Raw genomic sequence first — 70,418 nt, forward strand, 5'->3', positions numbered from 1 at the left:
GAAAAGTGTGAAAATAAAATATTAATGACTCACCTCCATTAATGCTCCCACAATTTAGAGTAACAGTTATGCCTCATGATGACATCTCAGTAGCCTCAATAAAACCCATCTCATTGTACCCTGCTGAAAAGAAACAGATCATTGAGATGAAATCTGATGTGTGCGTGCATGTGTGTGTGTGTGTGCGTGCGTGCGTGCGTGCGTGCGTGCGTGCGTGCGTGCGTGCGTGCGTGCGTGCGTGTGTGTGTGCGTCCGTGTGTCCAGTCCAGCAGGGTCTGGTGTACAGAGTCTGTGGTACAGATGGTCGCTGGGCACAAAAGAATACCAGCGAATGTGAGGACGACCCTGGCCAGGTGAGGTGTGTGTAGTAGTATGTGTGCATGGCTGTGTGAAAGACTGTGTGTGTGTGTGACTGTGTGTAGAAAACTACTTGAAGTTCAATTTAGTTTTAAGTGCACAATTTAGCACAATTTACTATACTTTTGTGACTGTGACCTTGTACTTGACACTATCTGAATTGTCTCGATATGTGAAAGTAAACGACTCTCTCTCTCTCTTTCTCTCCTGTTGTCCCTGCAGCAGCAGTATGGTCGCATCCTCAGTCAGTTCCGCGCCATGTACACAGTGGGCTACTCGCTCTCCCTGGGAGCTCTCATACTCGCCCTGGGAATACTCATCACCTTCAGGTAGCACAGGCACAGGAAGGAAGGGAGGAAGGAGGGAATGAAAGAAAGAAGAAAGTAAGGAAGGAAGCAAGGAAGGAGGGAAGGGTGGAAAGAAGGAAGGAAGCAAAGAGGGAAGGAAGGAAGGGAGGAGAGAAAGGAGGGAAAGAAGGGAGGAATAAAGAAAGGAAGGATAGGATAGGAAGAAAGGATGGAAGGAAAGAGGTAAGAAAGGAAAGTGTGAAGGAAGGAAGGAAGGAAAGAAGGAAGGAAGGAAGGAAGGAAGAAAGAAAGGCAGAAAGGAGGGAAGAATCGACGAAAAGAAGAAAGGAAGGGAGGAAGGCAGGAAGGAAGGAAGAAAGGAAGGAAGGAGGAAAGAATTGAGGGACAGAAGAAAGGAAGGGAGGAATTAATGAAGGAAGCAAGGAGGGAAGGAAGTAAGGAAGGCTGGAACGAGGAAAAGAAGAAAGAAAGAAAGAAAGAAACAAAGAAAGAAAGAAACAAAGAAACAAAGGAGAAAAGTAAAGCGCTACATTAAAGGAATGTGGTTCATGTTAAAGCATGCAGTATAGCAACAGTAAAGTCACATACAATAAAAAAAAAAAAAAGCTCAAACTTATCTCACTACCAGGAAGCTCCACTGTATGAGGAACAACATCCACATGAACCTGTTTGCCTCCTTCATCCTGAGAGCCGTGTCCATCCTGGTGAAAGACGCCCTGCTGGACACGCTGGCCCTCACCCTGGACCCCAGGAGCAGCAGCGACCGCCAGACAGAAGCATGGGTCAACATACCGGTTAGAGCACACACACCACGCATCGATGTGTCTTAGCACTCGCTGGTTAATAAGCTAGGTCACACGAGGTGATTTTAACACCAATGCTAGGAAGTCTTGTCACCAAGCGTCACTGAAATCTGAGGGTGAAACTTGCAACAGCCAATAGGAGTTTAGCTCATTGGGGGGAAAAAAAGAATGTCAACCACAGCGCCCATTCACATAGATAGTTCTTGATAAGTTGCTATACAACTTCATTTGGAGGAATAAATCTCATATAAAATGGTATAAATTGGCAGTGTGCTTGGATCAGTCCACATTAGTATGCAATTAAAAGTTAAGTGGCAGAAGTCTCATACAAAATTCTTCATCAATCATATCCTTGTAATAATGTAACTTCAAAATACATTTGTAATGTTAATGTAATCTGTAGCTTCTGTACCATGATGCAAGAAATGATAGAAGAGTTATTTTGAAATTATATTTTCAGTGAACTGTTCTAGACGAATGGGAAAATGTTTTTGAATGACAGCATCAAGTAGTGTGTGATCTCTCATCTTTATGTGTGTGACGGCCAAGTTTGTCCCATCACGCTGTGTGAACACCTTTCCAGTCAAATGGAAATCAGACCAGTCAGTTATGCTGAACTGCCCTTGTCTTGTAGTCTGACCTAGACTTAACCCTGGACAGCAGCAAAGTATTTGGCAGAGCATCCGGCTGGCCCTGTTGGGGTTCTGATTGTGACTTTTTGATTGTGACCAATATTAAAGACTTTTGAATGTGTCACCCTCTCTGATTGTTTGTTACTTCCACTTCCTGTGTTGTGTGTCAGGCTGTGACTTGGTGTCGCGCTGCCATGGTGATGATGCAATACAGTGTAATGGCCAACAACTATTGGCTGCTGGTGGAGGGCATCTACCTGCACAGCCTGCTCGTTATCACCGTATTCAGCGAGAGGAACTACTTCTATATTTACCTGGCCATCGGCTGGGGTAATTATTAACTTAACTATTACACAGTGACTGACAATGACAATGACAACTATTACACAGTGATTATTATAGGAATACATTGTCTATGAGAACATAGACACCAAAATCATCCCTGGTAGGTTGTTCACTAGCAGCTCTAAAGTTAAAGGATAAGTAATCTTAAATATTGTACAAAAATATCAAAATATGATACAAAAATAAAATACTGAAATAAAATACTCAAATACTGTCACTCAGCATGGTGTATGCTAAAGAACTGGTGCAACATGGTGCACAATGATCTACTGGGGACACATGGATGATTTTGATTTTGGTGTTTACATTCTCATCACTTCCTGAGTAAGTCGACCAATCTCCCACAAGCTCGTATTCCTTTAACTGCATTTGTTATAAAGTTTTACTTTGTTAACATGTCAAATGTCTGCTCACTTCCATATTTTGCCTCTCTCATTCTCAGGTGCACCGCTCATATTCGTGTTGCCATGGGTCACAGTGAAGTATTTATATGAGAACGAGGAGTAAGTTTGATCCCTTTCACTCATCAGATGAAATGAATGGAAGATTAGATCTATCATCTTATATCTATGATCCGTGTGGAGAAACATGGCTATAGTCTTAAATTCATTTTATGCCTTTTCCCTTTTCATTCCCTTAAAACCATATTCATATTCAAATATATGGATATCTGATGACTCTTTGGTGGCTAATTGTTAAAAGAATCAGAATCCCAATGGAAACAGCAATAAATTCCAGAGAGTTAAATACCTGTGTGTATGTGTGTGTGTGTGTGTGTGTGTGTGTGTGTGTAGGTGCTGGGAGAGGAATATGAACATGGGATACTGGTGGATCATCCGGTCCCCTATACTGTTTGCTTATCTGGTAAGTCGGTCAAGACCAGAGTGTGCGGGCATGCATGTATGTGTGAGCTGCAGATGCACCAAGACACACACACACACACACACACACACACACACACACACACACACACACACACACACACACACACATACACACACATAGCAACTGCCATCGATTGATTGTTTCTTGGCAGATGCTGCTGTGAGTAGAGATACCAATTGCCCTTGTATGCTGTGTGTCTCTGTGTGTGTGTGTGTGTGTGTGTGTGTGTGTGTGTGTGTGTGTGTGTGTGTGTGTGTGTGGAGGTGTGTGTGCGAAAGTGTGTGTGCACATACTTGTGAGTAAGTATGTACAGGTATGGCTATATAGTCTCTGTCATAGTTCTTCCTGCAGTCAGACAATGGCCCACCCCAAACCCCCCGAGTCCACACACACATACATACACACATACATACAAATTCTTTGTGTGTGTGTGTGTGTGTGTGTGTGTGTGTGTGGAATTTCTCTCTCGCTGAGTGTGTGTCTTTCCTGTCCCCTTTTCCCATAGAGACAAACAACATTATACATGGATACACTTAAGAACACAAGTGCATACTAACAGTGATGACCCTGTTGACCACATGCTCAAACATACGTGCGCACACACACACATGCTGAAATATTCACACACTTATATTTCCTGGACTGTGTAAGTCTTATCTACAGTCTGGGAAATTCCTATTTGTTGTCCTAACTGGAATCTTTGCCATATTGTTCTATAATGCCATGCATAATCCTTTAACATAATCCCACAGCATAATCCTGTACTTTAGTTTACGCTTACACACACAAACACATATTCACACCCGAATAAACTGTATTTGTGTGCATGCATGCAGGCCAGCAGACACACACACACACACACACATTCACACGTACACACTCTGTTAAGACAACATACCAATGTTACCAAACTTGGAGAGCTAATAGCTTGAGCGCTGTAATAATTAATGTTCTCTGTCATCTGAGAGGGTTCTGCAGTGGATCATAAGAGTGTGTGTGTGTGTGTGTGTGTGTGTGTGTGTGTGTGTGGCCAGGTTAAGTCCCACAGAAATACTCATCAAGAGTTACAAAATGACAGACCAGCTGTCCTGACATGCCCCTTTTTGGGAGTCTCTCTCTCTATCTCACTCTTTCTCTCTCTCTCACTGTTAACTGATACTCTACATTACATATTTTTTGCTTTGACTTAATTTCCTCTCCCTCATCCAGATTAACTTTTTCATCTTCATCCGAATTATCAAAATCCTGATGTCTAAACTCAAGGCTCATCAGATGAGATACACTGACTACAAGTTCAGGTGAGAAAATTTTGGGGAATATTTGGGAATATTTGTCATTCTCTCCTTCATTGTAAGTCTCCCTGGAAAAGAATGTTAACCTGAAATGAAAGCTTAAAATGTTAGAAATTAAACAGTATTGCCATTCCTCCACTGAGGACCATATTCAAATGTTTTTTGTGTGTTATTCTCTGGTTAGATACATTTTATGCATGTGTATATACTTATTTTTTGTCAAACAAAAATTTAAAAACCTGTCCCCACGTCCCCATTTCTCTTCGTGTCCAGACTAGCAAAGTCCACTCTGACTCTCATCCCCCTGCTGGGGATTCATGCCATCCTCTTCACCTTCGTCATCGACGAGTCCGTCCCAAAAGGCTCCATGCTGCGCCTCATACGCCTCTTCTACGACCTTCTGTTCAACTCCTTCCAGGTCAGAGCAGAACTCCACAGGAGGTTTCCATCCTTGAATAGTTCAATAGTTGACCATTGCTTCAGTATGTTTTCTATCTCTTTTATCTCTTTTTTCTTTTCTGAGGCACACAGAGTATTTCTAAATTTGTTGTTTCTTCAAGGCATCTTTGCTTCTCTGAGAATCCACAGATATTAGTAGCATAAATATTACTACAACAAGGGTTATGTTTTCAAGAGCTTGTTTCCATTATGTGATATGAATGAAATGATGACAATGTGTCTTCCTCTTCAGGGGCTGCTGGTTGCCATCTTGTACTGCTTCGTCAACAAAGAGGTGAGACAGATACACTTTCACATCAAGCACCGTCTTAATTTAATCTCAGCCTTTGCTAGAGTTCCTTCCTTTCCCTTTGTAGAGAAGATAAATAAGACATTTTTCATAATAAGTGTGTTCCTCTTCCTAATCTTTATCCTGTTCTTTTATAAAAGCTCAATCTTTGTTCAGGTTCCACTCCATGCTTTTGTCTATGTGGTGGGACAGACACAACATCATCCATCTGCTAATCTCGAAACCTTTAAATGTAGTCTTTGGCAAGAGACATCCATCTAATGCAGTGCTCTCTGTCTTATTTAATCTTCATCCCCATCTTCATGTGCCTCCCCCATACCTCTCTCTCTCTCTCTCTCTCTCTCTCTCTCTCTCTCTCTGTCTCCAGGTGCAGTCGGAGATGCTGAAGAAGTGGAAGAGGTGGAAGCTGGGTAAGGACATTGACGAGGAGTACCGCCATACCCACAGCCACACGCCGCACATCAAGAGCGGCAGCATCGCCACTGGCAATCTGCCAGATCTCCATGACAACAATGCCAGTGACCCCAGCGGTGACTCCCAAGGGACACCTCACCTCAAGGCCGACTCGGGCCCTTCCCCCTCCGCTGCGCCTGAGGAGAGCCGGCGATTAGTTGTGTCCTACAGCAACGGGGCGGGGAAGGGCAGGGCCGCTAAGAGCAGACACACCTTGCAGTTCCCTTCCTTGCCACACCGAGGCGCTGTCAGTCATGCCAGCACGACCACAGAGGACATCAGTCTGGAGGAGAGGGTGCAGTGCCACACACACCCTCTGGATGGAGAGGAGACTGATGTCTGAGTGGGGGCAGAAGGACAAGCTGCTTTGAGCCTTCATCACATGAACTCTCACTGATCGTGCTTATCATTATTTTAAATTTATGTTTATCATGCGCCATCGAGACAGGTGAGCCTGAGCCTGGGGAGAGAAGGAGGAGGTACCTCCCACTGATCAGCATTTTTACCACAGAATTGTGTTGGAGAAAACAATGTTTTAAACTGCCCAGCTGCAAATGAATATTTATTGGTTTTGGGACCTTGAGCGTAAAGCACTTATTGACTTAAGACATCAGGAATGATTAAATAAATTATAATGAAATGCTAGTGGTGTTTCAGTATGTGTGAGTGTATGTGTGTGTAGGTGTGTGTGTGTGTGTGTGTGTGTGTGTGTGTGTGTGTATGTGTGCACATGGAGGCCTGCCATTTTTGACGCTCACTTTGCACAGATCTTTCCATCTGTGCAGCTCTTGCAGTTATGAGCCATGCTTGTGTTCTGTGTCTGTGTGCTGCAATGGAAGTTCAATTGTGGTACTGTATAATCCCTGCCAGCCGCTGTTCCTCCCCACAAACAACTTCATCAACAGTCACTCAAATGTGTCAAATTTGTTAGGTTTCATGAATACGAATGTGGAATGCAGTGTGCATGACTATTTCCCATCATTCAAATGCATTCAGAAAACAAGTGTAAACAACTTAACACAGCGTGCCATCTTCTCTCGTCTGTGGAGATCAGGAGAAGGAAGGATTAGACAACTCACTGGAGACCACTGACTCTTGTCACACAATGTTTGCAACGATGAGGCATTCCCACAGCCGTCCTTAAGAGGCTCCAGAGCCCCACTGGTGCATCTGAAACTGTGGAGGATGGGTGCTCCGACCTTCAGAAAGACTGCATATCCAAAGGACTGAACACTGTGTTATAATGTTTAAGTTATCTTGGTTTTGAATGACCAAAGCCAACCAGGAACATAACAATGCATCATGCTAGGTTTTACCTCAATTGGGCACTGCAGGTATTGAATCCATTCTTCCCTGCACATCCCTTTCCCCCCTCCCCCTCCCCACTAACCCCATCCTTCTCCCCTTTTAAACAGATATGCCAGTCTGAATGTATATGGGCCATGTAGAGATATGGGTGGGAAACATTTTAAGGTCTATAACAATGACCTTTGCCTTCATGCAGACTTGTTAAAGTAGTACATGACATACAAGCAGTTCATTGGATGAAGAGCAAACCAGCAATTTTTTAATTTTTTCATACATTGAATTTATTGCAGTTCTCCATCATCACACTTCAAAATCTGCTACAACCAGCCCCATAGTTACCCTGAATTATTCTCCAGAAAGGATGGAGGCAAACACAGAAGACAAGGTGGGTCTTGTGCACAGTATGTGCAAACTAAAAGGCTATAATGTGCCAGGGAACTTGTAGTTCATAAAGGGAAGATGTTACAGTTGACAACACAGTGTAAGTGAGAAGATTTTTTTTGTTGAAAAGAAGCATCCCGTTACCAAAGCCACCTTGTTTTTTGTTCTTTTCTTCTGTTGACTGGATCAGTGCTCCAATTCCACTGCTAAGTGTCTATCTCAGAAAACACTCAGAAAGTGCTACATAGAACTACTTTTGTCATTTGGTTTAAGAAAATAACCTTTCAGCTATAAAAAAAGAAAAAAAACGGAAGACAATCTCGGATCAGAAGAGAAGAATCATTTCTTCATGAAAACATTTCAAGCAATTTAAAGGGAACTGACTGGTTCCAAAATATGATAGATTCTAATCAGATTGGAGCCAAACCCATAGAAGGGATTCCTAATGGACTTTTGATCAAAGATGGTAAACAAATACAGACCTTTATTTAGAGTGTAAGGAAGAGTGGATTGAACACTGTAAATACTGAAAAAGCTGCATATTATGAGGACAAAGATGGGGGCGGGAGGGGTAACATTGTTGTTTTGTGTTTTTGTTTGTAGTTGAGATGATTCAAAAGATTAAAAGTGAATATGCCTGATTATCCTGAGAAAAAAAAGATTTGGTCTCACAGAACATCTCATCTTGACTATGAAATCCTGTCTAATTATTTATAATGTTGCAATGTCACAAGAGGCCCAAAGAAATGTCATAAAAGAAAGCAAAAAGTTTTATATAATTGCCAAATTGTTGTATCTCATCATGTCTGTATGGATCCAATTAAACTGAGTTCTGTCAGCATAAAAAGTGTCATAATATAATGTGTCAATTCACCGCATGAGAACAAGACACTAGTTTTAGCACTGACTGAGGAAATAGTTGGCATTTCTCTACAGTCATGCAGTGGATGTATTGATCAGGAGTTGACATACGTTTGACAGATTTTGATGCAACAGTCAACTTTTTCCACATAATTGACAGTTACTGTCTAGTCCCTTTCATTGCAGAAATGTTACTGCTAGGCTATACTACATCTACTTAACAGCAGTGTGTGTGTGTGTGTGTGTGTGTGTGTGTGTGTGTGTGTGTGCGTGTGTGTGTGTGTGTGTGTGTGTGTGTGTGTGTGTGTGTGCGAGTGTGTGTGTGTGTGTGTGTGTGTGTGTGTGTGTGTGCATGTGCATGCATATTACTATGCAGTTATTTAACATCATATTTGAGTACAAAGCCAATCAAATTACTTATTAACAATCAGCTCACATGTTTCCTTTGGGGATTAATGCATCATGAAATCATAATGAATCATATGTGTTGTACAGAAGGTAATAAGTTGTCAGTGGATGAATAATGCATTGGTCATGCACACGTGCAAGTAGTGTGTGTGAGTTTGTAAGTGTGTGTGATTGTGTGTGCTTGTGTGTGTGACAGAGATTGATCTAGAAAATCTGAATAACCCACTCATGCTCGGATCTGCATGTTACAGAGAACATAAACCTTTCAAGGCAGCTCCATGCATGTCAGGATAAAGCCAGCAGAGCATGTCAGTTAAGGATGCATCGTAATTTCTGTTAGAGGATCATTGGAGAAAATCAGCCTGTTTTTTGTTATATTTGGCTCTACCTATAGGTGCCTTGAATTGAATTACTGCAGTATTTCCACTATATGTAGGCTATTCACACCTGGTGCACATGCCTTATTATACCTGTCTTCAACAGCTTACATTGGTCAGCAGTGAACATTTGAGGCCACACAAACGTTTTCATCCTCTCCATAAAAACATAAGACACTTGCCGCCTTCTCTCTTCATCAGTTATCTACTGTATTTTCACACCTCGCTGCTCTTTCATATCTATGCCTGTTTTTATGTGTTCAGTTCAAGGTTTATCAATAACATCAGTGATGTGCACATTTCTACTAGTATCACCGCATCATTAACTGAAGCCCTTCTCAGGCAAAGTAGACCAAACATTTTATCATCTTAATTAGACACTAGACTGTCACATAAACAAGCAAGGTTTTATGCAATGAATGAAAAGGAAAAGGGGAAAAAAGGGAAAAGGTCTATCATATTGGCCACAGTCACAGTCAGTAAAAGGTGATGTTGTATACACTGTAGCCTGCTGACAAGTAATGGATTTTCTCTGACTTAATTATACTTTATGATACATTACATCTGGTTAGCTTTAGTTGTTAAAATAGATACAGTATATGAGCAGGGTCAGCATAAACTCAACAGTCTATGTCTGCAATCCCCTTGTTTGGTTTTCATGTTTTTTTTTATTTTCAGTAGTAATAAGCTGCAAAAAGCTTCTGTTTGCTCATTGTTTAAATCATCACTCGATTTGTTTTTTTTTCTTTTGACAGCAATTATAACTTTCTGAACTAGCCTTTGGTCATTTGGTTGGTCGTTTTTGATTTTGTGAGTCTACAGGGAGGACCATGGAAAATATATTATTTGCATTAAGGAGGGTCATCAAAAATGTATTACAGAGGTCAAGATTCTTCCATATACCCCCCAAAATAATAAAACAAACAAACAACAAAAAAATCCCTTAGGATCATTCTGCTAAAACCATTTTGTTGGGTCTGTACAAATCTTAGCCCAGACCCAGAAGGCCAAGCAGATCCCGGTCTGCATGGTTCTCTGGCCTGGTCCAAGGGCTGGTTCTCTGCTTAGAGAGGTGTGAAACCAGAGGGTGAAGATGTGAGTGAGAGGAGGTGGAACAAATAAAATTTGAAAGATCATCATATCTAAATGCCATCTTCAAACTGAAAGGGCATTATTATCATTCTGGATGAATGAATAAATATTTAAAGCTTCTCTTCTGTACGTTAAATGCAATTTTCCACAATGGCTCCCAGACATAGCTGGAATTGGGTTTGAAATCATGAGCTTTTAATGAGGACAGTATTAACCTCTGTGTGTGTGTGTGTGTGTGTGTGTGTGTGTGTGTGTGTGTGTGTGTGTGTGTGTGTGTATGTGTATGTGTGTACCACAGACAGAATAATCCCTTTTTCTATCTTTTTGTTGCTGTAGCTCAATGGCTTCCGGTGTGTTAAAACTGGATAGGAAGTCATATACACGCGCCACCCGAAGCCAGGAGAAGCTATTTTGGGCGCAGGGCATAAACACCCTCTAACAGTGACATAACAATGACAGAAGAACAACACAGAGTAGATCAATCAGCGGTGACAAGTCTATTGTGGAAAGTACTTGAGTCCTATAACAGCAAAGAGTGGGTGAGGCTAACAGACACACAAACACAGCAGTACATTCAAGGAAGAGGAAAAAACACTGTTCACATGTTTTGTATGTGTGTGTGTGTGTGTGTGTGTGTGTGTGTGTGTGTGTTGGGGGCAGGGAGTGTCATTGCATGAATATCATGACCCACCTTATGAGCACAATACAATTTGTTCTGTGATTTGAATCACATGTTGTTCCCATGGCAAATAATTCAACTGCCAAGCATTACAGTAATCCTCACCTCCATGCACAGGGTCAAGCAGAGATCACATCTGCCTTGTAATCACATGCAACGCAACATCACCCTCTGAGCTGCAGCCTATTGCCTTCTATTTTGTTAAAGCAGCACCTCCATTCCAAACATAACTGGCCATTTTGACCTGGACTCTGTTTTCCCATAATTTTCTATCATACTGATCAGTTCTTCCCAAAATATTAACACTGCAGACCTACTTACAGAGCTATACTTCTCTTGCTCACCAGGGTGCGCGGCTCTCCAACCTGGATATTATTTTCCGGTGTTTTAAAATCAAACAAATTGATTCTGACCAAAATCTTGTCATTTACTTCACAGAGATACTTCGGTTTTGCTTACCAAGGTGCAGTGTAGGACCAAGGTTTTAGTCCTACAGGACCAAGGTTTTAGTCCTATAGGACCATAGGTTTTTCTAACATGTCTCACTACAGAATAAGCAATCAAAAAAGTTGGAAAGACTTGCTTTGGGTGCTTTTGGGGTTGATTTTTTTTGTCCGTTGGCCCTATCAGACTGCAAAACGTAAGAAGCTCTATGAAGTAGCTAACTGACGAGAATTTGGTCAGAATCGATTAGTCTGATTTGAAAACATGGGAAAATAAGGTCCAGGTTGAAAATTTATGGAATTATGCTTTAACATCCCTACATATAATGTCAAACATAGTGTTGAGTCACTATGTTTGTGGATGGTGTTTATGTTATTGCTATATATATATTGTATGTATTTGTATGTATTATGTGTGCATCCTATTGTCTTTGTCAAATTCACCAATCATCAATAAATATACCACTGGAGTGTACTACTTTGTTTGCTTCTTGTTCTGTATCAATGTGCTTGTTTAATAACAAACTGGTTAAATATACAGAGGCTCTCAGCCTGTTCTTTGGAGCTGCAGTTACTAAACTCATAAATGGAAGTGTTCTCTACATACATCTCATTCTGGAGTCATGGCATGACCTTTTTAGTCAAAAATAATTTATCCATGTAATGCAGCTGTAAAACAGGTCTTAACATATTGCTGAAGATGGGTATATTAGTTTTGCACTAGGCTATGGGATCTGAGAACCAAAAAGCTTAATATCTCATCTGAACGTAGATGGAACTTAACATTTTCATGCTGCAAATTAAGTGCCACATGAAATAGATGGAGGATACTTTTCACCACAGTGAATTTAACTAAACTGACTCATAAACATATCGATGACTATGATCCCAGCTGAAGAGCTGGTCTTTCAAAGTTGGTGCCATGTGTCATTCACAGTATCAGTAATACTGATCTGTTCTCCAACTAAGGAGATCTCTGTGACTAGCGGTTTGAGTTTTGGTCATTAAAAAGCACACTCTCGATTTAGACTGAGGATTACATCTTTTCTACATTATTTTACTTAAAACTCAAACATTACGTAGTTTGAACCATGTAAACCGAAAGTTGTGTGTTTATTTGTGACACTGTGTATGTGGTAGCAAATGTTGCTTTGCATGTTCCTGAGTGTGTACATCCCCGAAGAACCATTACAGACATGTTTTATGTGCCTCATTCCCCTTTCAATTACTAGTTTTCCAGGATGTGTGGTTGATAGAGAATGCAGATATTAGGATTAGGATATTTTGGGATGATTGATGGTTCATTAAGTCTTAATATGTGTAACAGCAATGGGAGCAGACAGAGATAGATGCTGATTTCTTCCACCCTTGGCTCAGGAGCCTCAGACTCCTATAACCACTAATGACTTGTCAGCTCATCTGCCAGAAAGGTACAGTCACTGCACTTCTCGCCAGTCACATGATTTCTCCTAGACCCCGCTCTGTATCCCTCTATCAAACAAACTCTAATCTCCTCGTCTTTATCACCCTTTTCTGTCTAGATGAGTTGCCCTTATTTTTGCCACATCTGTACTTGACTAAAGAGCCAGAATTTTAACCAGATAGAGAGAAGAGATGGGTGTAAAGCTAAGAGTCGCATTTTGAGTGAATACTCAAAATGCATTGTAACAAAAATTACCTATGTATGCAATTTCATCTTTGTGACTGTAAAAAAAGTGTTTCCAAAGTTTCCACAATTTTGACTGATTACGCAAAAAGACCACAGTCTTATCTGATTGAGTCTAGCTTTTGATATTATAAAACACCTGGAATGACCTTTGTTGGGGCAACAATGGCTATAATGGTATCGGCTCTCTTTTATGATGTCATAGGATCATGTAACATTGGGGCATTACATCAGCTCAGTTGCTTGATATTTTATCCATTATGTCATCACAACTTCTCTGTCTTTGGCCACAGAGCTGGAATCTCATCCCATTAAACTTTAGATACGTGGCACAGAACCAAGAGACCCAGGAACCTGATGTATGAAAATGGAAGCACCATCCTTTCCTTGACTATATTGCCAATATATTATTCCCTGTATAATATATTGGCATTTGTGTTGTGCATTTCAGCTTTTACCTTCATTCACCAAGTATAGAGCGATGTTCATTTACTTACAATATTAGCAAAATGCTATGGCATTAATGATCCAATCTCAACCCAACACTCAGCCACTTGACCACTTGATCTGCACATTGTCTGCATCAGTTCAGGAGCTCAAAGACCATCTCAAACCCTATTTGCCAACTGGCCACTCAACTCACTCAATACCAAGTCACCATTGACGGTTTCTTCTGCCAGTTAGCTAGCAACGTCTCGCTTTTTGCACAGACAGCAACATTAATATTCAACTTGCTTTTGGGGGAAATAGAAGGATTTCCTTTGTGTTAAACATTCATGATCTGTGAGAGTGAGTCTGATGTTCTGGGGGAATAGATATTGCATTGCGGATAATGGTATGCAAAAACAACCAAGTTGTGAATGAGATGTAAGTGGCCACTGGTCAAGTGTTGGGTTTGAGATTAGACCTATAATTCTAGGTCTAGGTCTACATCTCTGTCAGTTGCACCAATATAACATCATACTCTCTCTTGCCCAGGCATTGTACTCTTTATGACATCACAACTGTCCTGTCTGTCATTCTACCTGCTATGACATCAGAACTTCCCTGTCTATGGTATTCTATCTATTATGACATTACAGTCTCTGAAACACATGACGGCATCAACTAACATTAACTTCCATTCTATTACATCAGATGCTCTCACTAACTTTCTTTTTATCATGACATCATCACTTCTGCATATTCACTGGAACTTTCAACTGTCAACTGTGACAACGTTGTGATCCTGTGTTGGGGATTCTTTCCATATGTGATTTCATGTACTTTAGATGTACTGTAGCTTAGATGTACTGTAGTAGTAGTGAGTGTAATACTGACCCCCTGAAGGCCTCTGCTATGCTAAATCACTACTCTTATCTCTTCTCTGCTGCTATGGGCTTTATAAACAGTAGCACATTCAGGGAGAAATATGTCCACAGAGAGTCTGCAGTGTTTGTTCAAGGCTTTATTAATGATAAACAGTTTGCTCAGCCTCAAGTTTACTCTCAACCACCTCTTTAATCATTCAGTAAGGCGTGTGTGTGTGTGTGTGTGTGTGTGTGTGTGCTTCATGTTTCAGAGCTTATCATTACAATATGTTCCTCTATACATATGTGTATAGAAGAAATTCCATACTTTGAAATGCAAAGCCATATTTGGCATGGATCTGAATTTCAAAGAGTAGCAGAGCGAGCTCAGATTCCCATAGGAACCGTTTCATGGCATCAAAGCTATCAATCCCAGTCATTGCAAGGTCTTCTGACCTTATCCTGTTTTATTAGAGTGGAAAGAAGGAGACCAGAAATGATAAGAAATAGAGACAGAAAAACAGACAGAGAGAGACAGAAAGAGAGACAGAAAGAAACAGACAGAGAGACTACTGCACACCAACATTATGTAGGAATCAGAGATCTTTACTCCCTTATATTCAAAACCATATGTACATACTTTGAAAACCTGGTGTCTGCGAGCATTTCACATTATATGATTCCCTGATTATCTCTGAAAATTCAGTCTTAAAAGAAGAAACCAGTGCGTGTGTGCGTGCGCGTGTGCACATGCATGTGAATGCATATGCACACCTGCACAAATAGTCATTCCTTAATGCGATACCTCAGCTAGTGGTGAAGCATGAATAATATAATATATAATAAATAAATGCACTCAAGCACAATAATTGGGGATTGCATCATCAATCTCATAACAAATCAATCTCTTCTCCATTTCTCTTTCTCCTGTTTTCATATTTTTCCTCCATCTTTTTTCTTTTATCTTTCAATGACCATCCCGTCCCCCACGCACCACACAACCACCAATCCCCCATCCAAGGTCGAGGTGAAAAGAGCCTCTTTGGGCATCAGTACAGTGCATCGGAGGTATATGGTACATCGTTAGCAGCTGCAGCAAGCAGGATGTGATGTCTTCAGTGTGTAGATGGTGTGTAGGAGTGGGAGACATATGGGCATGTGGGAAGAAAACTAATGAGGCTCATCAACATGTATGTGTAAACATTAATTAATCAGGGTCACTCTTATTAAACTGTGTGCACAGTGTACGTGTGATTATGTGAGGGAGCCTATACAGAGTGAGTGAGGCAAACACTGACAGCAAAAATCCATCCAGAATTCACAAGTGTTATTCTTAGACAATTAAATAAATATTTGTGAACATGGATGGCTTGAAAAACAGAGAAGTTGGTCTATGGCTTCTCAAGAGACAAATCCGAGAGCTGCCCCATTGAAAAAGAATAGGATAGAATTTGTGATTGTTTTAGAGCCAGATGAGCTTCATGTCATTGTAGTGCTAACAGTTATGAACCAGAGAATGCGGCCATATGCCTGTAAAATCATGCTGCGGTTCCTGTTACTGTGCCCACAAGATTATTAACCCATTTGCTGTCAACGGAGTAGCTCCAGAATCTCCGCTTCCTTGTTTCTAGTTTTGAGAGAAACCATCAGTGGTTCAAGATCATGTCCGATATTTCAAATCATCTACATGCTCAGTGTGTGTGTGTGTGTGTGTGTGTGTGTGTGTGTGTGTGTGTGTGTGTGTGTGTGTGTGTGTGTGTGTGCGGGTGTGTGTGTGGATATGGGTCTGTGTGCATGCATGTGTGGTACACAATATATACAGTGGTAGCCAATGTAAAATTCCAACCACTCTTCATCTACTGTATCCCGCATCGGTTCTGCAGGATTTTACAAACTTCCCTCTTGGGGGCAAGCAATGCAGCAAGTGAAAATAGTGGAATTTCTTGACTATTTTGGCTTTCCCAGCATTTATACAAACAGAATTTTAGTTTGAAGAGGGAGTGTTTTTTTGAAAGCATGTTGAACATATTAGGAAAGCTCCGATGTCAGTGAACATGTTGAGATTCATACGAAGAGAAGGGGGATCTGTAGTTAGAGAGCTGACACAGCGAATGAGCTGAATCAACATGAATTAATTAAGGAGATAAACAGTGTGCACAACAGAACAGATGGTTAGCAGTGTATGCAGAGATTAAACCCTCAACCCACAGCTGACTGCAGCATACAACACATCTCCTCTTCATCCCTTCCTCTCTCTGGTTCCCCCACTTACACCTGTTGCTTTTCTCCCTTTTCTCTCCACGGCTCTTTATCCCTCTCACTCCTCGCAATTTCTCACCGTTTATAATTTCTGTCTCTAGTGCTCCCTTCACTCTGCTGATGCGTGAGGAGTACGGAGGCAGGTAACCGCAGCATCACTCTTCTGCTCACTCCTCCTTTCATACTCCTTCACCTCATCAGCGATCGCCAAGAGCGGAGGAAAAGATCACATAGACTATTTGCTCACACTTCCATCTGTATATCCTCTTCCTCATCCTTCCATTATACCTTTGTTTCCTCTTGTCCTATACCACCCTCCTTCCACCTCACTCACATTTATTTTCACTTTTCCCCTTGAGTCAATGATCATGTCGTTTCTCTACTCGTTTTCTACTTTTTTCCTTTCCTCCTCATGCTCTCGCTCCAACTCTCAAAGGAGAAAGCACGTTTACAGATGAAAAGCATCTGATTAAAGAGCAGCTTCAATTTAATGGTCCATGTAATAAAGACCTCCATGGTGTCTGCATGTACTGTATGTGTTTGTGTGTGTGTGTGTGTGTGTGTGTGTGTGTGTGTGTGTGTGTGTGTGTGTGTGTGTGTGTGTGTGTGTGTGTGTGTGTGTGTGAGTGTGTGTGTGTGCGTACTGCTCAAGAAAACAAGACAATTAGAATGACTGCAGAGGAAGCATAATAATCTTCACTGGAATTGTCTGTCTGTGCCGGACTGCTAGACTTCGTTTGATATCGATCCATCGTTATCAATCTCTTCCTGTCTCTCTCTCTACCCCTCCCCCCAACCCCTGCACACCCCTCTCTCTCCTTCTTTCACTGTAGATGGAAATTTCAGGAATGTTCTTTGATAATGGGCTCCCTAACGTCCAGTGCCTACATCTCCTATTTTGTTGTTTAACTATGACAGAGAATCAATGAAATGGATGAATGAAAACCCAGGAGTTTTTCTGTAGATTTATGTTCTGTTCATTGATGTAACGGTCAATAGAAAGGAGGGTAAGCTATGACCTTATGCCTTATGATGATTATCATAAGGTAAACAACCACTAAAATAAACAAAAATCAATTACACTTCAATAATCCATAATCAACTACACAGAAAAGCAGTAATTTATGGGGGGTTTTTTTACTTAAAAGACTCTAGGCTCAAATACATTGCATCAGTTTTATACTATACTTACTATGATACACACTATGAATTTAAGCCATGAAGATTTATGTCAGTGTAAAAAGGTGCACATGCTATTCCCCAAATAAAACGGTCAGTAAATGTTTAGGTGGGTTTACCCTGCATTACATTCCTGACCACTAAGTAGACACTAAAGCTTTCAGACATCAATAGATAGCATGAAAGGTTTTCAAAAGTAACACAAAAAGAGCTCAGCGGAGTAGAGGATGCTGTTGGGGCAAATAATGTGTAAGAGCAAAACTTCTTAACATTAGATCCATGCAAGTTACTTCATTGAACCGCTAGCTTTCGGTCAAGTAGACCTTCCTCAGGGCATCTGAAGCAGCAAAGAATGTAATATATCATTGGCTGATGGAGAAAGGAGGAGAAAGATGGAGAAAAGATGGAGAAAGATGGAGAGGAGGTTACAAAGAGAGGGTTACACTCTAGAGAACATCTATCTATGTGTGTTTTGAGAAAAGAAAGATGTAGTCTAGAACACAAAAAGAAGAGGGATATCTGAAAATACAGGATGTGCTTGCCTTTTGTGTTTCATCTTAAATTTTTCCAATATTCCTGTCTCTTTCTTTTTTCTCACTCTGCCCCCCCAACACACACACACACACACACACATACAATTGTGTTATGCTAAGTTTTTGCTTAGTTTATGTTTATGGTTTTTTTTTAGTAGAAGCTACTGAGTTATGAAAAAAACAACATAAAAACAAGATTACCTAGCAAACGGATGAGAGGATGAGAGGACGGAGAGTTTAATCTAGGTTCCTTCATTGAAAAAAACTAAAAAAAGTACACCAATAAAGTATGAAAACAAAGTAAAGCATGACACACTCAGCGTTTAAGAAGTGGAAACTAAGCAGGCTAAGGCCGTGGGTTAAGGGCCAGGCAGATGATTTGGATATGATGACATTCACTGACTTTCCCGATCCTGTTCATCGTTTCCCTCACTCACCAACTCCAACTTTCCCTCACCCATTTTTTACTTATCCATTCACTTTCCCTCTCATCAACTCCATAAGTCTTTCGCTCAATCACCCATAAAAGGCGGCTATGAGCAGTTAACGGCGAGTGTGCAGCAACCCGTGTAAAATGTAGGTTGAAGACAGAATGACAGAGACAAAGAGGCGATGTGAAAGTCTGGTGCATAATTGGTACGATTACACACTGTACTATGGAGAATGTTGTCAGCTGAAGCATGAATCTGCATTATCAACTTTGATCATTGTTCAGTTTCTATAAATGCTGATATTAGCATTTTTGAGCATTCTAAAAATAAGACTCTGAAATTCATGTCACTGTTCAATCTTTGATTTTTTTTAAAATGTCATCTTTCTCTGTCTCTCCCATTTTTCTTTCTAAACTGGTTTCCAATCAAGAAAAAAAAAAAAAAATTAAAAAAATTAAAAAATAGAAAAATGAGACTCTGGTTAGTTAAAACAGATGCAGGGCTGAAATACAGACTCTCTCACAACCTTCAAGTAATTTGTTGCACTTGTGATGATTATACCCTGCAGAACAGAAGTGGGTCAATCATTGTGATCACAACAGAAGCAATGTTTGCTTTTTCAATCCTACATTAGAGACAGCTAATGTGACAAATATGATTTGAATGGTTTGATGATTAACACAATAGAATGCCGTGCACATCTCCAGCAATGACTGCCCGTTTCAACAAGCGTTGATTGTAGCATCTTGGTTTACATTTGTTAATTAGCACTGTCCTATTATAACCTTTTTGTGATTTCATCTGTCTCTCTCTCTCTCTCTCTCTCTCTCTCTCTCGCTCTCTATCTATCTATCTATCTCTATTGTGGCACCATCTTGAGTTTTTTTTGTGGATCATGAAACTTTACTCATCATAAGAGAAGAACATGTCCCTGTGATTTTTTGTATTTCTTTCCATTTGTGTCGTCTTCTCCTCACACATCCCCTGTTAGTGAGGACACTTTTTTGCAACTGTACACATACTGTATATGCATGTCAGTTTATCTTTTGAGAATGCGAGGGAACATAAATTTGAAGTCAGAACTCAATTCCCAAGGCTTCAGATTAGTCTCAATTAGTGGTCAAGACTTGTTGAGACTAAAGCAGTAACGACAAAAAAAAAAATCTTTAAAAAGTAATTCTGGCAGCTTTAATCTTTTGGCAACAAGAATTTCAAGACTTTCTTTCATTTTAAAAGTGTCTTTCTCTGTACATGTGCCACATAGCAGCTGCAAATCCAAGTGTCCAGATGTTTGTGAGGCAACAGTTGGAGCTGATATTCAGACTAAGGAACATGCTGCCATCCTGTCTCCCTCTTTTGCTCTTTCACTGTTCTCTGTTCTCTCTCCCCATGCCCTTGCTCTCTTTTGCATTTTGTGTTGTGTGTGAGTGATTTTTTCAACATGTTCTATTAACAATGCCCTGAGTAAAGGAACACCTACTCAGTCATCAGTGTTATTGTGAGCTGATAGTTACAAGCTCCTTATTAGAAGGCTTTGTATTCTCGTATAGTATAGAAACAAAGGAAAAAAATAGGATAAAAAAAAAAGGAAAGAAATATGGTAAGTTCAACAAATAAAAGAGGTTTACATTTAATTTTTGTTAGGGAGAGACAGATATGGGTATTCAGAAACACTCAAATATAATGTACAACACATCAAACTGATTTTCATGATGAGCCCATGCTTCCACCAGAAATTGGTCTGCAATGGGAATAAAGTGATCCGCCATATAATAATAATAATAATAATAATAATAATAATAATAATAATAATAATAATAATAAATAATAATAGTATTTGTTTATTATTATTAATAATGAATAGTATTTGTATAGCACCTTTCATATCATAAAATGCAGCTCAAAGTGCTTTACAAGAGAAACAATAAAAATCAATAATGATAAAAAAACAATCCTAAGATATAAAAAGCATAAAACTATAGTAAAGTAAAGCATAAAGTATAAGAAATATAAAACAAGTATATCAAAGAATAAGATAATAATAAAATAAATTAAAAATAATAAAGAACAATCCTAGATATAAAAAGCATAAAACAAGTATAAGAAATATAAAACAAGTATAAGAAATATAGTATGAATTAATAATAATGGTGTTAAAATAAAAAGGTGGAATTAAAAGCAAGATCATAAAAATGGGTTTTGAGCTGTTTCTCAAAACTATTAACAGAAGTTGCTTGTCTTATTTGTAATGGGACTAAAAGAGAGAGAGAGAGAGAGAGAGAGAGAGAGAGAGAGAGAGAGAGCCCAGATGTTGAGTGTGTCCCGGGAGTTTTTGGCGGGCTATTCTTGGAGAAGCAGAGGCTCAGACATCATAAACAACCATCGTTCATTGGATGAAAGCAGAGGAACAGACAGGCACAAGTTTTGGGCTAAAACCAATATAGGATTAGCCAACTTTATACACTCACCATCACCTTGTCACCCTCCCTCTGTATTCACACTTTCTCTGTCTGTCTATTCATCCAACCCTGCCTCTGTCCGTTCACCTGGCCTCCTCCTGTTTGTTTGTTTGTCTATCTGTTGTCTGCCAGCCTCCCATCAGCTCTGAGCTCCATGTCTGGTGGAGAGATTGAGGGAAGAGCAGTGAGGGATCCCTTGGCGCTGCTGAGGCTGGGACTGACCTCAGCGGTGGTATGGTCCAACAAGAGCCAAGACAAACAACAGAGGAGACAGAGGGGAGGGAAGATTTAGAGGGAGAGGAAGGGAAAGAAAGAAGATAAGAGGAGGAAAGGAAGAAGACAAAGAGAATGGGGCAGCAGGAGGAGATGAGTTGATGGTAGGAGAAGGACCAGAGAGAGGGGGAAAAAAAGAGTAAAGAGAGAGGGGAAAAAAGGGGAACAGCAGGGGAGAGAACTAGAGCTTAATAGAGCGTTGTTACCGTTTTCTTGAAGCTAATCTGTGCCATGTGTGGAGAGAGAGAGAGAGAGAGAGAGAGAGAGAGAGAGAAAGAAAGAGAGACTTGACTTTTGATGTTCTTTAATGAAACATCACAGCACAAACCAGAGAAGAATATAACTAAAGTCACCTTAAAAACATGACAAAATTCAGTGAGTGTATTTTCATAAAGTTTTTTTTTTTGTTTTTGCTTTTTCAAAGTGGAAATGTAGCCTTTTTGAATGAAGCCCTACAACATTCTTTGAGAATAAGCTTTTCAAGGTAGAAAATGGCCTGTAAAATGACCCTGTCTGTTCATCTGGGTTTAGTGTTTCCGTGAGTCACCAGGTTTACTGCTGCAGCCCATTGACCGCTGCTTCAATAATTAATGTGCGTGTGAATTAATAATGGCGAAATCCATTAAAAGTCTGAGCTTTGGAAATTTGAAATGAAATCTATGTGTGTATGTGTCACTGTCTGTGTGCACGCGTGTGTGTGTGTGTGTGTGTGTGTGTATGTGTTATAGACCTGTGATGTATGATATTGCTCCATTATATATTAGGCTGACCGGCCTTTCGGCCATTAAAATGACCACGCGCACGCGCACGCACACACACACACACACACACACACACCCAGAGTAATATTTAAAGGACCCTGCTCTTCCACACCTTTTCCCCTTTATAATGACTTTGAAGTTTGATGTTTTGTTAGTGATAAGCCCTGAGATTATTTGAAAGCATTTGTTTGAGTATCTGAGAAAAAGAGAGAGAACGTGTGATACATGTGTGTGTGTGTGTGAGAGAGAGAGAGAGAGAGAGAGAAAAAGGGAGGGGAGGAAACAAGGCAAAAGAGGCAGTATTGACATCTGCATCGTATATAAATATGACTACTCCCCTACGGCATATTTTGTGATATAATTAATTCAATTTTTTTGCTTTTGGTTTGTTTGTTTGGATGTTGATTCAGTTGTTTTTGACTTCGTAATGGCTGTAATTAGGATAATGGACTACTGTTAGTGACAGTTTTTGTCACTGTGTGTATGTGTGCACATGACTGCGCCCTGTGAGTGTGTGTGTGTGTGTGTGTGTGTGTGTGTGTGAATTTGTGTGTTTACTTATGACTCAATGGCCTTTTTTTTTTTGAAGAACAAAAGATGACAGAGGAGAGGATTAAAAAGAGCTTCACAGATGTGGCAATCACACTTTTCGTTAAGATACACACAGTCATTTGTGTGTGTGTGTGTGTGTGTGTGTGTGTGTGTGTGTGTGTGTGTGTGTAGGTGTGTGTGTGTGTGTGTGTGTGTGTGTGTGTGTGTGTGTGCACGCGCATGGCTGTGTAATACAGAGGGAGAATCTCTCTCAGGAGAAGTGGGCACTGCTACATGATACAACATGAAAGAAGCAGTCAATGGAAAAAAAGATAATTAGTGAAATGACATCAGTAAACAAAATCAAATTTGATCAAGCAAATTATCAAATGAAATACAATTAGCACTAATTCTCAAGTAGTTTGCCTAGATAATGTAAATGCTGCCAGAATTAAGAGAGACAATCAACACTTCAAAAAATGTACAGAATGTAAAACAGGTGGTTAGTGTATTAAACAAAAACAATTAATGTGGTGAAGAAGTTAATTAAGGCGACTCAGTGACTCAGCAGTTTGCACTGTCACCTCACAGCAAGAAGGTCCTGGATTGTCTATCTGTGTCCGCCCTATGATGGACTGGCAACCTGTCCAGGATGTTCCCCTGCGTTCTGCCCAGTGCATGCTGGGATAGGCTCCAGACCGTCATGACTCTGAAAGGATTAAGCAAGTAAAGAAAATGAAAGGATGAACGAGGTCTCCATCTTGAGTAGGGATTATCATGGCAGCAGTTGATAACTAGTGAAGTTTATGACTGACACGTCGCCAGGATAAATCTTTCCTCAACAACTACTGTCAAACTATCCTTAAGGGACCAATGAAGTTGCACTATTAAACTTCTCCCAACTCTGAACATTTTTAATCGTTTGCGTATGAAGCAGGTTATAGCTGAAATAGAACATATGTGCTTATAGCATCAAAATCTATGTGTGTGTGTGTGTGTGTGTGTGTTTCTTTGCTTCTTTGTGCTTCAAGACAGAGAGAAGGAAAACATCTAATCCAGAGTCCCACATCGTTAAAGGTTGTCTTTCTGCATCAGGACAAGAACACTGCTGCTCCTGAAACACAACTGTACATCTCTGAAAGCAGATAAATACCTCGGTAACACTTTACAATAAGGGCACATTACTTAAGGGTTAGTTAATTAACAGTTAACTAATGTGTCTGGTAATCATTTACTAATGGTGTTCATGTTAACTAAGGTATTAATTTATACATTATTTAATAGTCATCTTTATAAACTATTAAATAATGTAGAAATTAATACCTTAGTTAACATGAACACCATTAGTAAATTACACATTAGTTAACTGTTAATTAAGGGTTAGTTAATGCTTATTAAGCATTAACTAACCCTTAACTTAGTGTACCCTTATTGTAAAGTGTTACCAATACCTCTGTCTGTTCTTTGATTATACTGTTATCCCCATTACTGCTGCTAACTGAATTATTTCTCAAAGCGGAAGGATACGGAAACAGATATTGCCTTTGCATGAGTCAACCCTCTTTGTTTTGGCAAATGTGTTACATGTAGATTAAAGTGTGTGTGTGTGTGTGTGTGTGTGTGTGAGAGACTAGCAGTGTTTTCTTTTTGTTGTTCAACATTTCAGTGGTTAGTGGCTACTACATCTGTATCGTTAAAGGATATGTTTTTATCTCTCTAATTTATGCAGCGGTTTGTGTGTGTGCCCACAAAGCCCACAAAGTTTAGTGGGTTTAACGCTGTAAATTGGAGCATTAATTAACAAGTGGGGCATCATTGTAATTGGGCCATTTTGTCACTTTCAATTTACTCTGGTTGTCTTTAACAGCCTCAACACTCTCCTCTCTCACCTCTCACTTTTTCATCACTTTGTCTGTGTCTGTATGTTTGTCTGGCTGTCTCACTGTATTTCATTCTGGAAAAATATGACAAGTGAAAGACAAATATTGAGAAAATTCAGATGAATGGCATGAGTTTTCTGTTTTTTCCCCCTTGGGACTTGTTGAACAGGAATGTTGAATGTGTTGTTGCAAAGACACTGAAGAAAAAAATCTTTCTGAGATTTATTCATTTCATTTGCCAGTACTGTGACACACAAGCAGATGCAAACACATACACACACACACTTGCACCCACAAACACATCCTCCCTCTCTGTGTCTCCTCCTCCCACCTCTCTCTCTGCAGCACATCATTGCCTTTGCCAGAACTGTCATATTGATTAGCAACAATGGCCAACTGCCAAAATCACTTTCCCCACTCTTATCTCTTTAATTCTTTGCAATCAAATAGATAAAGTAGTAAACATAGGCGCCTGCACTCTTTTACTGCAATAATTCAAGTCACACTTAATTTTTACAGTGTTTGCCTTAAACGGCTGATGTGCAGTGGAGTGAATACCTATAGTCCATCTAGTGTTCAATCACTGCAATAAAAGAAAAAGAGATCTGCATTAAGTTTTATTTATCTGACTCTCTTCTTCTTTCCTTCACTATGCCATTCTTTCCTTTTCACATCTGTTCTTTACTGGAAAATGTTTCTTGCACCTCAAGTCTTTCTTCTGTTTTCTCTTTCTATCATTTGTGTGTACTGTGTGTGTGTGTGTGTGTGTGTGCGCGTGCGTGCGTGCGTGCACATACTTGTGTGCGTCCTCTGAAAGTGCTGAGTGTCCTCTTCAGTGATCTAGGTGTTTTATGACTCCCATTAATGAGAGGGAATATTTCTGCCAGCTCTTGCAGAAAATGACAAACCGCTGGTCAAGTGTTCACCTCAATGTAACATATTTAAATAGCCACTGAATTTATCACCAATAAGAATGCTTCAGGAAATGCGTGTGTTTTCAAGTGCGAAATTTTGGCAAAGCATACTGGGGGAAAAAAGAGACATAGAGCCGGAGATGCAATGATAATGATCATGGTGGTGGTGGAGGCGGTGGAGAGAGAGACTTAAGAGAAATAAGAGAAATGTCAAACTAGTGGGATGTGACCTGGGGGAAGAGTTGTGTGTTTGATAGTGTTTCGAACGTGCAAAAAAGCTCTTAAAGTGCTTAAGGAGGACAATATGCTCTACACACTTCATAACCTCCCAAGGAAAAGAGGGAGCAATCAGAACAACAATGTTCACAGAATGTAAAGTGTGTGTGTATGTGTGTGTGTGTGTGTGTGTGTGTGTGTCTTTAATTGCTCCATTGTTCTCCTCAGGCGTCCAGAACTCTCTGAAAACAAATCATTTTATATGCCGCTGGAAAAAGATACCCGGGAAAAATCCATATATCAAAAATAATAACAAGAGAACATATGAGACTCAGTGAACCAGAGGCTACAGTTCTGACTGTCGTCTTCATGGATGATTCAACCACACAGTATTCTGCACATAAAGCCTTCATTGTTTCTCAGAATTGCAAATAATTGATGAGGCAAGTGTGGAATTCCCCATTGGCGTATTATGCAAATAGTATTGAGATGTATAACATGCAAACAAAATCAGAATTATTGCACAGTAAGGAGTCTTCAGTTTGCCAAAATGCTGATGCAAAAAATAACATCAAACCCTCACTTGCTATATGCCAGAACATTTTCTCCAAAGTTTGATTCTATCATCAAAGAATTATAGGTATGATTTAAAGTCACTGTCTTGTGATGTGTAGCTAGCTTAACTCCTTTTCCTCTAATCTCACTCACAATACTTCCTTGAACTGTGCGTCTAATGCTTCTTTCAACAGGACTTACACATAAACTGTAACCAAGTTGATCAGGTAGAGTCAAGGATTTCAAGATATCAGGGACAGGAAGCAATGACTGTGTTTTGTTTCTGCTGAACAACAGCAGATCTCTGCTGCCCCTTTGTGGATGTCAGGAGTTCCCACATGGGTAACAGTGATTACAGTAACAGTGACTCAAAGTGTTATATGTTGTTGCACACTTTATCCATAAATAGCATTTTTTCCATGTGCTAAGCCAAATATAAATAACAGATACCAATATCTAATCCTGCTCATATGTTATTATAGCAGATAAAGCTGCTAGCCCCTCCTCATCGTGCCCACACCTGGCCTACTCCTGGCCCAGAATAGGAAAATTAAATGTTGCACCTATTGCAAGCTCTGCCGTCCCGGTGGGGATCTCTCTTCGACTTGGCTGCCCACAGTTTCTTCCATTTTATTTTCCTAATAAGTTTTTCTTGGAAGTTTATCCTTGTATGCTTCAAGGGTCTAAGGTTGGTGGCAGTGGCGTAATTGTGTCTAAAACATTCGGTCATTGCATCACTGTTGAGCCTTCTTGAATACAGTAAAAGATAGACTAAATCACCTTCACCAAAAATGTAAATGCCAAAGTGACAAACTATTAAGTACTACTAAGTTTTTGTAGCAGAGGGGTAATGCTACTGCCTTGTAGGGGTAAATATAGTCTCCTTACCCTAGACGATTGGATAGTGAAGGATCTATGTCCCCACCCCCCAATACAATTAGTCTCTATACCCTCAACTATAGGTATGTTTGTGCCTATCTTGAATGATCCTGAATGAAATTACCAGAATAATCTACTTGAGATGTGGTGAGGTGGGCTTCAGGGTCTTCAATCACAGTAGCTACCTGAAGTGTATAGTGCAAGCTTTCAGTTTCTGCCATCTGGTACCCTCCTTAGACTTCCACTTGCTAAAACCAACAGATACAAACACTCCTTCATACCCTCTGCCATCTCCCTCCTAAACTCTAGGAGGAAAAGGTAGTTGTCTGCATAACGTGTATCTTTTAATTAACTGCGTATTTTTATTTTTATTTTTATTGTGTATTTATGTCTTTGGTCTTGCTGTATTTATGTGCCCTGTGTCTTATGTGTGCTAAATGTATGCGTCCCACTGCTGCATAACCAATTGCCCCACGGGACAAATAAAGTTATTGAACTTGAACTTGAACTTGAAGCTCAACCTACTTACTGGTCCAAGCATGAACCCTCCCTCCCCAGATCTAGCAGGATAGGTGAGACGCTCCTACTCTAAGGTAACTCACATAAAAGAACATGAGAGATGAGAAGATGATTAATGAGAACTTAAGACAGATACAATTCAAATTATTTATTATTATTTATTATTTATTATTCCCACCCCACCCCACAGGTACCGGGACATTCACTATCGAAACCATATATGTCATCAATCACCAAGCATGCCAATCACATCCCAACCTCATCCCAAACTGGACTCTGCCTTGTATTTGATACCTCTGAACCCAGTGATTGGGCATCAAATAACCAGCAAAATTAAAGTTGTAAAATAAAAGTAAGGGACAGTAGCATTAGAACCCAGCTGGGAAAATAATCTGCTCACTCCATCTCTGTAAATGGGATCATTGCTATCATGGTGTTATCCACTGTCTAATGTCATTTTAGTTGACCTATTCAAAATAATAGAATAAAAAAATGTTTTGAAAGGAAAACTTTAAAAACATGAGAGCTGGTCCCATGTCATTGTAATGGGCATGGTCAGCATTCACAGACCTGAAAGACTTGCATCTTGACTTGCAATTATGAAGACTTACAGTAAGACTTGACTTGTGACTTGCCCTGAAAGACTTGTGACTTGACTTGGACTTAAAAACAGTAACAAGTAGTATACACATAGTAACACTAATGGTGGCTGCTGTTTGAATAGATCACTTCATCACTTCAATAACTAATAATTTAGCACACACACACCAAAGAAGCATGTGACATCCATTTGCACATAAATCTTGACTTATTCTACTGACTTGTAAATGCATGCATCTACAAGCCTACTCCAAATAGAATTAAAGTTCTACAATAGGCTAAATATCATTTCAAATAATCCAAACTCATTTTTGCCATTCAATTGGAACCAGTCAGAACACGCTTTGCTTCGCCATTCTAACCGATTATGACGTCATTGGATGGAGCTGGACTCTGCTCTACCAATCAGAGCCTGTCTCAGCTGCACTGATGACATCACAATCAGAATTCTAACATGTTTGGTCACAGCAGCTCAGGGCATAAAAGGCCCCGCTTGAAGTCTTGAGCTTCATACCTTACCACGGTAAGGTATGCTCCCCTGGGTGCTGGTACAGCTGATGGTTGGACTGCGGCAAGATGCTCTCTTTGGGAAACTTTCTACACGGCCCTCATTTCAGACCAGTAGCTATTGGACGCTTGATGGGCGTGTTTGGAAATTTTCTCTTTAGTTTCTTTTCTTTTTTTTTCTAGTTAATTTTGATAGTTTGGACCAGGTGGCGTGGCGGTGTCCTGCTGAAGCCAACCTGCCAGCCGCTCCAAAGGTGCGGTCTGACGGTTAGCGATGGTGGTTCGTTGAAGAAGTGGTGGTTGGTACGAACAGATGCGGTTTGCCTCCCACTGAAGCAAGCCTGCCAGCCAGTACAAACAGTGGTCTGGTGGTCGCGATTGAGGCTCGGTTCACGTCCCGCTGAAGCCAACCTGCAGCCGCTTCAAAAGTGTGGTCTGGCGGTTAGCGATGGCGGTTCGTTGAAGAGCTGGTGGTTGGTACAAAGAGACGGAAACCCGCCACCCAGTCCAAACTATCAAAATTAACTAGAAAAAACAAACTGGCACCAGAAACGCAAGAGACACCACCAATCTTTCCCTGCGACCTACCTGAAAAGTAGCTTCACCAGCTACTTTGCTGCTTATCTTATCTTATCTTATCTTATCTTATCTTATCTTATCTTATCTTATCTTATCTTATCTTATCTTATCTTATCTTATCGTATCTTATCTTAAAGGGTTGTAGGCCCTTGTCAAAGTCCACAGTAAGAGCTTTACCAGGAGCTCCAGGGAATGTGCTGGGTGCTGCCGCTGCTGCTCCTGCTGCTGCAGCAGTACTGTTAAGCCAGGTGGTATTAGTCAGTAGTGGCAAGAAACGACACTGCTGCTGCTGCTGCTGCTGCTACTGCTACTACAGCTGCTGCAGCGGTATAGGCCTAGTAGTGGTAGTTCCAGTAGGTCTCATTACAGATATATGAAATATTTTAAAATATCATTTTGGCTAGTCATAATGTAATGAGAGATATTGTAAATTAGCATTTAAGATCTCTCTCGTATGACCAACCACAATGCTAATTTAAGATATCTTTTATTACAGTATGACTAGTCAAAATGCTAATTTAAGATATCTTTTTTTTACATTATGACTAGTCAAAATGCTAATTTACGATATATTTTATCATGACTAGTCAAAATGTTAGAGGTATCAAACACAAGGCAGAGTCCAGTTTGGGATGATGTTGGGATATGATTGGCAAGCTTGGTGATTGATGACATATGTGGTTTCAATAGTGAATGTCCCATATCACAACCAAACTAACCCCCCCACCCACCCCCTGATTACGCCTATTGTTGGTGACGCCAGGTAAGTTAGGCTATGTAGAGTAGGTAGGCTGTTATATCTTACTAAAATTTGCTAAAATTTGCTATTTTGTGTCTTGTGCTTTGTTCTGCTTCCTTGTTTTTGTCATTCTTGTCATCATTCTGCTCTATGGTTGATTGTTGATCAGTTTGACCTAGTTAGGCTCATTCTCTGTTAAGCTTGTAATAAAGTGCTATATACATAAATGAACTTCAACTTCAACTTGCAGGACAGCAAGCAAGACAATGACAACAACAAAAACAACAACAACAACAGCAACAACAGCAACAATAATAATCATAATAATCATAATGTTGTCCTGTGAATCATGAAACACAATTTTGGTGATGTTCATGTTTTCACTTCAGTTGAAGCATAATCCTCAGAGGGTTGAGAAAATTCTCCAACCTCTTGGGCTTATGAAACCAAAAGAACACCCACAGGATAAAGTAAAAAATGCATTGTGATCAAGCTAAAACAAGGCTGTTTTTCTTAATTCCTGAAAAGTTAACATTTTGGAGATACAGGCTTTTTACTTGACAGCGACATAATAATAATAATCAGAATTAGAATCAAGCAAGTGAAGAGGATGTAATGATTACGAATATAGCCTACAACACAAGAATAATGAACCGCCCACCTGGAGAAAGAGAGGATGGTAGGACAAAGGAGAGTGGAAAGTGGCTGCTTGAATGGCCATTATGGAATAATGAAAGGAGGAGACCTAAAAGCTAGAGTCGGGTACGGCTGACATCATCACAGAGCTCCAGCAGGGTGCTGAGGACAGGGTGCTAGACTAGTCTGTCGCTTGTGCATCAACTAGGGATCCACAATAAACAATAAAAACATGTACTGTAGGATGAGTGATGGACAGTAGGACCTGTCCTGAGCTGCCCAATGAACAGATCAGAGGTCACTGCATCTACCTCACCCCATCCCACCCTCACCCTGGCCATTTCCATTCACACAAATCACTCTACAACACAAAAACATGCACAAACAAAATATATATAGAGAATTGGAGCTTTGGGGCCATTTAGGTCTTAGTTGTGGTAGTGAGTTCAAACAGTTTACAGAATAATGAATAAACGATAAAAAATCAAGTCAAGACAAAAACATTGGTTTATAACATGTTGCATAGGGCCACATCCTCTAGTGAAAAAACATTAAGCCAGTTTGATGGTGGAGGCCATACAGCTTACAAGTTAGTGTGTATGACAACTTACTGCACAGTCACTCCATGACCGTGTCCAGTTTTGTGGGAAAAAAATGTATTGGCTTAAGTGAAGCATAACAATACAATATACAGTCTCATTGGGGGCAGAGAAAAGTTTCCTATGCTGTTGGAAAGCCCTGACACAAGAGGCAACATAATGTCAACAACATGACCATGACTTAGGCTATTTCATCAGCATGAAGAAGGTTTAGTACAACTGACTCATCTGCAAACATAACAATGGCTGTGACAGTCCTACTCAACTCAGGCCCTCGAGGTCCGGTGTCCTGCAGGTTTTTATTATTCCCTAACTGATTGAGTCCCTGAGCCAGAGACAGGTCGCAGTTAAAACCATAGTGCCACGTTCATTTGTCCTACAAACCAAATGCCTAATAAAAGCCTCCGGGAACACACACTTTACCATGTAGGCCTACACCACTAGTTTGTTCCAGAAATACTTGGGCCATGCAGTTTTATTATCTTAAGCTTTTGTCCAGCCATCTATCCATCCATCAATCCGTAGCCCACTTCGCTAAAGGCTTGTCCATTCATTCATTCATTCATTCATTCATTCACATTGACATGGAATGTCAGCACACACTTATTAGGCTTTTTTTACACATTGGTTCAGGCCTGTATTTTATTTAGTGGTCTGGCCATTGTGGCAAAAGTTTAATCTCGGGCCTTAATCCGCTTTAATTGTGTCCGTCCCAACCGGTTTGTGCGTGCTGCTCGCAAAGAGATTTTATAGCTGCTCGAAGGTATTCAAGCCCCTTTCCGGCTGTACCCGGTTTCCTCGGTTGTCATAGAGATGACGTCATGCTGCAGCACGGGAGGAACGGCGCAGCCGCGGATCGAGGAAGAGCGAGACAGTTTCATACGCAACTCTCCGCCATTCGGACTGTCGACTGAGCTGGGAGGGCTAGGACCGAACAGCCGGAGATTGAACCCTGTAATCCACACCGCCGTTTTCCAGCTTTTAGTGAGCCACTCGAGACCCCAGCCTCAACATGCGTGAAATCGTGCACCTGCAGGCCGGACAGTGCGGGAATCAGATTGGAGCGAAGGTATGAAGAGATGCACACGCACACGCCCACCGGCGTTTTAAATGCGACGGCAAAAGGTTTAATTTGACGGCAGGATTTGTGATTGAATGCAAGCTTATCCTTGTTGCTGCCTACGCGTCGGCCTTAGGACTGTGCTCGCCACAGGAAACAAACCTCCTATATAGGTCAACATAGTGGTCATTGTTGTATAAGAGTCCGATACAGGCAGCGTACAATAGCATCCTTTGGATGGGCGGTGGCGAGCCGAGACATCCCCGCTGTTGTCGCCGATGCTCGCCGCTATTTCCTTTTTTTCCGAGCGGATGGGCCTGAACCTGGAACATCAGTGCGTTACAATGTGTCGCTGTGAGAGTCTCCATGTGTCAGAACACTGATTTTTTTTATCTTAAATTAGACATTTTGCCAGGAAATGAGTGAATGAATGAATGAACGAACAGACGACACCCGTGTGTTTGTGTGTGTGCGTGTGTGTGTGAGTGTGTGGCCTGAGAGAGAGAGTGAGAGGAGAGAGAGAGAGGGAGAGAGAGAGGGAGGGAGGGGTGTGGCTCACTCTCAGACACCGAATGCACTGGAACGCCGGTAGCCTGGCGTCCATTTTCACGGTATTCATTAACACAGATTAGACCAGATTAAACGGTAATTACAGCCTTATAAACATGTTCTGCTGAAAACAATGACGTTTTCAATGAACTCTTTTTTCAAACAGTAGGCCTGCACATCCTGTGAGGGCATCTCTTATGCATGTACGTGTCTCTGATCCAGAGGTCGATTTTAATAACTTAGAAGATTTTCACATTAGAACTAGCCTGTGTTCATGATAAAATGACAGTAGGTTAAATCAGATCAGGTAATGCATGTTTTTTTTTATTTCCCTGGTCACATGTAACCTCTCTGTCTGTGTCTGTGTCTCTCTCTGTCCCTCTCTCTGATCTATCTATGGACCTCTCTGTAGTTCTGGGAGGTGATCAGTGATGAGCATGGCATCGACCCAACAGGAACCTACCATGGAGACAGCGACCTGCAGCTGGACAGAATCAGTGTCTACTATAATGAGGCCTCAGGTCAGGACTGTCAACATACACACACAAACACACGCATCAGTTTGAAGGTAGCCTCCTAATGGTCCATAAGCCATTTTTAATCAAAAGGCTTGACATATATACATTTGTGTTGCAGGTGGGAAGTACGTGCCTAGGGCCATCCTAGTGGATCTGGAGCCAGGCACTATGGACTCTGTCCGCTCCGGCCCCTTCGGACAGATCTTCAGACCCGACAACTTCGTCTTCGGTATGGACATGACCGGCCACACTCAAACACATCTTGCTTATCACATAGGAAAAGGAAATGTCAAATTACCTGTAAATGTAGAGAAACAGCACACGCCATACAGAGAGGTTAGGCAAATGTGTGTTTTAGATTGTAAAATAAACTAAGACACAGATTGAAAACGTACAGGTAGCTTGAAGACTGAGACTGAGCCAGACCTCTACAGTACACCAGATTGCAACTAACTTCATCCTTTTGCACCCAGGCCAGAGTGGAGCGGGAAACAACTGGGCCAAGGGCCACTACACAGAGGGAGCCGAGCTGGTGGACTCAGTCCTGGATGTGGTGAGGAAGGAGGCTGAGAGCTGCGACTGCCTGCAGGGCTTCCAGCTCACACACTCCCTGGGCGGTGGGACCGGCTCCGGTATGGGAACTCTGCTCATCAGCAAGATCCGCGAGGAATACCCCGACCGCATCATGAACACCTTCAGCGTGGTGCCCTCTCCTAAGGTACAGTGTATCTGTTAGGCCTCATGTCACGCTAGTTTTGGGTTTATATTCTACTCTGTATCTCCTCTTCTTGCTTACCTCCTCATCGTTCATCCTCCTCTCCCTCCAGGTGTCGGACACAGTGGTGGAGCCCTACAACGCCACCCTGTCTGTGCACCAGCTGGTTGAGAACACAGATGAGACCTATTGCATCGACAACGAGGCCTTGTACGACATCTGCTTCCGCACCCTCAAACTCACCACACCCACCTACGGCGACCTCAACCACCTGGTGTCCGCCACCATGAGCGGAGTGACCACCTGCCTGCGCTTCCCCGGCCAGCTCAACGCCGACCTCCGCAAACTGGCCGTCAACATGGTGCCCTTCCCCCGTCTGCACTTCTTCATGCCCGGCTTCGCCCCCCTGACCAGCCGGGGCAGCCAGCAGTACAGAGCCCTCTCCGTGCCCGAGCTCACCCAGCAGATGTTCGACGCCAAGAACATGATGGCCGCCTGTGACCCGCGCCACGGCCGCTACCTGACCGTCGCCGCCGTGTTCCGCGGCCGCATGTCCATGAAGGAGGTGGACGAGCAGATGCTGAACGTGCAGAACAAGAACAGCAGCTACTTCGTGGAGTGGATCCCCAACAACGTCAAGACGGCCGTGTGCGACATCCCGCCCCGCGGCCTCAAGATGGCCGCCACCTTCATCGGCAACAGCACCGCCATCCAGGAGCTGTTCAAGCGCATCTCCGAGCAGTTCACCGCCATGTTCCGCCGCAAGGCTTTCCTCCACTGGTACACCGGCGAGGGCATGGATGAGATGGAGTTCACGGAGGCGGAGAGCAACATGAACGACCTGGTGTCTGAGTACCAGCAGTACCAGGACGCCACCGCCGAGGAGGGCGAGTTCGAGGAGGAGGGAGAAGAGGAGGTGGCCTGAGGCTAAACTCACCCCTTCTCATAATTCCATCCAACCATCCATCCACTTACTTCAGTCCTACTCTGCTCTCTTTCTCCGACTTTCTTCTTATTTTACAATACTCTCTTTTGTCACTTCTCTTTCTCTTAACTCCTGTACTGCCTCTCTATTTCTTTCACCTTCTCCACATCTCTCTCTCTGCCTCTCTTCTCTCTTCCACAGTCCCCTCCCTCCAGTCAGAGTAGGGCTCCCAACACTAAATTCACTCTCCCATCTCAGTGCTCATTTAGAGGTAGCTTAAAACACAGGTGTGCTTGTGGTCTTTCGTCAGTAGCCTTTTGTTAATGTTTATTTATCTTATTCCATAAAACAAGCCCATACTTGTCACTTATTCTAAAGAGCCGTTGCTTTCAACTGACTAATTTGGCATAGATTGAAATAAAGTTGTGGGGAAAAATCATCTCGTCTTTGTGTGTTTGAAGTGCTTCTGTGTGATACATTTTTCAGAATACTAATCAAGGTAGAAAGTTAATTATGTTTACATTATATATAAATTAATGAAACAGGTAGATAACTAACCTTATGTATTTTTGATTGAAATAGGCCAATCAGAATATCTAATCATTTGCCTTAGAGGGACAACACAAATTTGTAGAGGCCCATATTTGGTTTACTTTGGGTGACACTATTGTAAAGGTAGCCCAAAATGGAGGTCTGCAGTGTCTATGACTAAGGCACTTACGTTAGGACACCACAAGGGGGGCAGTGTGATATCTGAACACGGTAGTGCCTCTGTTGAGCACTGTAGTTAGGATGTGGTACTGACTTGTTACAGTACTGACCTGTGCCTGGATGTTGGCGTCCTATTCCCTCATTTCCAGTGTCTTTATGAGCCCTGCAACAGTAAATATTGTCCTGACTGGTATCAAGGGAATCAAAGCAAAATACACAATACAAGTAAAGAGTCAGGTTTTTTTAAGCCTATTCGATTGAACACTGACATGACATTAAATATTACTTTAACGTCATGTCATGTTATCATTTTGATGACATACCAAACAAATAAAAGGACCTATTTCCATCTAAATAAGGCAATGAACAAACAGATCGATCGTCAGTCGCAACTCTGATGTTCCTTCCACACTACGAGGGGAATCCCAAGGATACATTTTGAAGCCCAGTTATTTCACGGCTGTGTCCTTTTGTGCTGATTTTTCTATATGTAATGCACGAATGGGCAATAGTTCCAATGTTTATGTGAAGACTCGATGAAAAAATCAAATCAAGCATAGAGGGAAGAAGGGATCATTTTGTTTGGTCTTATACAAACTTCACTGAGGTCACTGAGCAGGAAGTCTCTACCTATTTTTATCTTCTTGTAGCTGCACATTCAGATAGGAGGTGTCTGTGTGTGTGTGTGTGTGTGTGTGTGTGTGTGTGTGTGTGCGTGCGCATGCTGTACATTTAGGACTCTTTGTAAAGACAGAGAAAAAGACAGACATCAAAAGAGAAAGTAATAAAAATGGAGCTGAATGCTGAGAATTTAGAGATGTGGTACTGAAAGACGTCATAGGACACACACATACACACAAGGACCCAACACACGCTCACACACAGATCAGGAAGTGTTTCGCTCACTCCACTGCTGATTGTGCAGGCTGCTGCCGCTGCTGCTGCTGTCTGTGGTTGTTGATACCATCAGTGCATTAGAAATCTCCTATCCAACACGCCTGCTGAAGATCTCTCCCCTCCTGGAAAACCACATGGACACAGACACACACAGACAGCATGGGCTCCAGACTGAAGTAAGTTTAACATCTCATTTTTCACTCTACCTCCATCATCTCTCTGCCCTTCTGTCTGTCTTTTCTTGCGGCTTTTATTACTTCCTCTCACAACTGCACAGGAAGTTTCCTATACAGCAACTTTGCCCTCTATCATAGAGTTGCCAAACACTTCACGGTACATTTTATCCAAAAGCAGAGCAAAATCTCCCTCTGTGATTGTCAAGGAAGGTCAACTCTTGAATGTTTTAACATTTTCAGACTCAACTCTATCTCTAGATTTGTCCTGTCTGTAATGGGTACACCACAATTTACCATTTTCCTAAAGCTAACCCAGTTCTATATTCAGTGGAGAGCAAAATCTCCTTGGTTTTGGGGACTTGTGAATAGCGTAATATGAGATATGCTTCACTGCAAGGCCACATGAACGCCTCAGCACTTTGTTTGGTGGGTGACAGGCTGTAGGTAATGTGTCCAGCTGGGCTTCCTCTCACCATCAGTGCTGTGAATGCTTTTTCCTGCCAGAGAAAACCCTGAGCGGACGTTCTACTGGTTCTTTGAAGCGACTTGTCCCATAGCCAGAGACAAAGGTGAGTCCTCTGTGCTTTGTGCCAAAGTCTGCCCCTGCCTCTCTCTCTCTCAGCAGCAAACCTGGGGCCAGTTAGTATTTGCAATTATTTATTAGCATTTGTTTTAGCCTGCTTGGAGTGGCAGATGGGAGAGGTCAACTGCAGGACCATATAGATTTAGTGTTGAATCAATTGTCAGTCGTAGAAAAGAGTGATAAACTGTTTTTTCACATTCTTTCCTGTTATTCTCTTAACTTTCTCATTGTTTTGTCCTACGTCAAACTCCACCTATCTGACACCTAAATTGGCTAAAAAAAAAGAACATAAAAAGGCAATACTATTTGATTTGTGTACACTTTATTATAAAATGATAAAAAGGAGAGTGAGATAGAGGGAATGAAGGTGTTTCTGCTGAGCTGAGAGTTGCTCATACTTCCTGTCATGTGATCAGAAAACCACACAGCCTGTCTAGTCACACTTGAATCCATATGAGAATGTCTCATAATAACCTGCCAGCATTTTGCTTTTTAAAGAGGGGCTGGGTGGGGGGAGTGTGATGTGTGCGTGTGTGTGTGCGCGTGTGTGTGTGTGTGTGTGTGTGTTCTGGGGGCAAAAAGAATGAGCTCTTTTATAGACTTGCAATGTTTTGGATTTTGCCCACGTTTAATCATTTGTTGCTTCTTGCATTTGATAGTTTTCTCACCTTTTCTTTTGAATGTGTTATGCTATTTTTGTTTCATTTTTATATATATTTTACTATTACTCATTTGCATGCCTTTTTACAGAGCACTTTGAAAACTCTGCTTTTCTAGAAGTACTTAATATGAATAAAGTTTATTATTAGTATTAGTATTAGCATATAAGCTTAGTAGGGCCTTTTGTCAAACTGAAAGCGCGAGCCTGAATATTGTTGAAGTAAATGAGATGTGTTTTTCTTTTCTTTTCTTTTCTTTTACAGATCCTGGTCTTCTGTTTCAGTTTCCAGAGGACTTCAGTGATGAGGTACCCAGCCATGTCTGCTGCTCTTTGCAACGTATAATATTTGTGGATGTAATGTCATATTGGGATGATATTGGTTAAAAAAGTGACCATTAGAGATTGTTTCTTTCTCTGTCAGTTTACATATCAATTTACCTTTTACACACACACACACACACACACACACACACACGTTTCTCTCCCACTGCCTAGGAGTCCTGTAAAACATTGCCCAGATTCTGCTTCCCCTATGACATACAAAGGTGAGTGCAGCTGGTTTGCAAATCCAGGTTTATTTCTCCTATAATCAGTTTGCCTCTGTCTTTCTTTACACTCCAGTTCATCTTTCTCTGTGCCTGTTTGTCTGTCTTCCTGTCTTTCTATTTGTCTTTGTTCATCCCCCCATCCATCCAACCGTCTGTTCAGAGTGAGGGATGGAGTGGCGGTGCAGCACTTTACTTTTGTCCTGACTGACCTCGAGGGATGCCAGCGGTTTGGCTTCTGTCGTCTCACCAACAGCACACAGACCTGCCTCTGCATGCTCAGGTACGTGTGTGCGTGTGTGTGTGTGTGTGTGTGTGTGTGTAGTGCGAGTAATTCTTATGGCAAGGTAAACCATACATTTAATACCATGATGAAAACAGTTTTTATCAATTTGGTTACAGTTATCTTCCGTGGTTTGAAGTGTTTTACAAACTTCTCAACAACTTGGCTGATTACCTTACAAAAGGACAGGTGGGTATTTTATTGTATTCGATTGTTTGTGTTTATTTTCTGGTCTTTCTGGTCTTCTATTTGCCTTTAATCCACACCACCTTGAATGAATATCATTAGTGTCTACAACCATATTCCTCTCAACAGACCAATGAAATGAAAGAGCTGCTGGCTGTGCTGTACAAGCAGCCCATACCACTGGCAGTTGGATCTGTCACTCTGCAGATGGTAAGTCTGAGTTAGACAATGAGAACCAGGAGTCAGACTTGACTTTTATGGCCTTTTCCGTAAATGGTTAGTGTGTTGTGTTTTTTCTGAGGGAGAGAAGCTATTGGTCAGCACAGAGGTGTGTCACCCTGTTGGACACCCACAGGGACAAGAGGGGGTGAGTCCCAGAGGAACCACTTGGTCTGGACTAACGGCCAAAGCCAGACACAGACTAACCTCTGCAATAAAACCTCAACTCTGGCCTTGCTTGACTGCTAAACGTATTGTCTGTTGACTAAAACCTTGTCGTCACTTACCCTCCTAACCGAATGAACTCTTAAAGACAAAATTAACCTCATGTGGACTAACTTTTGAAATTGAGTGTGACCTTTGGAAGAATTAATATTACGCATATATTCATAATAACCCAAATCAACTGGAGAGATGACTCGATCTGTCAAATCTACTTCTGGTAGTGTCCTTGCTCATGTGTTTTTTGTATTTGAAGTTTCATTCCAAAATGAAATATCCACCACTTGAAAAAAAATGTGCTTACTTTTACAAAATTATTTCTGGTGTGAAAATAGAGTGTATTATGAGCTGTTAAAGTCATTAGTCTTTTGACAATAGTATCATCATTGGTTAAGTTTTTTTTTTTTTCAAATGGATGCATAGCATTTTGGAATGCAGCCATTTTAATCATTTAGTCAGAGTGGCGCAGTATGTCTGTACGATGCTCATGATACTAAGACAGTTGAAATTAATTCAGTCCATTAATTCCAGTCACTTTCTCAATGCATTTAATAATGTTTTGCTTCTTTCTCTTTCCCCAGGTTCCTTACTTCATTGCTCCAGACCCCAGGAGTCTTCCTTCCATCCCTGAGAGTGTGAGTATGACAGAATGCTAAACTGAGGATTTGCATTCTACAGTAAATTTTTTTGCTTTGCACTGCACATTTGTGCACCATAAGCAGCTTTTATTTTAAGTACTTAACATATTTGATTTACCCATCAATACCAGACAGTAAGGGATGGTGTGTGTGTGTGTGTGCGTGTGTGTGTCTGTGTGTGTTTGTCTTTCAGAGGAACCTGACAGAGTTGATTGTAGCAGTTGATGTGGGTAACCTGCTCCAGCTCTATGCCAGCATGCTATTTGAGAGACGCATCCTCATCTTTGCCAGCAAACTCAGCACTGTAAGACACATGCACACACAAACACGCACACACAAACACACACACACACACACACGCATGCACACACATATAAGTTAGGGTGTTGTGTGTGTTTTCATGGTCTGACACCACCCTGTACATCGTGTTTTGTGCAGCTGACCGCCTGTGTCCATGCACTAAGTGCAGTGCTCTACCCCATGTACTGGCAACACATCTTCATCCCCGTCCTGCCACCTCACCTGCTGGACTACTGCTGGTGATAAATCTCTCTCCCTCTCTCTCTCTCTCTCCCTCTCTCTCTCTCTCTCTCTCTCTCTCTCTCTCTCTCTCTCTCTCTGTCTCTCTCTCTTTACCTACCTATCTATCTATCTATCTATCTATCTATCTATCTATCTATCTATCTATCTATCTATCTACTGTATCTACCTCTATCTAATTTCCAATACCATTTTTTCCTTTGGTTGCAGTGCACCGATGCCTTACCTCATAGGGGTCCACACCAGTCTTACTGAGGTAAAGTGCTAATTAAAATAACGCAACAAGCTCCCATTTCTATCTGCGCACCATTCTTTCAACATTAATCATTAAAATAATACTACCAAATCTATTAATCTACCTCTAAAGTCTATACTGACAGACCCAACTGACCAGTGTGTGTCTCTGCCTGCGTGACAGAAGGTGAGGAGTCGCGGATTGGAGGAAGTCGTGATTCTGAACGTGGATACAAACACACTAGAAACCCCCTTTGACGACCTGAAGAGGATACCTTCAGATGTGGTAATACTGTGTGTATACGTGTATGTATGTACGTAGGTGAATGTGTGTGTGTGTGTGTCAGTGTATCAGTCTCTGTTGTGTGTCCCCAGATGTCGGGGCTGAAGCTGTGTTTGAAGCGGCAGGCAGTGTCTCCTGGCTGGGGCGTGGCCAAGGCCTTCCTGAGAGCGCAGGCCCTGCTGTTTGGAGGCTACAGGGACGCGCTGCAGGGACACAAGGTCAGACCAAACACTGTGGCATGATCCTGTGGCAGTGAACTGTTCATAGAGTCCAATTGTGAGAGTTGATGCATTAAGAGTGTTGGTGAATTAAAACTCAATCACTCGTAGACTAGATGTATTGCAGTCTTTTCATTTTGTTTTTTTATAATCCAAATAACAACAATAGAGTGAAAGGTGCGTTTCACCTACAATTTTAGTTAAAAAAAATGTGGTGTTTGCTCCATTTTCCATGCATTATGAAAACCTAAAAGATGGATAATTGAAATAGAAAATCAGTGTGTATGAGTGCACATATACATGCACAGCAAACATTGTTTTCCTGTACTATACAGCTGCACAGGACACTACTTTTATTAGCTCAAATAGATTTCTTTTTTACTTCTTCTCTTTTGTTGCACCCTTCCTCTGTCTATCTCTGTTTACAGGAGGGTGAGATGTGGTTCAGCGAGGAGCTGTTTCTAGATCACAGGTCTCAGAGTATGAGACAGTTCCTACAAAGTGCCATTCATCTACAGTTCTTCAAACAGGTACACAGTAGCTCCCCATGTCATACAGCATACTGCCCTCTGCAGGACAGACTCTGTAAATCTATTATCTACATCCTCATGTCATGTCAGAACAGCAGTTGACATACCATAAAACTTGTAATTGAAAGCTGTGTGTTAATTTGCTTTCACAACCAAAATGAACAGGTATTTATTAGAGAAAGACAGGCTTTTTCTAACAACATTTCAGAGAAATGTTAATGACGTGTGAGGCATGCTCTGATGTTGCTGACAGAAACATAAGATTCATAATTTATTGAACCAGGTTTTTTTTACATTAAATCTGAAGACATTCTAGGCTACTATAAGACTCAGGCTATTACTTGAGACCTGATGTTGGGTTGGATGTTGAGACGATTTACATGAAATTAAGTCTGCCATGCTATTTTGAAAATGACAGAAAATCTTGGTTTTCAGTTTATTGATTGCCGCCTGGAGATTCTGAACAAAGGGAAGGAACCAGATGACCTCTTTGAAGAGGAGATTCTACAGTGTGGAACAACGGCAGGTGTGTGTATCTGTGTGTATATGTGTGTATCTCAAACTTTTCTATCACCCACTTATCTCTTTCTCATTTCTATCTCTCTGTCTGCTTGCAGGAAGAAACAAATCTTATCAACAGTTAGTTGGTAACCTGAAGGTAAGACTCCTGTAATAGCACTGAAACTTGATTGATGAAACATTGTTGATGGCTGCCCCCATCTAGTTGAGAAGTGGGAAATAGGGATGCATTTATTTTTTTTGACAGAAAGGGGGAGGAGCGCTCATCCTCAATATGAAGTCCAAGGCAAACATGAAGGTAAGCACAAGCCGAGGTGTGTTATAACTGGGTGGAAGGCAAGTTAGGGCTCTGTTGTGTATGTTATCTGCATTACAAAAGCAACACTTTTAATAATCTTTTCAATCTCTCCCAGGCCAAAGGTTTCACCAAAATTGGCTTGAAAAACCTGCTGATAAACAAGGTGGGTGCATGTTTCTGTGTGTGTGTGTGTGTGTGTGTGTGTGTGTGTGTGTGTGTGTGTGTGTGTGTCTGTGTGTGTGTGTGTGTGTGTGTGTGTGTGTGTGTGTGTGCGCGCGAATGGATGAAAAATCTGGCCTGGTTGTAAATTTTTTTTTCTTGTGTGTGTGTGTGGAGCAGGACCACAGTGAAGCACACAGCCTTCAGAGAGGTGGATCGGTGTCACACCGCCGTGCTAAGTCCGACTCTCTACAGAACCGCCTACCTATCACGCAACACTTTGGAATGGTGAGATCTGCCACAACATCTCCTCTAAACAATCAAACCCACCCCCATTAAACATTTCATATTCAGAAACTGTAAATATTATCAATTTTAAGTCTCCTATAAAATTGTATCAGATAAAACCAACATCTGTCCTCATCATTACTTAATCTGCATGTTCTGCTGTCTGATACTGCTTGACTGTGCTATTCTGCATCCTATATTGCTCCATTTCCAATGCTGTATTGTGATTTACTCCCACATCTATCGCTTCTATCGGGGGGCTGTTTTGTGGCAAATGCCTTGCTTTGTTATGCTATGTTGCCTCATGTTAGTCTCGTCCTCGTCGGCCTGGTCACAAACACAGGGTTCCCAGAGAGGAGAACAGAGAGGACCCCGAAGATACCTGGGATGGGTAAGAGAGAGAGGGGGAATAATTGATATGGTGGAAGAATTGGAGAATTAGAAACCCAAGAAAGTTAAGAATATGCAACATGTATTTCCTTGTTTGCGTCTGTTTGTTATCTATTTGCATCAGGGCTGTGTCCAGGCCTGCAGCTGAGCCTGACTCTGAGCTCCAGAAGGATGAAGAGGAGGAGGAAGAGTCGCTGCTGTGTGACCCGGAGGAGATGGACCTGCTGGGGGAGATCTTCGACACACTCAGCACCCGGAGCTCCCATGAACGCGGCCTGCTGTATGGCACGCGCAGCTTGGATCTATTTGGACCTGACAGTCATGACTACATCAGGAAGGTAACAGGGAGAAACTGGCGCACACATACATACACACACACATGGACACACACGCAAAGGTCATCTCTGGTGCATCACCTGTGGCTGTGGTTGTGTATTCCAGCTTGGTCCAGCCAACCCCAGCCAGGAGAGTCTGTCTCTGTCCATCAGTGGCAGTGACAGTCTGCACAGCTGGAACCTGGAGGAGGGGCTACAAACCACAGACGAGGTATCACAGCTGACAGAGGACTCTGATTGGCTGGATGCAAACGTACCAGAGGAGGAGGGGTCAGAGAGTCTGCTGGTGTCATGCAAAGTGGGGGAACAAGAACGGGGACTGAGGGAGATTAGAGGGGAGGGAGGGAAAGAAGAGGAAACGGAGGTGGCAATGAATGGGAACAAAGGAGAAGAAGAAATAGACGGAAAGAGAACAAACTATAAGGAAGTAATGTTAGAGGAAGAGAGAGAGAAAGACAATCGGGAAATGAAAATGGGTTTTGAAGGGGAAACTGTGACAGAACAGGCTGAGAAGCAGGAGGATGAAGGGTTGGGAGAAGAGAGAGATCTGGTTGAGGAGGTCATCGTGAGAAGAGAAAGTGAGATAAAAAGAGAAGAAGATGAAATACAGAAAGATCTAGTGAGAGAGGAAGAGGGACAGGAGAACCAGGAGAAGGAGAAAGGTGCAGAGATCACAGGATCTTTGCACGGGAACAGACTTACGACATTGGATCGCGAGTCTGACTGTCATCCTAACGGTGCAGAGGTGGCGCAGCAGCATCAGGGACAGGATGAGACCGTCAGTCTGAAAACCACAGCTTCTCCTGCGTCTCAGAACCTCGCCGCTGACCCCGACTCTAAACCTGATGTGGGTCAGGGAAAAGGGAATGAAGAAGCGGGAAGGAAACAGGAGCCTGAGGCGGGAAACACATCCTGCCCTCCAAAGGTGTTATCTGCTATGACACGGTTCCAGCCACAGGTCTCCAGGCAAGGCCTCCAGGTTAAGTTCAAGACCAAGAGCTTGGCTGAACCCGGGAGACCGTGCAGCATGTTGCGTAACTGGGAGAATGCACAGGCTTACCCCCCAAATGACTCAAATACCCCATCAGGTGTGGATAACCATTCAGAACCAACTGACGAGGGAGACCCACCTCCCATCAAAGTCTCTGAACTTAAGAAGAGATTTGAGGCTTAATTTTAAAGGCCAACTGACTGGCTGGCAGGTTACCTTGCCATCATTTTGCAAATATTTAAACATGAGGTTCTTTCTCTCAAGTTCTTTCCTGCTTGATGCAATGACTGGCAAATTGCAGTTTGTATAAAGGCCACAAGGTAGCATGGCTAAAATGAATAAATAAATGAATTTCTTTATACTGAATAAACAAGTTGAGCAGTTTGTCATAAACATCTGTATATGTTATGCAAGTGTGTGTGAGACTATCTGCATCAGCTACTCCCTGACAAAAGAAACTGACATGAAATAATCATTCTAAGGAATGGATTAACACACATGAATCCATTTTAGGCAACTCTTCACATAAGATTAGAAGAAAAAGTTGATTCATACCATGAAACTGAACCATGAGACTGAACCTGCTGGACCCTAAACTTCACTTGGTTTGCACATTCCTTGTTCAGTAACAAAACACCTTGCGTTTCACACATATGCTGATTTAATTTTTTATTATGAAATCAAAATATTCAGAGCTTCAAAGTGCATCACAGTCATCTTAAGTGTTTTTAATCAATACTTCAATACTCTTCATAATTGGAAACAGGATAATACATATGTTTTTTTTTATATAAATAGAGTATTTGTATTGTAAAAATATAGACAAACTACCTCTGTACAAATACAAAATATACTTCAGGTCATGTGCCTTATGTGGCAGAGCGAAAGAGAGTGTTTCAAATGCTGATATGGGAACAGGACAGTGAGTAAAGCTTCAACAAACTTTTAAAAATGACACTTATTTCCTCTTTTCATATCATAAAGAATAACAACTTGTAGAACTGACAGTGTGTCTGCAGCATGGAACATCCTGGCACATTTGGAGGAAAAACAGAGATACAGTAACATCATAATATACAAGATTTTCATCCAAAAGTTTCCAAATACCACATCTGGTCCATGGAGTGAAGGTGTGTGTAGCGTGAAGGTGTGGGTGGTCAGGTCTATGCATGTGCCTGTGTCATATGAGGCGTTCCTCCTTGGGCAGCGGTAAAGGCAGGCCAGGTTTCTCTGATCCGCCCCCTCCCACCTGTTTCCTCTCCTCTGCACTGGGCCTGTATGTTCCCTCCATCCTTCTTTTCTTCCTAATGACGCACAGCATCAGGACCAGGGCCAGGCTGAGGAGGGACAGCGCCGTGGAGACAAACACTGACACTGTCGGTGGGAATAGCACCTGTATCGCCATGACAACAGGCCCTGGGGGCGGAATTACAGACAGGTCAGGCTGTCAGAGGGGTCAATCGAATCATTATTACTCCAGCTGAAATCATTCGGTGGCCACATGCAATATGTCAAGTCTATCAAATTATTAACAGCAAAACAGAGATTTGATCATGTAACAGTGTGGTTTCTGTACCAACAAACTCACCTCCCTTCAGCAATTGAAAGTATTGATCAGGTCTATTAGGTGTACGCTCTTACATCTGGGCCAACAGAGCATCAGTTAAACACAACAGATGGTGGGGTATCTGAAAAAAGGGACAGATCACAGGTTGGTCAAATGGGTCTAGTTCTGCACATTTGTGCTCCATTGCTTAAGATGATATGGTCACCTATACAAGAGGGAAAACAAGAAATACTGAGGTTAGTGAAGATTAAGGGTGGCTAATGTGAGCAGGAGAAGAAGCCCACCTTATATTACAAAGCTGACAAAAAGGGGAAGGTGGATGAATGAGTCATGAATCACTGTTCAGATGTTTTGGTTTGATGTTCAGCTTTTTCGTTTGTTCACTGAAAAGTGCATTCATTCATTAATTTTGTTCAACTGCATCAGCAAATGCATTCAGCAAATTAGCAAATGTTCAGGAAAGGTAAACTGCAAACGATCAGGAGCTGGTTCCCATAGGCTTATTGGCAAAATGATAATTAATAATAGCAAGAAGAAGACGATGGAATCTTGATTTACAGAGCGTCGTGTGAGCAGTAAGTAAAAACAATCAACAAAGAAAACCATAAAATAATCAAATGCACAGAATAATTCAAACAAAAAGGAAAAAAATAACACCGTCATTAAAGTAAATGTAGCCTAAAAAGCCTTGTGTTAGCACCTGCACCAATGACTGTCACTATACATTGAGCAAAAAATAACAAAGAACTACAGTAGCTAATCCAACAATAAATTTAACACAGATACAAATGTCACACCAAAACACCAAAATAGGCCTGGGATTATTATAATGATACAACAAGAGAAATAATCTCACTATTGAGCACACACACTACATGTCCCTTTAGGAATATTATAGGAACAGCACAGGGCTTTTTCGTTAGGGGGGGGGGGGGGGGGGGGATCGAGGTATCGTGAAGCCAGTGTAGGCTACCCACGCCCAGAGTAGGGCCACTTAAGAGCCTAATTTCCCAATAATCTCCAATTGCAAAAATGCTAACCATTAAATATCGACACACCCACCAAACTTTACACTGCCACAGACCGATGCACGTCGCTGCATTGCGGAATGCCGCAGATCCTGTTACACCTGTTTGTCTACTGGCTTCTTTAACACCAGGTGACAATGCTGCTATGAAATGACACGTAAAACCACTGTAGTTGATAGAGAAATGAAGGTGGTCGTGACTTACAGCAACTTTTTCTTCAAGACGTTCCCAGCTAATGCAGACGAGCCGCCCCGGTCACAATCATTTTCGGTTTTAGGCGGACTGACAGGCTACGCGTTGTCTACTTTTTGGAACTGTGAAATAAAAAGCCAGTTTCAACGGGACTTACCTACCAGTCATTAGCAGTGCTGCCGAGATGCCAGGTGCGCCTTTTGATAACCTGCGATTCAAAGCACGACGCTCCGGGAAATTGGCAAAACTCATAATCCATTCAGTGGTCGATGTGATCAAGCATAGGTGTAACTATTTTCTTCCACGCTCACCTACCTGTCGATATGCAAATGAGCCTGGTCATATGACCGACCTGCACCAATCAGCAGCAGAACACTTATCTCCTCTCGCTCTCTCTCTCGCTCGCTCGCTCTCGCTCTCTCTCGCTCACACACACACACACACACGCACACGCACGCACGCACACGCACATTTAACCAACAGCCTTTTGCAGGTTCACATTTTACATTTTTATACAGTTGCCCAAGATGCCTACATATAACGTCTTATAGGCTACTGTAATGTTTACAGAAATAGTGAATGTTTGGATTGTGATGTCTATCTAGCACTACTGGACAAATGCAAACAGCCCATCAGTGTGAAACCATGAAGAGCTCACATAGGTTTAATAATTAGAGAGAAAAGGCCTTGTGTGAGCAGAAGGCTCTGTTTGTTACTGGGAACAATCTGCGTTTTGGTGTGGCCTACATTCAGGATTACTAATCAAACAAACTTTGTTCATGTCCAAATAGCTGGAGTCATGTTGTTGCTAAACAAGGACACATTATGGCTGCTTTAACCAAGCACAATGAGTCTGCAAAAAAGAGTTAAGATAGAGCTCAGAAATGATGCCTTCCTTTAACCACTAGTTATGTGTGTGTGTGTGTGTGTGTGTGTGTGTGTGTGTGTGTGTGTGTGTGGTTAGAAATTCAGACCCCCTGACTTGGATGCTCATCTCACATTTTTTTCTGCCTTCAACCAAGAAAAGCAGAAACTTGTCTTCCCAAAAAAATTCTGGAATGGATGAAATATATTTAAATACATTGAAATCCTGGGATGAAGTTTATTCAAAATGTGATGTGTATGTGAGCAGTCCACATGTACAATATCTCTGTACAATTAAGCTTGTATTTAAAATGCTGTTAATTTGTTTGTATCACCAAGAAAATAGATATAACAATACAAGAATTTGTCCAAATATTGACACCATGCATTTCGCATTTCACTCAGTAACATTAGTAGTTAGTAGTAAAGTGCTTTTAGGAATTTCAGTAGGCTATTTATTTGTGACACTTCTAAATTTTGGACTGGTAGAGTCACACATTGCAGTTGTAACTGTTGTATGCATTTCAGGAGAAATGCATGATGTCAATCAGTGTCAGTAAAGAAATATCAGTAAAAATATCAAAGAATTGGTCAGATTCATCTTTTAGTAAGAACTCTCAAGACCTTCAAAAGATCTGATCTAAGTTCCCATCATCCAATCAAATCATTTTGCGTCCAGTTACATATAGTAAAATCTGGACACTTTGAAATTAATATCAGACTTCAAGAATCATATTGTCAAAATTCCCTTGTGCGACAACTGCAAATAAACCCTGTCGGAAACTTTGCCCTTACTCAATCCCAACCTTTCACCCCACTGGTCTTCTCTGTGTGTGTGTGTGCGTGTGTGTGTGTGTGTGTGTGTAAGCATGTTTGAGCAGATGTGAACCTAGTATTCTGATTCAGCAGGCTCAAAGTAACATGTAGTACCACAAGTGTCTCAATATGCTGAAAAAGAATGAGCTATAGAAAGTAAAGATTTCATAATACGTACATCAAGAATGTTTGTTTTGTCAGTGTTTATTCAGTTGCAGTCATAAATCACTCAAACACTAAACCTACCACATTGATTTTCTGCTGTTTATCTTTGTCTTCAGAGCAGAGTTAACGCTTATCAGAACCAACAGTTACTCAACTACTGCCGGGAAATTATGTGTTTTTGTGTTTGTGTGTACACAAATGTGTCTACATGTGCAAGAGAGGGATGGATTCAATGGAGAGAGGTAGAGGGGATGGGTCGAGCCGAGAGAGGAGGAGAGGGGATAAAAGGCAGGGTGCTGATGAGCAGACCCTACATTGACAGCAGACATGGGATCGGGTGATAGGACCCTGCTGTGGCTAAGCCTGGCCTCTCTGGCCTTTTCCTCCCTAACTTACCTGGCTGATGGAGCTCAATTGTAAGTAGACCTATCTTACCTCCATACACTGTTCCTGAGCTTATATCTGTTCAGATCTAAATCAAAATCAACAGAGCTGAAATGTTGAGCGCTGCCTCATGATATGCACATCATTGCTGAAATTGCAGTAGGAGCAACAATAAAACCAGGGATTATCTGCACTTATTGTCAATTTAGAGAGTGTATGGGTTCAGGGCAAGCATTGTGCTCATGGGATTTTGAGGATTAAGAGAGTATTAGTATTTAGTTTCATTGCACTTACTCCTCACATTGTGAAATACAATGACACGCAGTACCATTCGCTGTTTGTGTTCCATAAGTCAAGGTAACTTCACCTTTGAAATCAGGATATTAAATTGGCCCAAATTTTGTTTTCAGAGTTTGCGCAGACAGGCATTTCATCAGACATGGCAAACAAAATCCACAGCAATGATGAAATGTTTTATTGAACCAGCGCTGGATCTTGGTCAAGATAATCAATAGATTTGTCACTGTGTGTATGGTCCATGAAGGGGCAGTTGACCTTCATCTTCTCCTTTGGATTTTTCACTCCACCACTACACTTTATTAAAATGTTGGCTCTGTAAGGGAGTGGGGGGTGGTGGTGGTGGTGGTGGGGGGTGGGGGGGTGGAGCTTGTCCCAGCATGGGCAGAAGGCACAGAATCAGCCTCGACAGGCCACCAGTCCATCACAGGGCTAATACATATAGACAGACAAACACACAGAGACAAACACACTCACGCTCACATTCACAATCGCAATTTAGAGTCTCCGATGTACCTGACTTGGAATGTGGGAGGAAACATGCAAAATCCACACAGAACGGACCGGGGCCGAGATTCAAACCCTCTTGCTCTGATGCCACAGTGCTACCACTGAGCTGCCACTCTTAAATAGATAAAATGAAATAGAAATCCATATTAAATTAAAAAGATCAAAATGATTGTAGCAAGTTAGTACATATCGAGCAGCAGTGTTTCCTCACTGTCAGTACGTCAATACGTCAATACGTCCCGCGGGACAAAAGGTGCAACACTGGACCTTATTTTCTGAGTGTTTAAAAGCTATACAAGCAGTGACGCCATTCTCTCTCTCTCTCCCCCCCTCCCCCCCTCTCCCACTCTCCTCCCCCACAGGCAGGTGATGTCTGCCCCCAACTTGCTGCGGGTAGGAACAGCAGAGAACATCTTTGTGGAATGTCAAGATTGCTCCGGCGGAGACATCGTGGTCGAAATCAGCGTGATGAACCATCCAACCAAAACCAAAAGGCTGGCCTCCAATACCGTCACCCTTACTAGTGCAGGCCACTTTCAGGCCCTCAGCCAAATTACGGTACTGTGGAAATACTGTGGTGTTATTATTACTTTGTTTCACTGGCAAAATAGCGATGTATTTTGAAGTCTTGCCTGAGTTACATTAAAGTGTATAGTTATATAGTGTCCATACCTACAAGTTCAACAAATAGTCAATCACCAAAATCATTTTTCTAACAAGTCTAAAAACAAGGGAAAGTAGACAAAGTTAAATTATTTTATTATTTGTAATTAATATTTTAGTGTTTCTTGAGAGTTACAGTGACAGTGGATCCCCCCCCCCCCCCCCCCCATACTGGTTCCAGATTCCCGCTGCTGACTTCAACAGGGATCCTACCATGAAGCAGTATGTGTACCTGTTGGCTCAGTTCCCTAACCGGCTGCTGGAGAAGGTGGTCTTGGTCTCCTTCCAGTCTGGCTACATCTTCATCCAGACCGACAAGACCCTCTACACCCCCAACAGCAAAGGTGAGTCCAGCAGAAAAATGTGACACCTCACCTTATTAAACTGTTGCAGTCTTGATAATAATGTTGACTATTTTATCAAATATTTTTTAAGATATTAGCTTACAAAAGATTAACAGCACATTTGCACATTAGCACATTTGAAATACTTATACTGGAAACTTGAAACGTTGTTGTCCAGGCACCTGCCAGCAGCGGGACCCTGGGTTTTACGTTTTACTGTTAAGACTGTCACATGACTGAACTGGGTACACCCTCATCGTCATCTTCAACAGCAACAATCATATGTCTCTCTCTCTCTCTCTCTCTCTCTCTCTCTCTCAGTCCACTACAGGATGTTTGGTGTGACCCCCAGCATGGAGCCTGTTGAAAGGGATGATCATACTGATGCTTCCATTGCCATTGAGATTGAGGTATGGTATCTTTCATAAGCACATCATTGCATGATATTTCCATATCATATCTATCTATCTGTTTATGACCTGTTTGTCTAGGAATTTGTTTTGTAATAGAGAACAGAGATGGATTTTGCATAGAATGGTAGTAATACCAGAAAGAGAGCAGAAAATGTTGAAAGAGTTATAATCATGCGCAGCAGAATAACAAACTGGAGAGTTTAGCTGAAACTGGAGAGCGCTGCCACCTGCAATTCTACAGTCACAGTCTCAACTGTCTGCTTTTATGTTCATTACCATAATCAGGAATCAGCCTCTTGGGACACTAGTGAAATCATAATTGCGTAACAGAAGATCCTTCCCCTTGCCATGTCCATAGCCAGGGAAAGACTCACTCTACATTATTTCCTGGGGGAGGGCTGTGAAAATATATGCATGTCTCCCTCTAGTGGTCGAGTTGCACTTTTGCACATAGCCTCTTCCTAAGAGGAAGAAAGGAATTGAAGAAGCTGAAGAGCCACACAGATGTAGACAGAAGATAATCACTTAAGGGCACGACTTGCTTGTTGGAAACGTAGTACATGTTTATTGAGTTAATTGGTTAATTGGTAATACTCGCAGTTAATGGTTGCTGTTCAATGTTGTTTATTATTAGACCCCTGACGGCATCATTTTACCACTTGACCCCGTCTCACTGAAATCAGGGATCCACTCTGGAGACTACAAACTTGCTGAAATTGCCAGGTGGGTTTTTATTTTATTTATTTATTTTTTTCTCCGTCAGAACCTCCTGCAAGATGGACATTTAAAGGAAAAAACAAAAAAAAACCAAAACTTAACACTGTTAAAAGAACTGGTGATGTACAGTAGACTACCTTACATTTCTGGACCCATTTGTGGCTTGATGGTGTATTTCTCTTACTCCTGTGGATAACTGGTGAAATGTAAACAGCGTGATGTCACATCGAGATATTTCCAGCCTATTATTTCCAGCAAGCTAATTTAGCAAAGCAACTGATATTTATATTAAGACGCAGCTAGCAGCCACTAATGCTGGTTAATAGCTACATAATGTTAGCCACCAGCTATGTCACCTAAAAACTCTCTATAGGCCAAGTCAGCTCACATGTGCATATCCCAATCTGCGTAACATTTGTATAAATTTATGCAGTCTGAATTGGGCTCATTTGTTACCATGGAGTGACCAACCAACTGTCATGGTCATAGACTGACTTATGAATCTGTTAATTCATTACTTGATTTAAATTTGTGCTTTAATGTGTGTGTGTGTGTGTGTGTGTGTGTGTGTGTGTGTGTGTGTGTGTGTGTGTGTGTAGTCCTGGAGTGTGGAAGTTGGTGGCGAAGTTCCACAGCAACCCACAGCTGAGCTACTCTGCTGAGTTTGAGGTCAAAGAATATGGTAAGTCAATTGCACTCTTTAACCAAACTCTTTATTTTATGTCTGTACAATAACTGGCAACTTTTCAGCTTGCGGTGATCACTGAATGAAATGAATTCCCTTCTCCAGTGCTGCCTAGTTTTGAGGTTAAGCTGAGCCCGGAGAACTCCTTCTTCTATGTGGACACCAATGAGTTCAACGTCGACATCAAAGCTACGTATGTGCAAGTTTTTATTTTGTGGAAGTAGGAGAGAGGGTTGGGGGAACAGTAAAAGGTAGAGGGGGTTGTTCAGAGCGAGGTTGTTTGGGGATTCTCACAGTTACATTTTGAATGTCAGTTTTTAGTTTTGTTGTTGCATTCCCATTTTGATTGTTATTGTTCTACTTTACTGTGGGGTTAACAAGGTCTTTATGTGCGGTTTTAGGTATCTGTTTGGTCAACAGGTGGACGGGACTGCCTACGTGGTATTTGGGGTTGTGCATCAGGATCAAAAGAGGAGCTTTCCTGGCTCTCTTCAGAGAGTGGCGGTCAGCACATACTCACACTTTTACTCCATCTTTGTCTGTCTTTGCCAGTTGGTTGGTCAATCTGTCTGTCTCTCTCTTTCTCTCTCTCTCGCTTGCTCTCTTTCTCTTTCAGAGTCGCACACAAACGCATGCAAACACAAGCACAAACTTCTGCCTTACATGTCTGAGATTTTATTGTCTTCCAGTTGTCAAAAGTTATTCCAGTTAAACATAATCAGATTGTCTACACATATATTTAGAATGCTTTGAATGCCTCAGCCAGGCTGTCCTTGTAAATAACAATTTATTCACAAGTAAACTACCTACCAACTATCTACTTATTTAGAGGTTTTTTTAGAAAGATGGATTTTTGGATTATGTCTTCAGGTCGCGAGAGGTGTTGGACAGGTCAAACTGCAGAGAGCGCACATCACACAGACCTTCACTAACATCCAGGAACTGGTGGGGAGTTCCATATTTGTAGCTGTCAGTGTGCTGACGGAGACCGGTAAGAAGAGCGACTGTATGTGTCTGTTTCTATGTCTGTGTCGTCTGTATACATGTGCATGGGGATCATGTGTGGATTTATGAGAGGAAGAGATGTGAAAATGCTTTTTTAATTTGTGTGTGTGTGTGTGTGTGTGTGTGTGTGTGTCTTCTCACAGGTAGTGAAATGGTGGAGGCAGAGTTGAGAGGTATCCAGATTGTCACATCTCCTTACGCCATCCACTTCAAGAAGACACCCAAATATTTCAAACCAGGAATGTCCTTTGATGTTGCGGTAAAGTACTTTCATATTTATATCACAAGTAGCTGACACTCTTGTCTATTTTGACTTAAAATGACAGTAGAATAAGGTTACATTCCTGAAGGATTGTATTATATTATATATCCATTATGGAAAAAATGTTGCTACCTGAAATTCATCATGCCAGCAATCAGTGTATCACTTTTTTCAAATGATGGACAGAATTTCTCCACCTATTTCCATCGTAATATTTGGAGATTGCCCTTAAACGTGTTTTTAATAAGATAGTTTGATGTGTTCTGAATGCTTTGCTGTTGTCTCCTGGATGGTAGGTTCACGTCATGAACCCTGATGACACTCCGGCATATGGCATTCCTGTGGAGGTGGAACCAGGCCCGGTGAAGGGCCTCACCGCAGCTAACGGCATGGCCAAGCTTACAATCAATACAGTCGCAAATAATGCAGCCTCAAACCTGGTTATCAATGTAAGTCTATTATAAAAACTGTATTACTGAATCTTTTTAACCTTTTGTATTGTTGTCTAGTTTGGCAGATGAAGCTTAAGCAGTAAAACAGACTGGGGATGGTTGATGAAAACAGCCAGGCACAACTAATCTTTGATGTGGTGACTGTTCTGGTTGCTCCCTTTGAGTTGATGCTCTCTGGGCATCAGTCTAGAGAGCCTTAACTCAAGAGTGAAAGAAACAAGGACGATTGCTTAATAAACTCCACCAGCAGAGTTGGACGGGGTTATGTTTTTGCCCCATTCCATCTGTTTGCCTGTTAGCAGGATAACTCCAAAAGTTATGGACGGATTTGCACAAAACTTTGTCCAAAGATTGGTCACGGGGCAAGGGGGAACTGATTAACTTTTCACACTGATTGGCCAAAGGGAAATGTGGCAGTGGGCGTGGCTTCTCAGAGGCATGTAACTTCGGAGAGGATTCGCGTACCACCATCAAATTTTTCCCAAACTTGGTACAGTGGTAGAAGGGCAGCCCTAATGGCCGCTCAACAAATGTGGTGTTGTGATAACTGACTAAAATGCTTAAAGGTGGCAAGAATTTGAATAGGCATATCTCATGTCCCATTTCAGGTCCAGTCATAAAATTATGTGCATCTCCTGATGCGAAATAAGTTGGTAATGGGGCATGGAAGAAATTATTAACTTTTGGTGAAAATCCGACATATGGAATTGACATATCTTGACAATTGCATAGTGTTGACAGAGGTATGCACTCTACTGAGTGCCACTAGTTTGCACATGAAATGATGTAGCATCTTATGCCTGCACACAAATTTTGTGTTTTGCACTGATGCACTGCTTTTTATTGTACTACATCAAGCTACTGATTGCTTGCCTGGTCTTATCAACTGATTTTGGGCTAAATGGGTATATGTTGTGGTTATTCTATGTTTTATTGTGCCTTTATGTTATGTGTTTTTATTGTGGTTTTATTGTTATTTCATATTGTTATTGTTATTTCATTTTATCCTGTCTGCAAACCAAAGTTCCCCTACAGGACAATACAGTTTGGATACGATAGGATAGCAAAGAATTGAATTGAGTTGAGACTCAAGGTTTTCATGTTTATTTACATCACGTTATATGTGTGTGTGTGTGTGTGTGTGTGCAATCACAGGCAAAGACTAATGATCCAGCCATTGGAGCTTTAAGGCAGGCATCAGCCAGTATGACGGCCCTTCCATATGTCTCCAAAACCAACAACTACCTACACATAGGTAAAGAACATGTTGAAATAAAATCAGTGTATTAGATGGTAATGTTAGTCAGGGATGGTGGTGCTGTTGGTGGTGATACTAGAACCAACCTTTCTGCTTGTAGCCTGCATGCACAACATCTCCTCAGCTTCTAGCAGTAACTGTAGGGTGGGATTTTTTTTGCAGGGGTTGACTCGTCTGAGCAGAATTTAGGAGACAACCTGAAAATCAACCTCAACCTCAACAGGCACACAGACCCCCATGACATCACATACCTGGTGAGTTAGATTTCATGTGTGTGTGTTTTATTGTGGTACTTCCTGCATACCTGTGTAGTATGTGCATGCGTGTACAGCATGTGTGGTAATGCATGGGCTTTGATGTGTAAATCTGTTTGTGTCTTCAGATCCTGAGCAGAGGCCGGCTGGTGAAACATGGCCATTACAGGACTCAAGGCCAAGTTCTGATCACCCTGATAGAGCCCATTACCAAGGAGATGCTGCCATCGTTCCGCATCGTAGCCTACTACCACTTGAATGACAACGAGGTGGTGTCAGACTCTGTTTGGGTGGATGTCAAGGACTCCTGCATGGGCTCGGTGAGACACACAGCACTGATGGTAGTGAAAAGTATTGAAGTGGGTGAAGAGACATCCACAGACGAACCAAAAAAACACAGATATTCTCATCTAAATACTTTTCTCCTGCTTTAGTTGAAGTTGGAATCAACCAGAGCCGTCCCGTCCTTTGAGCCTCGTAGGTTGTTCGGTCTAAAGGTCACAGGAGACCCAGGTGCCATGGTGGGACTGGTGGCAGTTGACAAAGGCGTCTACGTCCTCAACAACAAGCACCGCCTCACACAGACCAAGGCATTTTCTTGATCTTATTTTTATCTTTGAATATATTTGAAAGCATATTACCTTTTTCGGACAAAAGGTAACGTAATTATATCATTTATACAGATGAATAAATTCTCTGAAACATAACTGCTGTAGATGCAAGAGTGTTAAGATAGCCAGTAGCTTCAAATAATATCCAATATGGGGTTTTTGCAGCAGTTATCTTGTATATGTATGTGTTGCTTTTTTCAAAAGATGCTTGTATCATTTCAGAGTAGAACTCTCCACGTCAGTTTACCGATTTGTCTTATTTGTGCTTACCAGTTTGTGTGCGTGTCTGTGTGTGCGTGACTTCCACCCCCCTCAGGTGTGGGACATAGTGGAGAAGTATGACACTGGCTGCACACCAGGTGGAGGAAAGAACAGCATGGGTGTGTTCTATGATGCCGGTCTGTTGTTTGAGACCGACACCGCATCCGGGACTCCCTACAGACAAGGTGACAACACTCCACTCCAATCATATTCCTTTGTCCATTTCCCTCTTCCTACTAGTCTTATTCCATCCAACATATTAACTGTCCTGGTATAAGTATAATGCCAGTTTCAATTTCTCCATCACTGAGCCTCTTACTTAATATTGTGTTTGGCACTAGATGATCCCAGCTCCAACAAACAGGTTGTACTATTGCATGTAGATCCATTCTCCCTCCACCTGCTGTGTCCAACCAGCCACGCGTTCCCTACTCTGATATTGACATCAGAATCACATGACTGATACCAGTGCATGTATATAACCACAACTCTATAAGAATACACACTGTGTTTCAAAATTGAAATTATTAATTTAACATCTCAGATATCTCTATTTTCATATAATCGGTTTATTTTCGACTGCAGCGGCCATTCAGCTGAGAATGTCACAGTAGTTATGGGAATGTGCACATTGATCAAGACTAATTCTGGTTAGAATTACTAAGTCAGGTGACCTGGTTGTAATCAAGCCATGGTCCAACCTCGCTGGGTTCTGTCTAAAAGCCAGTCTGTGTTGCGTTTCCAGAATTAAAGTGTCCAGTCGCCAGCAGGAGGAAACGAGCCACCACTATCCTGGAGGTCAGAACCACCCTAAGTAAGAGCCACAGTTCAAACCACCAAATAACCACATATTCACACATTCACACATTTTCACACGTAATGCTATTCTGCCATACAGTTCAGCATATCTGAAATGGTATGTAGGACCTGTACATGTTGACTTTCACAAATACATGTCTTTGTCATGCTGGGCGAGAGTTGGCCTATAGAGGCACAATTTCCATTTCAATTTAGCCCAATTTTAAAATGGTGTTGTATTTACATGTGCAAGTCTTAAATCTTCAAGTCTTAAATAAATCTCCTTCTCTATATCACCCTTCTCCATCTGTCCCAAACCATCTCTTCTCACCTCCTTATTTCTCCCTTCACACCCCTCTCCTCTATCCCTTCCAGGGAGTCAATACACAGACAAGCAGCAACAGTCATGTTGTGTGGACGGCATGAAAGACACCCCACTATCATACAACTGTGAGCGTCGTAGCACGTACATCGGGGATGATGCGGCCTGCGTCGAGGCCTTCCTGCACTGCTGCCAGGAGCTAGCCAGCCAGCGAGCTGAAATAAAGCACGACAGCCTCTATCTGGCCCGCAGTAAGAGACAGGGACAAGGGACGGGGGCAAGGCCTGCGTGGTTGGTTTCCATGTTAATACTAGAAGTGGGTGGAGACAGAGGGGAGGAAAGGCTCACTGCCTCCCAGTATGGTATTAGAGGAGGTGGAGAGACACAAGCAGGGAAGAGGTGATGGTTGAAAAGAAAGCAAGGAAAAAAGACAGGGAGTAGGTAGTGAAACAAAGTTGAACACGGCAGAGGGCATAAAAGAGGGGGAGGACAGAAGAGAGAGTTGGAAGGAAAAGAGAGAGATTTAGTGGACAGGAGAGAGAGTGACTGGAATGATGACTTGACCACATCTAACATTTTTCCATCTGACACTTTAGGTGAGGAGGATGATAAAAGTTACATGGACAGCAATGAGATTGTTTCTCGTACCAAGTTCCCTGAGAGCTGGCTGTGGTCGGACATCACGCTACCTAACTGCCCTCGTGGTAGCAACTGGTGAGGCAACTGAAACCTATACACACACACACACACAAACATACACAGATACTGCATTCACTGGAATTGGAAGCTGCCTTCTACCTACACCTCAATCTGACACTGTCTCTCTTCTGTTCCAGTGACCACACGTCGTTCACCAAAAATATCCCTTTGCAAGACTCAATCACAACCTGGCAAATCACTGGCATCAGCCTGTCTAGAACGCACGGTGAGGATTCTTTCTCTGCACGGCTAATGTTCTCATGACACATTACCTGCGACTAGTTGGAAGTGCAAGAACTTCTGCATGTGCCCCACCAATCTGAAAGTCATTTCCCCCTTCCGTTGCCTTTTCCTCTACCCCCCTTTCCTCTCCTCTGTCTCTCCCCTTGCTTGTTCCTCCTCCCCTCCTGAAGGTATCTGTGTGGCCGATCCATTAGAGGTAATCGTTCGGAAGGAATTCTTCATCGACCTCAGGTTGCCCTACTCAGCTGTCCGCGGAGAGCAGCTGGAAGTTAAGGCAATCCTACACAACTACAGCCCCGAACCTGTCACTGTAAGTCTGGGCTCTTCTGCCCCCATGTTTCAGGACACACTGTCAACACAATATCTTGAGCATGGCAAAGTTTGTGTAGTCGGTAGTTTAGTGATTGAAGCTATTCAAAATGTTATTATAGGCTGCTTGTGGGTTCTAGGCCTGCACATCTACATACTTGATTCCACCATGGGGTGGGTACACATCTAGTTGCTTGAAAACAGAAATTGACCCAAAATTTAACCTGGGTTATAATTATTTAACAAAGCACAATAGAAAAAACCTTTAAAAAACAGTTTGGGGATTAGGACAGGATTAACATCTTTGTGATTCTAGTGCTAATGGAAAAAAAGTGCCTGAAATTGTCAAAAGTGCCAAAGAATTATTTAACCATGAAGAGATTACCAGTAGACCCCCAGAATAAGCAACATACTGTATTTCATCAACATCTGAACTGCTCTGTATAGGAGCCTTCGTCTGAGACCAACCACACATAGATCAATCTCTCTCTGTCTCTCTCTCTGCCTCTCCATCTCTGTCCCACCCCTGTATCAAGGTGCGTGTTGATCTGATTGAGGAAGAGCATGTGTGCAGTTCAGCCTCTAAGCGTGGGAAGTATCGCCAGGAGGTCCGAGTTGGAGCCGAAACCACGCGGGCGGTGCCCTTCATCATTATTCCCATGAAGGATGGGAAATTCCGCATTGAGGTCAAAGCAGCTGTTAAAGACTCATCGCTCAACGACGGAGTCATGAGGATGCTGCTGGTGGTGGTAAGAGAAACAGACACGGCATAGTGTATTGATAGCATGGAATTTCATATGAAAACATAATCTGTAGTTGATGCACTCTAATTCTCCTGTCGCAGTGCATGAGCTGCTCTAAAAGGAAGTATTTCATTGTGTAAACTTTATTTTATTTTCTTTATTTCCTCTCAGGCCTTTGGGTGTGTCTGTGTGTGGCTACTTTCAGTCAGTCACAACCAATTCATAGTGATGCTCAGCTGGGAAGGGCTAGTTAGCCACAAGCCTTAGGGAGAAAATCAAGTCATAGTTGTTCTTATTGCCATTTAAAGTGGACAAGTGGACAGTGATATTTTGGTGCTTAATTGTCTCAAAAAAGAATTGTGCTGCACATCGAGCCTTTCAAATAGAGTTAGAAAGAAGAATAAAATTAAGAAACAGAAAATGAAAATGACAGATTTAATAACAAGTGCATTTTTTTTACAGGCAAGCCACATTGTATTTTGTTACACGGTGATGTAAAATGTTTACGTGTGTATCCTAACTATTGTTTTGGGGTTTTTTTGCCAGCCTGAAGGAGTGCTGGTAAAATCTCCAAGGAAGGTAACCCTAGACCCTAATAATCACAGTGAGTTTACCAGTTTAGGAGCTGCAATATGAGAAAAGCAATAATTTACTTAGTAATATTAAAGATTTTAATTTCCTAATCCTTTAATTTGCCTACTGTATCTGCCTTTCAGATGGTCACCAAGAGGAGATTATCAACAGTGGAATTTCTAAGCAAGATATGGTTCCAAACACGCCTACCAGCACACAGATCTCTGTGACTGGTGAGACACAACATTATATTTGGGCATGTTGTTGTGTATAGTGCTTTTTAAAAGTAGCTCCACAGGTGTAAATTATTATTGTTCCTAGTGACTGGTGTCTTTCCATCTTCTCAGCAGCAAATTACAACCTTACTGTTTGACCCTTGCCTGACCTCAAATGTGTTTGTGTGTGTGTGTGTGTGTGTGTGTGTGTGTGTGTGCAGGAGGACAGCAGTTGAGTGTGCTGGTGGAGAATGCCATCAGTGGGAGCTCTATGGATAGTCTGATCTACCAGCCAAGGGGTTGTGGGGAGCAGAACATGATCCACACGACCTTGCCTGTCATTGCCACCACATATTTGGACGCAACCAACCAGTGGGAAAATGTGGGCTTTAAGAAACGTGACGAAGCCCTCCAACATATCAAGACCGGTAGGCATACACAGATGCATTTAGGGACAGTTTCACAGGCATGGCTAAAGCCGAGTGAGGTCCCAGACTAAATTCGGTTTAATTGAGGAGCCCCATTTAAAAGGCTCCATCCTTGTCCTCAAACTGGCTCACAATGAAGAAGATTCAGTGCAGAGATGGCTGGCTGTCACTAAACAGGTTGTGTGTTGTTGTGTGTGTCCAGGCTACCAGAACCAGCTTGCCTACCGTAAGGGTGATGGGTCTTTTGCTGTGTGGAAAACTCACGGCAGCAGCAGCTGGTGAGGCATCCAAACACATGCATGCATGAACTTATGCACAAATGCATGCACATAGATCTTTAACTTTTTAGATTATAGGTATATGCAAGGATATGGGGTCTATTTCATGTGCAAATAAATGAAACTAAAGCTAATGTTAAACTGTTATTCCATCTTCTCTCCTCTCCTCCCCTCTCCAAGGTTGACAGCCTATGTAGCCAAGGTGTTTTCCATGGCTAATAGACTGGTGGCGGTGGAAAATAATTTTATCTGTGACGGCATCAAGTTTCTGATTCTCAAATCACAGCGACCTGACGGTGTTTTTAAGGAAGTTGGAAAGGTGTACCATGGAGAGATGATTGTACGTATACTGATTCTTCATCTTGGTGCTAAAAAACAAGAAAAAAAAATACAATCTAAGCGAGATGAAAACATTTCCAAGTCTTTGACTGTCTTCTTAAATGAATAAGCAGATGGATATTGTAGTTGATGATGATATTGATGGTACTGACATTTGTATTTGTTTGTGTGTGTGTGTGCACTCATGTGTAGGGGGATGTGCGCGGCATAGATTCAGATGCCTCTATGACTGCCTTTATACTCATTGCTATGCAGGAGTCACGCACGCTATGTGCTGCCACTGTTAATGTGAGTAACACACACCCGCACACATTGTTTTGTCTTTTTCCCTCTCCCCCTTATTTCTTCCTCTACTCATTTCCATATCTCTCCCTTTCTTTTGCCAGCTGTTCCCCTCCCCTCTAATAGTAACAATGATTAATGAATCTCGGCTTTGCCTATAGGTCACAATAGAGGGTAAAAGAGGGGACATATAGGACAAATACGAAGACAGGAGTAAAAGTGTGCAGAGCGAATACGGACTAGTAAAAAGAATCAGTCATTATCCACCACTGGACAAGGTTAAAACATTACTCGAATGCGGAAACCCTAACCCTAACCCAATGTGGAATGCACTCATTCATTTTTAATGGGACATTTCTGTTTTGTTTTCCTGCTTTTTATGCCCCTGCTCAAATCCCTGCTATCTGTCCCTTCTCTCTTTATCCATCCCATCTCATAGCCCACAACAAGACACATAATCAAAACAAACCCATGTGGATATGGATATCAGGCTCATAATCTGTCTTTTCCATGTGTCCAGAGTCTGCCAGGCAGTATAGACAAAGCAGTAGACTACCTGGAGAAGCGTCTGCCCAGCATCACCAACCCATATGCTGTTGCCATTACATCGTATGCCCTGGCCAATGAAAACAAATTAAACCGGGAGACCCTCTACCAGTTTGCATCCAAAGGTTTCTCCACACAACCATATTCCTATACATATTCAGAAACATGTCTATAGATACATTTCTGCAAAAATATTGTTCATCTATGGGTGTAGCCCATAACGACTATTACACCTGTTTTCAGTGATTATTGGTTATTGATTACACTGTGTGTGTGTGTACTTGTACTCACAAGGATAGAAAGATGAGGAAAATCCTCCAAAGTGATTTGGACGTTAGGGGTTAGGGGTTAGGGAATCAATGTTGTCAATGAAGGTCATCGTCACAAGTACAGTATAGTAATATAGATGTGTGTGTGTGTGTGTGTGTTCCTCAGAGTTATCCCACTGGCCCGTGCCCAGGGGACATGTTTACACAATGGAGGCCACAGCTTATGCTCTTCTGGCCATGGTCAAGGTCAAGGTGAGCACCTCCCATTCCTATGTGTTTCACTAGCTTATCATGCCATGTAAAACATACAGGTTATCATTGTATGTCACTCAAAGGGCCGAGGGTTGATGGCAAGAGGCATTTCCCTAATGAGAAAGCCAACACGAGGTCAGTGAAAAATGAGATTTTAACCCTTTCACTCCTTTCCATAAATAAAGGCATTTGACGAGGCTGGCACTATTGTCAAATGGTTCAACAAACAGAAGAAAGTGGGCGGAGGCTACGGATCCACTCAGGTAACACAGATCTCTCTCTCTCTCTCTCTCTCTCTCTCTCTCTCTCTCTCTCTCTCTCTCTCTCTCTCTCTCTCTCTCTCTCTCTCTCTCTCTCTCTCTCTCTCTCTCTCTCTCTCTCTCTCTCTCTCTCTCTCTCTCTCTCTCTCTCTCTCCCTCTGTCAATACATTTATGTGTCTTTGTTTTGAGACTGTGGGTTTAGACTACTGGGCTATTCTCTAAGTCTCTGATTCTCTTGTTTTCTCTCCTTCATTTTCTCTGTCTATCTCTCCAGGCTACCATCATAGTGTATCAGGCTGTGGCTGAGTATTGGAGCAACGCTAAGGAAGCAGAGTATGATCTGGATGTGGACATCTTACTGCCAGGGAGGGCAAAACCTGATCGGTACAACTTCAACAGGGAAAACTACTATGCCACTAGAACGTCTAAGGTGAGATCACACACACACATACACACACACACGCACACACGCACACACACACACACACACACACACACACAGACAAACCGAGATGGATAGGAATGATCTCTTTAATAAGGTTGTGTGTGTGTGTGTGTGTGTGTGTGTGCGTGTGTGTGTGTGAATACCACAGATCAACGATATAAACCAGGACGTGAAAGTGACTGCCACAGGATCAGGAGAAGCCACGCTGACAGTGAGTATTCCACAATGTTTGGTCCAATATGCATTATCTGTTGTGTACTGATGTGTCTGTTGTGAATCCCAGGTGAGGCCAAAGGCAATGCTGTTAACATCACCTTCCTAAAAAGTGTTACCATTGCATTCTGTTATACTATAATAATACTATCTACTCACAACTTGGCATGAACTAGCAAAAAAGTCCTTACAATTCCCAGAACGTTGTGTATGCAAATTGTCAGAGGAAAAGATATAAACAGGGGCACAGAACAGTTTACACAGTATGCAATATTAAGATGCACTCTGTCTGTCTGTCTCTCCCTGTCTGTGGCAGATGGTGTCGCTGTATTATGCTCTGCCTAAAGAAAAGGAGAGTGACTGTCAGAGGTTTAACATCTCTGTGGAGCTCATCCCAGGTGATTATCTGTCTGTCTCCCAGTTTATCTGTTTGTCTTTATGTGTTGGTTTTTCTTGTTTGTATCTGTCTGGTTGTCTCTTTGTCTGTTCATCCATCTTGTCTGTCTGTTTTTCTTTTCTGACGTTTAAATCCTAATGCTCTGGTCGTCCAATGTTCTGCTCCTCCAGTGAAAATGGATGAAAATGCGAAGATATACAAGCTGAAAATAGAGATTTTGTAAGTATACTGAATGACAAGAAGCCATACCGACAATCATTACTGCGATTCAGCTTCACACAGTATATTTATATATATACATATATATATATATATATATATATATATATATATATATATATATGTGTCTGTGTAGTTGTTTATATATTTATATATATATAAATGCTGATATTTGGCAAAGGCCATAGCTTTAATCTGATCTGCCTTTTATCCATCATTGTTTTACTTATTCTGTCCATTCTCTGTACAGGTATCTGGATAAGGAAAAAGATGCAACTATGTCAATCTTGGATATTGGCTTGCTCACTGGCTTCACCGCTGATACAAATGACCTGGACTTGGTAAGGGCCTAAACACACCCACACACACATAGCTCAAAGATCAATACTCAAGTTACAGGATGCATTTTTAATCTTTGATGTTATTAGTAGGTTGTCTCAATCTGTCTGTGTGTGTGTGTGTGTGTGTGTGTGTCTGTCTGTGTAGTTGTCCAAAGGGCGTGACCGCACCATTTCAAAGTATGAGATGAACACAGCCCTGTCAGAAAGAGGCTCTCTCATCCTCTACCTGGACAAGGTAAGGTACCACTCCTCTCTCTCTTTCTCTCTCTCTCTCTCTCTCTTTCTCTCTCTCACACACACACAAACACACACACACACCTTTGTTTTTCATCTCTTCTCAGGTGTCTCACAGACAACCAGACGAGATCGCTTTCAAGATCACCCAGACGATGAAAGTGGGCGTCTTACAACCAGCAGCCGTGTCTGTCTACGAGTACTATGACCGTGAGTCCCAAAGAGACATATAAAACACACCCTGTACCTCTCTGTGTATTGATACACACAGAGAAACACACACACAGACATATACACACACAAACATACTATAAGTTTGCCTTCTTTGAGCTTGAACATTTACTCATCGCTGCCACTGTCTTTCAGTGCATCTGATGGTTAAGCAGGTATTTAAAACGCATTCTCAAGCAAGCTGAAGATGTTAAATGTACATTTTCAGAGAAATCCTATGATCAATCAGCACAAAATAGCTCGCAAAATATCTATTTTCCCCCCTTGCAGAGACACCATGTATGAAATTCTACCACCCGGAGAGGACAGGTGGACAGCTACTTAGACTCTGTCAAAACGATGAATGCACATGCGCTGAAGGTAAGCAACATTACATCTAACTGACTTCTAAGCTGTAGACACAGGGTTACAGCACAGGTAACTGTGTCTTACTTGGTCATAAGCCACCATGAGCCACCAGAACAGCTTGACTGCATCTAGGCATAGATTCATTACTGAAGCTATATTGGAGGAATGTGCACCACCATTCTTTCTTAAGACCTTAACGCTTGTCTGATTTTATTAATGGTTGAGGGGGGGGCTGTCATTGGTGCAACTTGTCCTGTATGGTCTAAGCTTTCATTTGAGTTAAGATCTGGTGAATGAGATAGCCATAGAGCATGGATTGACCAATCATGACCTTGATAGATTTAATATCATGGTGGGAAAGTCCTACCAGGGTTGAAGTCCTTCACGGCACAATTAAGAATAACACTCAGAATGGCTTCATATTCATTGGTGTTTACCTTGCCATCTAAGGGAGTGAGTGAACTTCATTCCAAGGAAACATATTGCCACATCTTAACCACACCCCTCCTCCACATGAAACAACACTTTCTTGTAGGATCACAGCATCAGAAGTAGCCTTAGTAGTTAGAATTACTAACTATAAGATTCTTAACTAACTTTAGTCCATAGGGCTGAAGCCCCTTACAGACTCACCGCCAGCTACACCCATCCACACACACATACATAGGCTACATGTGCTTATTTAATTCAGTCATCAGCAGTGTATTCATTTTGTACCAATTATGTATTTCCAGAGAATTGCAGTATGCAGAAGAAGGGCAAAATTAGCAATGATGAGCGCACTGCTAAGGCCTGTGAGACCGAAGTGAACAGCAAAATAGATTATGGTAAGAGAGAGAGAGTGTGTGTGTGTGTGTGTGTGCGTACGTGCGTGCGTGCGTGAGTGCGTGAGTGAGTAAATGATCGAGCTAACAACATGCAACCTCTCTCTCCTCAGTGTACAAAGTGAGAATGGAAGGTTTTAAAGATGCTTTATCCACTGACATTTACACGATGCGGATAGACGAGGTCATCAAGGAAGGTGGGTATTCATCTCCTTTATACCTTGAATTATTTTATTGCCTTAAAAGGTGACAAAAACACATTTCTTTGCCCCTTTCTGAATCTTTATGGACACTTTGACCCTGCTCCCCATCCTGCCTGGTGTTTCCAGGTAGACAGCAGTAATGTCTGTTTGCCTGTAGCAATGTATTTAATTCCCTTCTGCTTTCCTATATTTTATTACAGGAAGTTTTGATGTGGGTGTACAGGGGCAACTGCGTGCGTTCCTAAGTTATCCCCACTGTAGGGAGTCTTTATTGCTGGGGATAGGCAAATCCTATCTCATCATGGGCACATCCAGAGATATGCACAGAGATGAAAAGAACGGAGGGTGAGTTTGGGGGGTGTGTGTGTGTGTGTGTGTTCACCTTTGTGTAATATTGTCTGCCCTAAAACATTTTTACTGTTTCACACTTTTCTATGACTGCATGTGATGTACTTGCATGCAGATCAAGAGTGCCTACTTTGCAGGCTTGGTTTATGTGCTGTTGGGAATTTTTGTGACATGACATTAAATTAAATTTAACTATACAACTTTTGAGGTTGTACTTGGTTGTGCATTTTACAACAGTGTAAAATTGATTACAGCAATAAACTGACTATACATGCGACCTCAAAGAATTCTATTTCCGTACACACAGATAACATAAAGACCAAATGTCTCTTCCACTGTGTTCTCCCCAGGTATCAGTATGTGCTCGGTGAGAGGATGTGGATCGAGTACTGGCCCACGGATGCAGAGTGTCAGACTGACAAGTACAGACCCACCTGTTTGGGCATGGAGGAGCTGGTCCAGCAGTACACACTCTTTGGATGTCAGCAGTAGTTGAAGGAAATACATGTTTTGTTTTGTTCTGTTTTGTTTTGTTTTGCAAATGTCAGACTTGCAATGGGAGAAGTGACGTGTGTTATTGATGAGAGGGTGTGCAAAAGTCACAATGTAACGCTGTATTCATTAAAGTCTATTGGTCTTTATTTCATGGTCTGTGTCTCATATATAGTATATGCAACGTGGGTGTATATGAAAATTCTATAAGAACTATAAATCCCACCACTGCAAGTGACAAATAAGGGATAAATAACAATAAAGACAAAACTAATGCATGAATGATCAATGCATGAATTAACACAGAAATTACTGAAGAATAAATAGGCCTACATGTGCCATTATTTTCCCTATGTACATGTCATCAACCCCCAGAACTATATAAGAAATACAACATAAGTTCTCAGGAAATACCCAGTACCTTTTTAAAAGTCCATGTTTCATATTTTGAAATCAAATTATTTGTTTTACCAAGGTGTCCTAATAAAGCCATTTCAAATTACAAGAAAAAATAATCAATAATTCACTAAAACTGAAATGACTAAACTATGAAGTTATAAGAGTAGCGCAAACAATGAAAAAAAAAAGAAGAAACTGGCTCATGAAAAACATGTAAAGAGTATTGAAATATTGTACTGTTACTTTAGTTGAATTTTACTCAGCACTCATAGTACTTGTCTAGAAAATGATTCAACTAAAACAATAGGTCACCAAAGTAAGAAAAAACATTTCAAAACCCATTTCAAACATAAACCATTATATTTTCTTTGCAAAGGAGTCGCAGTCCAGTTACAGGGGGGGAATGCTCAAGCCACAGCGATGGGCTAGACAGACTGGGTTTTCATATTTGTAAAGCCATTGTTAATGCTAATGACTGTTAAAGTAGTATCAAGTTAGCTATGAGGATAGGCTCTTAAAAAAGCACATATTTATGCTTTTCTGAAAATATAATTAGCCTCTGTTTACAGAGGTGGAAGTCTGCCTTACGGCCATCACTGCCTGATCTGTATATCTGTACACACTATCGCCTGGTTGAGGGTTTGTCTAAGTGTAATACGTACTTTCCTTCCATAGATGGCGAAAAAGCGCAGCGCAAAATGTAAAATCCACAGCTGAAAAAGGGTCCTCTGCCGTAAAACAAGAAGAAGAAGAGCCGGTCCTCTGATGGTGACGTACTTCCGTCTTCAGCCACTGAGTAGTGTTGGTGTTCTCCCAGAATTGTCTGTCAAGAATCTGACTTTTACCTACATCTGTGGAGGTCGGCAGCGCCGAGGCTTGTAGGCAACATTGCAATAGTGAAGTGCTGAGTGACTCGCAAAACCTGGTTTGCGTAAGCGACGAGCAAATCAGTTTGCTAGGTTGAGCCACCACAGAAAACAACGCTATGGCCAAGGTGCAAGTGCTGAATGTTGCGGTGCTGGACAATCCGAGCCCATTTGGAAATCCTTTTCAGTTTGAGATAACGTTTGAATGCATGGAGGATTTGCCGGAAGGTGGGTATTGTTTGCAGCTAACGTTAACATGCTTGTTAGCTACCTTACTATTTATGCTACCTTAGCCATTAAACACCACCCTTCTGTACGCATTTTGCTTAAGTGGAATATAATGCTGGTATTTAAGGATGCGGGATAAGTTTAATCGATTGGCAATGTGTGTTGTTTGTTTGTTCATTTGGCTATTATTTAGGCTGGTTAGTTATATTTGACAAGCTGTTGAAATTTGGCGCTGGCGCGGTTTGTGCAGAATGCCCCGCCTCCTTCCTCCAGAGA

At 41.8% G+C, this 70,418-nt stretch overlaps 5 protein-coding genes across 18 annotated transcripts in view; all 5 read left to right on the forward strand.

Annotated features, from left to right (window-relative positions):
* gcgrb (glucagon receptor b) overlaps window positions 1–8,323 on the forward strand; it is a 32,915-nt gene extending 24,592 nt beyond the window's left edge. For both annotated transcript variants that reach the window (XM_071543429.1, XM_071543430.1), the window contains 10 exons: window positions 265–353; window positions 580–686; window positions 1,294–1,459; window positions 2,271–2,430; window positions 2,888–2,948; window positions 3,240–3,309; window positions 4,540–4,628; window positions 4,896–5,040; window positions 5,314–5,355; window positions 5,738–8,323. In XM_071543429.1, the coding sequence (XP_071399530.1) occupies window positions 265–353; window positions 580–686; window positions 1,294–1,459; window positions 2,271–2,430; window positions 2,888–2,948; window positions 3,240–3,309; window positions 4,540–4,628; window positions 4,896–5,040; window positions 5,314–5,355; window positions 5,738–6,166 (1,358 nt within the window). In that variant the 3' untranslated portion in view covers window positions 6,167–8,323. The remainder of the gene's footprint in view (window positions 1–264; window positions 354–579; window positions 687–1,293; window positions 1,460–2,270; window positions 2,431–2,887; window positions 2,949–3,239; window positions 3,310–4,539; window positions 4,629–4,895; window positions 5,041–5,313; window positions 5,356–5,737) is intronic.
* Window positions 8,324–32,260: 23,937 nt separating this feature from the next.
* On the forward strand, window positions 32,261–35,569 carry LOC139664578 (tubulin beta-4B chain-like). Of its 11 annotated transcripts, none has more exons than XM_071543454.1 (6): window positions 32,261–32,445; window positions 33,398–33,506; window positions 33,622–33,732; window positions 33,977–34,221; window positions 34,331–34,434; window positions 34,909–35,569. In XM_071543454.1, the coding sequence occupies exons 1-6, from the start codon at window positions 32,389–32,391 to the stop codon at window positions 35,141–35,143; spliced, it is 861 nt and encodes a 286-aa protein (XP_071399555.1). In that variant the 5' UTR covers window positions 32,261–32,388; the 3' UTR covers window positions 35,144–35,569. The 11 variants fall into 11 exon arrangements, with proteins under 11 accessions (XP_071399555.1, XP_071399556.1, XP_071399549.1 ...); XM_071543455.1 differs by having other exon boundaries at window positions 34,331–34,402; window positions 34,904–35,569; XM_071543448.1 differs by having other exon boundaries at window positions 33,398–33,515; window positions 34,331–35,569.
* Window positions 35,570–36,775: 1,206 nt separating this feature from the next.
* dennd1c (DENN domain containing 1C) lies at window positions 36,776–45,425 on the forward strand. Of its 3 annotated transcripts, none has more exons than XM_071543444.1 (23): window positions 36,776–36,927; window positions 37,432–37,496; window positions 38,434–38,477; window positions 38,667–38,716; window positions 38,880–38,999; window positions 39,119–39,188; window positions 39,315–39,395; window positions 39,487–39,552; window positions 40,208–40,261; window positions 40,458–40,568; window positions 40,703–40,803; window positions 41,015–41,060; window positions 41,223–41,324; window positions 41,414–41,539; window positions 41,968–42,069; window positions 42,505–42,595; window positions 42,687–42,727; window positions 42,836–42,886; window positions 43,002–43,049; window positions 43,226–43,333; window positions 43,645–43,724; window positions 43,848–44,061; window positions 44,165–45,425. In XM_071543444.1, the coding sequence occupies exons 1-23, from the start codon at window positions 36,911–36,913 to the stop codon at window positions 45,230–45,232; spliced, it is 2,856 nt and encodes a 951-aa protein (XP_071399545.1). In that variant the 5' UTR covers window positions 36,776–36,910; the 3' UTR covers window positions 45,233–45,425. The 3 variants fall into 3 exon arrangements, with proteins under 3 accessions (XP_071399545.1, XP_071399546.1, XP_071399547.1); XM_071543445.1 differs by having other exon boundaries at window positions 41,226–41,324; XM_071543446.1 differs by lacking the exon at window positions 39,487–39,552.
* A 4,583-nt stretch (window positions 45,426–50,008) lies between these two features.
* Window positions 50,009–68,649, forward strand: LOC139664564 (complement C3-like). Its single transcript, XM_071543419.1, has 43 exons — window positions 50,009–50,097; window positions 51,235–51,430; window positions 51,717–51,879; window positions 52,201–52,289; window positions 52,927–53,015; window positions 53,609–53,691; window positions 53,800–53,887; window positions 54,096–54,198; window positions 54,565–54,685; window positions 54,843–54,958; window positions 55,258–55,410; window positions 56,569–56,668; window positions 56,834–56,925; window positions 57,054–57,245; window positions 57,360–57,515; window positions 57,853–57,982; window positions 58,543–58,611; window positions 58,971–59,168; window positions 59,514–59,631; window positions 59,754–59,842; window positions 60,030–60,169; window positions 60,705–60,917; window positions 61,458–61,515; window positions 61,628–61,717; window positions 61,921–62,127; window positions 62,330–62,405; window positions 62,586–62,745; window positions 62,937–63,032; window positions 63,547–63,697; window positions 64,008–64,093; window positions 64,279–64,356; window positions 64,629–64,784; window positions 64,948–65,010; window positions 65,329–65,410; window positions 65,580–65,628; window positions 65,879–65,969; window positions 66,115–66,204; window positions 66,311–66,413; window positions 66,705–66,794; window positions 67,517–67,609; window positions 67,720–67,803; window positions 68,010–68,154; window positions 68,508–68,649. The coding sequence occupies exons 1-43, from the start codon at window positions 50,009–50,011 to the stop codon at window positions 68,647–68,649; spliced, it is 4,977 nt and encodes a 1,658-aa protein (XP_071399520.1).
* A 1,193-nt stretch (window positions 68,650–69,842) lies between these two features.
* asf1bb (anti-silencing function 1Bb histone chaperone) overlaps window positions 69,843–70,418 on the forward strand; it is a 4,509-nt gene continuing 3,933 nt past the window's right edge. Inside the window, exon 1 of the mRNA XM_071543442.1 lies at window positions 69,843–70,142. Within this exon, the coding sequence (XP_071399543.1) occupies window positions 70,034–70,142 (109 nt within the window). The 5' untranslated portion in view covers window positions 69,843–70,033. The remainder of the gene's footprint in view (window positions 70,143–70,418) is intronic.

This window comes from Centroberyx affinis, unplaced genomic scaffold, assembly GCF_046629955.1.
Source record: "Centroberyx affinis isolate AG114_WGS23_722 - 3 ecotype Tasmania unplaced genomic scaffold, CSIRO-AGI_Caff_v1 ptg004317l_1, whole genome shotgun sequence".
Taxonomy (NCBI): Eukaryota; Metazoa; Chordata; class Actinopteri; order Beryciformes; family Berycidae; genus Centroberyx; species Centroberyx affinis.

Coding starts and splice junctions, on each gene's coding strand:
- LOC139664578 (XM_071543448.1), top strand. CDS start 32,389: ATGCGTGAAATCGTGCACCTGCAGGCCGGACAGTGCGGGAATCAGATT. Junction 32,446..33,397: donor GGAATCAGATTGGAGCGAAG/GTATGAAGAGAT, acceptor ACCTCTCTGTAG/TTCTGGGAGGTGATCAGTGA. Junction 34,222..34,330: donor GCGTGGTGCCCTCTCCTAAG/GTACAGTGTATC, acceptor CTCTCCCTCCAG/GTGTCGGACACAGTGGTGGA.
- dennd1c (XM_071543444.1), top strand. Junction 38,717..38,879: donor TTCCCCTATGACATACAAAG/GTGAGTGCAGCT, acceptor CCGTCTGTTCAG/AGTGAGGGATGGAGTGGCGG. Junction 39,189..39,314: donor ATTACCTTACAAAAGGACAG/GTGGGTATTTTA, acceptor TCCTCTCAACAG/ACCAATGAAATGAAAGAGCT.
- LOC139664564 (XM_071543419.1), top strand. CDS start 50,009: ATGGGATCGGGTGATAGGACCCTGCTGTGGCTAAGCCTGGCCTCTCTG. Junction 53,692..53,799: donor GTTTGAGGTCAAAGAATATG/GTAAGTCAATTG, acceptor TCCCTTCTCCAG/TGCTGCCTAGTTTTGAGGTT. Junction 65,970..66,114: donor ATACAAATGACCTGGACTTG/GTAAGGGCCTAA, acceptor CTGTCTGTGTAG/TTGTCCAAAGGGCGTGACCG.